The sequence below is a fragment of the Lynx rufus genome, unplaced genomic scaffold (assembly GCF_022079265.1).
Source record: "Lynx rufus isolate CCGP_SWC_20201006 ecotype Redwood Valley unplaced genomic scaffold, mLynRuf1.p SCAF_18, whole genome shotgun sequence".
In the NCBI taxonomy this organism is placed as follows: domain Eukaryota; kingdom Metazoa; phylum Chordata; class Mammalia; order Carnivora; family Felidae; genus Lynx; species Lynx rufus.
In genome coordinates, this window is record NW_025814832.1 from 27,280,934 (window position 1) to 27,351,604 (window position 70,671).

General features: G+C 51.3%; 4 protein-coding genes and 1 pseudogene across 5 annotated transcripts in view; 4 read left to right on the forward strand and 1 right to left on the reverse strand.

The window, feature by feature from the left end:
• The window catches only part of LOC124513067 (keratin-associated protein 4-2-like), a 6,462-nt gene extending 5,465 nt beyond the window's left edge, over window positions 1-997 (reverse strand). Inside the window, exon 1 of one of the 2 annotated variants that reach the window (XM_047080801.1) lies at window positions 807-997. In XM_047080801.1, the coding sequence (XP_046936757.1) occupies window positions 807-997 (191 nt within the window). Of the gene's footprint in view, window positions 1-798 lie in introns of both variants that reach the window. The other variant, XM_047080802.1, reaches the window with a different exon arrangement.
• A 15,436-nt stretch (window positions 998-16,433) lies between these two features.
• On the forward strand, window positions 16,434-17,095 carry LOC124512816 (keratin-associated protein 4-4-like). Its single transcript, XM_047080420.1, has 2 exons — window positions 16,434-16,962; window positions 17,055-17,095. The coding sequence occupies exons 1-2, from the start codon at window positions 16,434-16,436 to the stop codon at window positions 17,093-17,095; spliced, it is 570 nt and encodes a 189-aa protein (XP_046936376.1).
• Window positions 17,096-24,612: 7,517 nt separating this feature from the next.
• Window positions 24,613-25,200, forward strand: LOC124513295 (keratin-associated protein 9-9-like; annotated as a pseudogene).
• Window positions 25,201-36,973: 11,773 nt separating this feature from the next.
• Window positions 36,974-37,420, forward strand: LOC124512786 (keratin-associated protein 9-1-like; the record flags this gene model as incomplete). The annotated part of the gene is made up of 1 exon (XM_047080395.1): window positions 36,974-37,420. A coding segment is annotated over exon 1 (447 nt), but the record flags the coding sequence as incomplete, so codon positions are not given.
• Window positions 37,421-41,115: 3,695 nt separating this feature from the next.
• LOC124512787 (keratin-associated protein 9-1-like) lies at window positions 41,116-45,670 on the forward strand (the record flags this gene model as incomplete). Its single annotated transcript, XM_047080396.1, has 3 exons — window positions 41,116-41,291; window positions 45,271-45,422; window positions 45,495-45,670. Coding segments are annotated over 3 exons (504 nt in total), but the record flags the coding sequence as incomplete, so codon positions are not given.
• Between the last annotated feature and the right edge of the window lie 25,001 nt (window positions 45,671-70,671).

A 70,671-nucleotide genomic window follows, 5' to 3' on the forward strand; every position in this document is an offset into this window, starting at 1 on the left:
AGAGTTTAAGTAACATGTCCAAGGCCACAGTTAGTATGTGATACAGTCAAAATTCAGACCTAAGTCTAATTCCCAAGTCCGCGGGCTATCTACACTGAGCTGCCTCTGTTTAAATTGGTTTAAATCAATTCATGGATTATAGTTTTCTAAGGACTCTTTTTTGTTGGCAGTTGTAATCCATAGCTCTCATGTTATATGTATTAGGTTCAAAGATGCCTCCCTTTAAACCTTTTCTTGTTTCTGCTAATACTTAATTGTGACCTGGATAAAAATCTCATTGGTGAGTACCAGTTTAATTTTTCTGTTGTAGGGTCCCCTGAGAATATGTGCTCCTATGTCACATGAAAAAGAGCAATATGCATTGAACATTTCATTAATAAGAAATAATGAGAGATGAGCAATATCAGTGCCTTCCAATACTAAAAAAGTTTTATTTGGGAGGCTCAAGAAATTCCACATGAACATAGATTCCATTGAGAAACATTGGAAAGAAAAAAAACCTAGAAGAGGAACATTTAAAGACTTTTATATTTAGAATCAGAATTAGAAATTCTGAAAAATCAGCTGCATAATCTGACCATAAATTCTGATTCATTTGGCAATAAGGTATTTCTACATAAGAGAATAAGTGACATAGAGACCAGAGGTTTCCAGATCAGTCCATGGGTCTGTTTGTAAGTTCATGACATCAGGAAGTGCCATGTGTTTTGTTAAATTAGATGCTTTCTTCCTGGACTGAAGGATGGGGGCAAGGAGGTTCCAGTCCAGAGCAGGATGTTCAGCAGCAAGAACTGCCATAGCAGCTGGGGCGGCAGCAGGTGCAGGTGGTCTGGCAGCAAGAGGGGTGGCAACAGCTGGACACACAGCAGCTGGGGCAACAGTAGTTGGTCCTGCAGTGTGTGGTCTGACAGCAGCTGGGGCAGCAACAAGTCTCCTGGCAGAGGCCGTGGCCACAGCTCTGGTCAGAGCAGATGGAGCCACAGCAGGAGTTGACCATGGTGTCAGAGGGCAGAGGCTCTGGTTGGGTTTCCAGAAGAGTGTATTCCTTGAATCTAGAAGACTTCTTGCTCCAGGCCCCCTTTTACACCCTGCTGAGGGACCTCTTTCCATGTTACTGTTTACCCTAACAAGTAAGCAATCGTTTAATTAGGTAATTACATTTTCCAAGTTGGATGGAAAACATTGTTTCCTTTGCCTGATTAGGATTTATCCCATTATCTCCTCCCCTGTCACATCTTGGCTGTCTTCCTTTGTATGAATCATCTTGGCTCAGATTCTAAGCTGAATATGTTGACTCTCTCTCCATCTGCTCTTTCCTCCTGAATCATCCCTGGTAATTCTGTCCTTGTAGGCACCATCTATGTTTACAGATAGAGAAGCTTCTTCCAGAGAGCAGTTGTCATGGTGAACCTTGACATGGAGTAGTCCAGGTTTCACTCTTCCTCATCTGTGGGTCTTATCATGCCTGCAAGTTTTGCAGCATTTCTTATGGAAAAAAGATTTAGTCATAGGTTAAATCCAGATATAAGAAAATCTCAGAAGAATGGAATCTTAACCTGAGAAGTCAAAGTAAAATCCATCAGTGTGGTCAGTTGTTAGCAAAAACAGTTGTGGGCACATGCAGAATTCTCAAGATACTCAGATTGTGTTCTAATCCCATTTCCTGGACTTGCTGTTTTTAAAGAACAAATATGTATCTGGAATGGACATATAGCCCTTCAGGAATCACCACCACTAGAATTGATAACAGAACCTAATATATGCAAAAAAATTTATATTTATATACAAAATAGAATATACAGTATAGCCCCAGTTATGTAAAAACATAGAGAAATATTGAAATTATTACAAATATTAATTTTATTAACATTTAATTACAGAAATTAAAAATGATATTAACAGTATTTCTGGTTGGTGGACTTATGGAAACTGTTAATTGTCTCCTTAACACTTTTATCTTCTACTTTGATGACTTTTCTTTTGTAAAGAAAAGAAAAGAAAAGAAAAAAGAAAAGAAGGAAGGAAGAAAAGAAGAAAGAAAGAAAAAAGAAAGAGAAAGAAAGAAAGAAAGAAAGAAAGAAAGAAAGAGAAAAAGAAAACCTTGTCGTGCAATTACACCACTAGTTAGCGATCTCTAATGTGACCCTCTAGGACTGGGGGTTGGAAGATACCAGATCAGGATGATGCTGTCAGGGAGGAAGAATTTCCTTTTCCCCTCAAGGTCCTTCTAGCTGGACTAAGAAACAAGTTGACAGAGGCACCTGGGTGGCTCATTCGGTTAAGCTTCTCACTCTTGGTTTCAGCTCACGTCATGATCTTACACTTTCATGTGTTCGAGCCCCATGTTGGGCTCTGCACTGGCAGTGCAGAGCCTACTTGAGATTCAGTATCCCTCTCTCTCTGCCCCTCCCCCACTTGTGTTGTCTCTGTCTCTCTCAAAATAAAAATTAAAAAAAAAATTTTGTTTGAAAAGAAACAAGTTGACATGAAACAGATTAACAGGAGAAAATCAACTTTAATAGCATACATCTGGGGACACTGAAATTCCAAAGATCATGAGGCAGCATGATGCTTCTATGAGCTAAGGAGAAGGGTGGGAGTCTGAGGATACAAATGGGGAAAAGACCATTATCCGGAAGGTGAGAGATGTTTACAAAGCAAAGTTGCCCTATTATGTTGATAAGCTTCTTAGCTATCTTCATTAATAATTCTCTTCCTGATAAAAGCAGGCAGTTGAGGGGAGGTAAAGAGTGTTTCCTGAATCTGCTGGGTTTTGATTGGTTTTAACTCAAGGTTCTTGCCAAAGTGGCCCCTTTGGGGGCAGTCTGTCCTCAGCACCTATACTTCTCAATATCATCCAGGTCTCAGCTCAAATCATCCCCTTCACAAGAGAAACCACCTCTGACCTCACAATCGCAAGGATTTCTCAGTCCCTCTCATCATATTGTACTCTTTGTGTTTCACTTGTCTTCCTAGAACTTACCTTTATTTGAAAGCACAATCATGTGCTTATTGTCATGTGTTGCCCTCTAGAATATCAACTCTTGGTATTACATTCTCAGTAGCTTGAATATTGCTCTGATATATAGTAAGCATTCAGTAAGTATTTGCTGAATGAATGAATAAATATAGCACATGATTCCATTGGGCAGGGTCATGGCGTGTGTGTATACATATTTAAACATAGAAATATTTTTTTTTTAATTTTTTTTTTCAACGTTTATTTATTTTTGGGACAGAGAGAGACAGAGCATGAACGGGGGAGGGGCAGAGAGAGAGAGGGAGACACAGAATCGGAAACAGGCTCCAGGCTCTGAGCCATCAGCCCAGAGCCTGACGCGGGGCTCGAACTCCCGGACCGCGAGATCGTGACCTGGCTGAAGTCGGACGCTTAACCGACTGCGCCACCCAGGCGCCCCTAAACATAGAAATATTTATATAAACACGGGAAAAGGTCAGGAGTGATATCTATCAGTCTAGGGATGGGAAGAAAGTCATTAGGGAGACTTTTACTTTATACTTTATGAATTTTCTTCATGTTGGGTTATTAGAAATACTTTTGCCTTCTTTTCAGTGTTTTCAAATAAAATCAAGTTTTTTAAAACAAACAGGAGATTTGGCTTAGCCAAGAAACACATCTCATGAACTATGGATTCTTGTTATAACCTCTTCCAGATTTTGTGTGACCCTACCAGGCATGGGGCAAGGCCTCATGATAACAGGCTATTGACTCTCTGGTGCCCTTAGGATGTATTCCAAACTTCTCAACACCCTTCACACACCTACTTTCCAACCCCATCTACAGTCACTCTCTCATCTTCCTCATTGCCCTAAGCTCTAGTCCACACTTTTCAGATTCAACCCTTTGCAATTCTGTCCAAGGCCCTAGAAAACCTATTCCTTATTTTCTACCTCACAAGAACATAGCTCAAATGCCACTCTCTGATAGCTTCTCTTACTCCTTCAAACAGTTATTTGGTGTTATTTCTTTGATATTCCCATAGAGTTCAATTCATCTTGGCTACAGAGCTGCAACCATGTTGTTCTTGTTTGAATCCTCCACATCTAGCAAAGTCCTTGGCTCATAGTATATTCTCAATAAAAGGTTTTGGAGCTTGAGAAAACATTAAAATAACTTTAAAGATCTTTTAAGTTGTATTATGATACTAAGTTATAAAATGTCTGCATAGAAACAATATAATGAAATTTCACTAATTGAAAAATAAGAGAGCAGACTGGCCTAATTTAGCTGGCTAAAACTTTTTAAAATATTGCCTTTAGGGGCACTTTTAGGTGGCATCTTTAAGGATTTAGTTGGTTAAGTGTCTGATTCTTGATTTCAGCTCAGGTCATGATCTCATGGTTCGTAAGATCGAGCCCTGCACTGGGCTCTGCACCGACAGTGTGGAGCCTGCTTGGGATTCTCTGTCTCTCTCTATCTGTCCCTCCTCCACTCACACTCTATCTCTCTCTCAAAATAAATAAATAAATAAATAAATAAATAAATAAATAAACAAACTTAAAAAAATACTACCTTTTAGCTTCTTTCCAATACATTTAAAGTGTAATTAAGAATCATAGCAAAAGAATGCTTCTAAGTGATAGGATCAAGGCATAGGTACAGAATGATATGATTCACTTGCAGTTAGCATTAAGTAAGTCCACACTGTGTTAAATATATCTTCTGTAATTAAATTCACTGTCTCAGTTTGCCTTACAAACAATCATTTTACGGAAGATGCCAAGTTTCAGGTGGGCGCAGGCCAGGAAAAATCAGCCTGCACATGTCACTGATGGAATGTGTCCAAATTAGTGATATTTTATTGTGTGAATGTCATAGCAAGAGATTTAAAGGGTGTAGGAGACATTTAGGACATTGTTCTAATCCTTTTCTCATGGTTCTGGTAATGTGTCAGCCACATAATGGATAATTGCCCCAATACATGACACTCCCAGGAATGTATAATGTCCTTAGAATAGAATTACTTTCCTGAGAGTGAAAGCGAATTACTGGTCCCATAGTCTTTAATGTTTAGGATGTGCACAGGATCATGTAGGGATTGTGTTGGGGCCTACAAAGCCCCAAGTGACTCACAGTTCAAATCACAAGAGCAGGCCCATGTTTGCAGACAAGCTACATGTTGGTTAGAAATGTTCTCCTTGGGGTGCCTGGGTGGCTCAGCTGGTTAAGCACCCAACTCTTGGTTTTGGCTCAGGTCACAATCTCACAGTTTGTGGGTTCAAGCCCTGCATTGGGCTGTACTCTGCCGGTGACGAGTCTGCTTGGAATTCTCTCTCTCTCTCTCTCTCTCTCTCTCTCTCTCTCTGCCCCTCCCTTGCTTGCTCTGTCTCTCTCTCTCTCTCTCTCTCAAAACAAATAAATAAATAAAACTAAAAAAATGTTCTTCTGGAAAGGTCTTTGTTGGGTTTGGTAGAATCATAAAACTAGAGTCTTGTAGAGCTGTAGATTGTCACTCACTGATGTATGTAGCAAACAGTAGTTGAAAGCTTCCTTATTCTGTTCCAGGCACTATACATGAATGTCCGTACTACTTGTTCTTTAAGACTCAAGTGTCATTACCTCATCCAACAAACTCTGCTTGATACTCTCCACTCAAACTGCCTTTCCCTCTTCTAATATCCTGGAAGTATCTTTAAAAAAATTTTTTTTTTAATTTACACTTACTTATTTTTGAGAGACAGAATGAGACAGAGCATGGGGGGGGGTGCAGAGAGAAGAGACACAGAATCTGAAGCAGCCTCCAGGTTCTGAGCAAGCATTCAGCACAGAGCCTGATGTGGGGCTCAAACCCGAGAACTGTGAGATCATGACCTGAGCCGAAGTCAGACACTTAACTGACTGTGCCAGGCACCCCTGGAGGTATCTTTTAGCCCCCATGCCTAGCTTGCAGCATGGCCAAGAGCTAGTTCCATATACACGTTTGTTAAATAAATCATATAGTCTCCACCTTTGAGAAACTCAGTGTGGACAGAGAAAGAGATGAATAAAGAGACAGTTCTAGTCCAAAGAAAAATTCTTTATGGAGAACCAAGTGCTCCTGTAGACTGTCTCAGGATAGGAGAAATAACTGTCTAAAAGTGATGCAGAAAAGGAACATTAGATTTAGACCTCAAAGAGCAAAAGGGGACAGATGGAGAATGAATTTGAGACAGAAATGCTGACATGTACAAAGGCGCAGAGACATGGGAGAGCATGGTGTGTTCATGGAGTGGGAAGTGATTTTGGAGAGCTAGAGTTACAGAGGTACTCTAGCATTCCTGTACTTTAAAATAGCCTTAGGATGTGGGGAGCTGACTTTGGCTCAGGTCATGATCTTGTGGTCCGTGGGTTCAAGCCCCATGTCGGGCTTTGTGCTGACAGCTCGGGGCCTGGAACCTGCTTCAGATTCTGTGTCTCCCTTTCTCTCTGCCCCTTCCCCACTCTCTCTCTCTCTCTCAAAAATAAATAAACATTTTTCAAAAATTTAAAAAAACATTAAAATAACCTTAGGACGTGATGTATACTTTGGGGGATATTGGAATGTCACAGAGCAACACTGATGGGGCAGGAGACATAGATTTTTCTCTTTAGCTTGAATCATGTAAGGGTAAGAAACTGAAGCATGAATGAAATCTGCATATGGTGTATGAATGGCGAATAACTCTTGCCAAAAATTTTCTTCACCCAGTGGCCATTCTCTTGAAGCTAGGGTGAGTAGAAAAAAATGAAGCATTGCTGGTTCATTAAAGACTCAAAGAGATGAGTTTTCTTTGTGTTATCTGATGCTTTTTTGTTGTTAAAATAAGTTTAGAAATTCTGTTATGTAGGGGCGCCTGGGTGGCGCAGTCGGTTAAGCGTCCGACTTCAGCCAGGTCACGATCTCGCGGTCCGTGAGTTCGAGCCCCGCGTCAGGCTCTGGGCTGATGGCTCGGAGCCTGGAGCCTGTTTCCGATTCTGTGTCTCCCTCTCTCTCTGCCCCTCCCCCGTTCATGCTCTGTCTCTCTCTGTCCCAAAAATAAAAAAAATAAAAAAAAAAAAAACGTTGAAAAAAAAAAAAGAAATTCTGTTATGTAGTGATCCAGGTCTAAATTCTTATCTGTATCTGTATACAAAATCAGTTATTCAGGAGCTAGTTATAAACACAGGAGAAGTAAGTCCGTTTTATTTCTGTGATGAGAAAAGTGAATATAGAATTAAAAAATGGGATAATCAATAGAAGAGAAAAATCTAAGAAAATGTCATCAATAAAAACTGAGAATTAAGATGATCTGCTCAGAGTCATATAACCTTGGCCAATAACGTCTTTCTTACTGAGTGATGGGAGATGGTGTTGAATGCTTGGTAGTCACTTACAGAGTGCCTCATGCAGAGTGATGGTCTTAGGGAAAATGTGGGAGAGAAATCAGAAACTAGGCACACAGCCATCGCAACTAATTTGAGTAACATCACCCAGGACTCTGTGTCCTGGTGCCTTGCATAAAAGAAGCTTTTGATTCTGTAATGATGTTGATGGGGTGCAAGTGTGGGATAGGGCATTCAGCAACAAGAGGATCCATAGCAGCGAGGGCAGCAGCAGGTGGTATGGAAACAAGTGATCTGGTGGCGTCTGGGTATCCAGCAGCTAGGGTGGTAGCGACTGGACATATCACATTTAGGGTGGCCGTAGCTGGGGCACCAAGAGGTCCCCTGGCAGAGGCTGTGCCACAGCCCCGGTCAGAGCAGATGGAACCACAATAGGAGCTGACCGTGGTGTCAGATGGTGGAGGTTCTGGGTAGGTTTCCAGATGAGTGAGTTCCTGAGTTTGGTTATCTCCTTCCACAGTGTCCTCTTTGTACTCAGCTGAGATGCTGCTCCTCAAAAATAAAACTCAACCAGAATCTCCAACCTAACTTTCCTTACTCTCTTTCCCATAAATACATTTCACCCACCATACTAACTTATTTCCTATGGCATTTGTTGTTTCACCCAGGAATCTCTGGCTCTTGTCTTCTCATTGTCCCAATCCATGAATTAATATCGATATACTTCTACTCCTTAACTGGTTATACTGTTTTCCTGATACTTTTAAAGTAAAGATTGCCTTCATAAGAATACAAACACTCTGCTTTTACCCAGTTCTCTCCTTCACTTTGTCTTGTCTTACGTGTTTGTGAGCTGTATGCCTTCTCCTGAGTTTTCAAACTTGACACATTTTATTTCTAGGAATCAATCCTTATTTATTATTCTTCTCCAGTATTACCAACACACTCTACTGGCACGTATCTTCCTATTAAATTCAAGATTCCACTGTGAGTTCCATGAGGGGTGAGAACTGGGTCTCATCCCACATGTGTACTTCCCAGAACCCAATAGCACAAGGACCTTGCCAGGTGGCCTAAAATTCAATTATAGTAAAAAGGACATTCTTGTTTTCTCTTGATAAACTTGATGGGAGAGAGGTGGACAGTCCGGTTTGGGGAAAATTTAATTATTTGCATTTTCTCTAATGTAGGCTTTGATTGATATGTGCAAAATCAGTTTTCTTTGTAGGGCAGAAACCCAAACTTATCTTCAGTTCATAATCAACATTAAAAAATAATTAAGGACCACAAATGTTTCTGACACAGAGTAAGCATTTATTGAGACGTAATTATTCTATCTCACATAATTCGTTGCAAAGGCCAAGCATGCACAACAATCATAAGATTAGGAACCTGTCCCCATGAAGTAAGGTAGATATTTGACTGAATGTCAAGGTAATAGGCATAGAACTTGGAGGGTTTGCATGGTATTTAGTTGCTTGGTGGCATGACCAATAAGATAAATAAATACAGTGACAGATCAGAACATGGCCAGATGCTGTGGACAAAAGAAATGAGAATAAGATGAGTACATTGGCATGATAGTGCTCAACTCAGGGCTGGTGATGAGGAGCAAAGTCAACAATAAGAGGATCCACAGCAAACAGGGCAATAGCAGGTCATATGGCCCCAGGGGGCCCCAGGGAGTCTGACAGTCTGCTGAGTGGAAGCAGCTGCAGTCATAGCAGGAAAGGTGGCAGCAGCTAGACACATAGCAGCTGGGTCAGCAGCAGGTCTCCTGGTAGAGGCCATGGCCAAAGCCCTTGTCAGAGCAGACAGAGCTACAACAGGAGCTGACCCTGGTATGAAACGGTGGATGTTCTGTGTGGGTCTCCAGGACAATGAGATTCTCAAGTGGAAATCTTCTTCTCCCAAACTCTACTGAAGAGCTGTCATCATCACATCCAGGGTTATTTTCTTGCTATTGTTTATCATGTTTATTTTTAATGTTTATTTATTTATTTTTGAGAGAGAGAGAGAGAGAGAGAGAGAGAGAGAGCGCACAAGCATGGGAGGAGCAGAGAGAGAAAGAGAGAGAGGGAGGGAGAGAGAGAGAGAGGGAGGGAGAGAGAGAGAGGGAGGGAGAGAGAGAGGGGGAGGGAGGGAGGGAGGGAGAGAGAGAGAAGAGAGAGAAGAGAGAGAGAGAGAGAGAGAGAATCTGAAACAGGTTTAAGGCTTTCAGCTGTGGTCAGCTGAGAGCCTGATGCTGGGCTCGAACCCATGCACCATGAGATCATGACCTGAGCTGGAGTCAGATGCTTACCTGACTGAGCCACCCAGGTACCCCTTGTTTACCATGTTTAAAAAGAACTTATCAGACATTGTGATTGTGGCATGACTCTCATGCAGAGGTCACTTTGCATTTAAAATGGATGCTTATGGGTAGCTTAGGTGGCTCAGTCAGTTGAACGACTGACTCTTGATTTCAGCTCAGGTCATGATCCCAGGGTTGTGGGATCAAGCCCTGCATTGGGCTCCACACTGAGAGTGGAGCCTGCTTAAGATTCTCTCTCTTCCTCTGTCCCTCTTCCCTGCCCACTCTCTTAAAAACAATAATAATAAATTTTAAAAAGTAGAATGGATGCTTACACAGTTTTCATGTAATTTATCCCTAAAAGCATCACTTGCCTTTCTTTTCTGTTTCAGCATCATCTCATCTGTTTGTCTTATCCTTTTAATATGTATCATTGGATATTCTGAGCATACTTGGAGTCACTCTTTGGCCTTCCAATCATTTAACCTCTTATATCCAAAAGAGACACAGAACCACATTTCCTCCTATCAGGACAACACTTAAAACAGACACAAACATGGATATGCTATTGCACAAAAAAAAAAAAAAAAAAAAAAAAAAGGAAAAGGAAAAAGAAAAAGAAAAAGAAAAAGAAAAAGAAAAAGAAAAAGAAAATGAGACCCCACTCCACTGTAGCACCATGGCTGGTGGTAAAACCAGCCCAGCACACCTGTAACTTAGTGAAGAAGCTAAGAAATACAACTGGGTTTAAGGCATGTGGCTTCAAGTTTATCTCATTCAAAACTGAATTGGTCATTCTCTCAACTTTTTCTAAACCAACCCCCAATTATCCAGTCCTATTACAAATTACTTATTTTTGGTCCAAGTTTTCAAGCTAATAAAGTTACTAGAGTTATCCTTTCTTCAAATGATCGTGTATTGATTCTCTCTATGCTGGAGCCATTCTCAGGACATAGACACAGAAGCAAATAATATCCACCCCATCCTTTTGCCACTGGGACTCCATTCTGACTTGCTGAACAACAGCAGACTATTTGACAGGGTGGATTGGTAAGGCCATTACCCATATGCTGGGTCTGCAAACAGGAGGTTTATACACCTTCATCCACATTTATCCACCTTTATCCACTTCAGCAACATATGCCAGCAACAGAGGCACCTGCAGATGCATCCAAAATACTAGCCTTGGTTAAGTCAGAGCAAATGAAGCTGCATCAAGAGCCACATTGTTGCCACTGAAAGAAAAGGCTCTTTTCTTTAAAAGGTTACAAGTGTAGAAATTGCAAAGTGTCCAAAATATTGTGCGCTTACTCTGCTTTGCTCCATTTATACACAGGATGGAGTAATTGTCCCTTTTGTTCCTGCATGAATACATTTTATGTTTATTTTAATTTTTTATTGAAGTATGATTAACATACATTGTTATATTAGTCTCAAGTGTACAATATGATGTTTCAACAATTCTATACATTATTCAGTGCTAATCACGGTAAATGTACTCTTTTTAATTTTTAAAAAATTTTTATTATTTTTTGTTTTTAGAGAGAGTGCAAGCTGGAGAGAGGGGCAATGGGAGAGAGAGAATCTTAAGCAGACTCCACCCTCAGTGCAGAGCCCAACATGACTCTGGGATCATGACCTGAGCTGAAGTTGAGTTGGATGCTCAACCCAACTGAGCCACCCAGGCACCCCACGGTAAATTTACTCTTAATCCACTTTATCTATTTCACCCACATTCCCATCCACTTCGCCTCTGGAAAGTGCCACTTTGTTCTCTGTATTTAAGGGTCTGTTTTTTCATTTGTCTCTTTTTTCCTTTGTTCACTTGTTTGTACTTTTATTCCATATGTCAGTGAAATCATATGGTTTTTGTCTTTCTCTATCTGATTTACTTCATTTACCATTATATCCTCTAAATCCATCCATGTCGTTGAAGATGGCAAGATCTTGTTCTTTTTTCTGGCTGAGTAATATTCCATGTTTTAAACATACCACATCTTCCTTATTCATTCATCTATTGATGGACACTTGGGATGCCTCCATATTTTGGCTGTTGTAAATAATGGTGCGATAAGTATAAGGGTGCATATATCTTTTCAAGTTAGTGTTTTCATATTCTCTGGGTAAATACTCAGTAGTGGAATTACTAGATCATACGGTAATTCTATTTTTAATTTTTTTGATGAGCCTCCATACTGTTTTCCACGGGGGTTGCACCAATTTGCATTCCCACCAGTAGTGCATGAGGGTTCTTTTTCTCCACATCCTCACCATCACTTGTTATGTATTTTCTTTTTGGTTCTAGCCATTCTGATAGGTGTAAGGTGATATCTGATTGTGGTTTTGATTTCCATTTCTCTGATGATGAGTGATGTTGAGCATCTTTTCTTGTGTCCATTGGCCATTTGTATGTCTTCTTGGAAAAATATTTATTGGCATTTGTTCTTTTAAACTGCACTTCAAAGCAAATATTATAGTTGTCAGACTTCTTTGAAACCTTTCTCTTTACCATTAAATGTAAATATGCTATCTGCAGAGAAAGCTTTTTTATCAGCTCTGTCAACAGATTTGTAGCTCAGCATGTAAAAGACTGTCAGTTATACTCAAATCAGTCCCCTGATGCAGGAAACAAGATACCTAATGAAGTTGCTTGCTACTAATACATTTATCAATTACTGAATTTTGTGACACAGATGTACATCTTGTGAAAATACGGCTTTAGTTAAAAATGTGTTAAAGTGTGGTTTGAAATCATCACCTTTGTTTCATCTATTATCAGAAGTATGTCCCTAAATAGTTAGTGCCAAAGGAAAAAAAGTAGGTGGTGACAGTGGTTCTGACTTCTCCACATTAGCTTGAATTGTCAGGTGACCAGAGGATGTATTCTGTCTTAAAAAATAGTGATTCATAATTAAATGATGCTGTTATTGCCTACTGCCTCTTCCACTTCTGAAAATAAGTTCCTAAGGGTTACCAATTAACTAGGGGAACAGTCCTACCATTTACATTCAGAAGTTCATAATCTTTAAGGGACTCTTTCTCCTTGGGTATTTCTCCGTGTATCTAGAAAAATATATTATAAATGATACCAGGAAAATTCTGATCATTGGTTCCAAATTTGGAACCAGTGTCTGAAAGGCCTAGTGGAGAAGATAATTTCAGTAGCTTAAAAATTTATCTCTGCTCAGAAACCCAACTCTGCACATCTGAGACCATGATCTACTCTGGCTGCAGCTCCTGCTCCCAGCCTTTGTGCTACAGGACCACCTTCTGTTGGACCAGTGGCTGCAGACAAACTGTTGCGGGGCCAGCTGCAGTGGACAAACCCACAGTGGGGCCAGCTGCCATGGAGCCAGCTGCTGCCAGCCTTGTTGCCACCCAACCTGCTGCAACACCACCTTCTATAGGACCTCCTGCTGTCACATATACTGTATGTCCAAACCTACTGCCAGCCTTCCTGCTGCTAATTGCTTTGCCAAGAGGCACCATCTGCATAAAACACCAATTTGTCATTTGGGAAACAAAGTCACTGCCAATATTGCTGAAAGCCTGCGCACAGTCAACAACATTACAGGCTTGTGAATCACCTTGAGGAAGTGTGGACCATTTCTAGCTGAGTCTCCTCTTCCTTCATCTTTGGATCATGTGCCAGCTTCATGCATACTGATATGGAGTCATGGCCTCTGCCTTGACTCCACAGTCAAGATTGTCACCCTCTCCCTTTCAATAACATAGAGAAAGAAATTCTAGTGACTCACACATAGGTGTCTACAACTACTCAAAGTCTTCAAATCATGTTTCCTTTTTCAGTGTACTCATGGTTCTTATATCCTTCTTTCTTCTTCTCGTGATCCATGTAAATGTCTCCTGAGACACAGGGAGTCTCACCTTTATTTCTCAATAAAGCCTGTACCATTCGCGTCCCATATGATGTTCATTTCTTTGTACAGTGTTCCCAATGTAGGTATTTGTACACAGGATACATACCAAATGCAGTACCCATTTGGAGCCTCATACAGTGTCTCACAAATTATTATCTCCATTTTCATACGAATAAACTTCCAGTGGCCTGTCTTAAGCTGATATGCACAGACTCAGAACCCAGACTGTGTCTCCTGCCCTTGATGAAGCGCACATATGTTCATTCTCTCCAGATGAGTTAGAAAGCACCCTGAGTCTTAAGAGTAGCAAGATGTTCATTTGAGTGTCTTCTTTGGCCAAGGAAGTAATATTCTCTTGTGTATGCAAGTGACATCTGGGAATAACTTGTGGATATCAATGTCCAACAATTCAGCTGACAGTAGCCACATGTGGGAGCAGCAGGACCTGCCCTTTGAAGCTCTTGTGAATGTAGGAGTTTTGTTGCTTTAGACTCCTAGCTCCTCAGCACTCCTCTGCATCAGACACAGGCGAGCATGCAGTGTTCCCACAAGAAACACATGGAGCTGACCACATTGTATTTGGTTCTTGGGAATCACATTCTTGCTTGGCTTCCTGGTCCTCAGGGCATATTAGCAGAGTAAAAAAGAATCAGGTAGTTTTGCCAAACCTATTTATCTCCCCAACTGTAAGGTGGTTTGTCATCATGATCAAAGTGTTACCAAGGCAATTAAAGAAGAATGATGTCAGGGACTGAGAGATCGTGCAATGGTCATGTATGACTTTGAGTAATTCATAACTTCTGAACCATCAAAGGCAAAGGAACTCCCTCCGGATTTTGTGAAGGAACTGTGAATAACAGAGAGGGAAAAAATGATGCCTGCTCTGTGGGGGTGAGGAGAATGTGAGGAAGAAAAAAGAGACAACAATGTGGACATTCCTAGGAGTCAGGAACGAAGTCTGCTGCTTCTGGTCCTGAACTACTGGTGCCAACTCAGCATTCAGGGCAATGAGGCCGATTCAGGCTCTGAGAGGAATAGGAGACAGGGCCCCGGGTCACTTCCTGGGAGCAGCAGAGGGACCTCTGATGAGCTTCGAAGGCCCCTATCCAGGACACATGCTACCATTGGAGACTAGGTACCCAGGATGATCTGGAGAGACTGCCAAGGCCAAACGTGCCTACCGCTGCTGGTTCTCAAGAGCGCCATGTTGGCAAAATGAGATGAAAACCTGACATGACCCATGTTTCCGAATATTTGCTGGATGTCGACTAAATGCTTCATGAGCATTCACTTTAATTCTTGGAGGAACTTACAAAGTAGGTATTAAGGTTCCCATTGTGGAAGTGAGGAAATTGAGACTGAGTGGGGTAAAGGAAGGTCAGAGTTTTGTTTCTTCCAGAAGCTACTTGGAAGAAAAATGTCCAGGAATGTGGTTTTGCAGGGAGGTCATATTGCACTGGTCTGAGTGTAGGTAAGTGTCAAGAAAAAGGCACTTTGAAGCCAGAATCACAGGTTGCAACTAAAGCTTTAACCTGAAAGATATATCAGAAATGATGTCTCACACATATACAGACACAGACACAGATACTGAGATTCTCCTATATCAGCAATGAGAGAGCTGGAATCTTTATAAACCAGGTCTCCAGAAGCACAGATGGAGTGTTCTTTCTCTGAGTGGCATACTCAGGCAGCATGACATTCTGCTGTGCACGAAGAGCCCGTAGGCAAGGATTAGAGTCAGGGCGTACCTAGGGCTGGCGAATTCAAGACATCATTGACAATCCATGGTTTTTAACGTTCAACCCAATATATAATAAACTGGCTTGGTGGATAGACAAAGTAATTGGAAGAAACAGAAGAAGATGGTGGAAAAGAATGGGGGGATGAGAGGAAGTAGGAATAAAAGGAGAAGGGAGGGAGGAAGAAAGAAAGCATAGAGGGAAGGGGGGAGGGAGGAAGAGAGGGAGAAAGGGGAAGAGAAGAAAGAAAGAAAATAAAGAATGAAGGGAAGGAAGGAAGGAAGGAAGGAAGGAAGGAAGGAAAGAAGGGACGGTAGGAGGAAGGAATAGACAGGCATGCAGGGAGGAAGGGAGAAAGGCAGAAAAAGAAAGACAGCCTGACAGAAAAAAGAAACAGCAACCATAAATAAAGCTGTAATAAGCTACTTGAGGACACAGATAAGGCTAGCTAACAAGGCTAGGATTAGACTCCCCAACTCACCTGGTTTTGCCCATACTGCCCCCGCCTTTATGCCCCTGAAAGCCCCACATCCTGTGAAAGCATTCGATCCTAGGTAAATCTGGGTACTGGTCAATCCCCACCTGCTTTGCTTCTGCCTGGCCATGTGGCAGAGAAAACCCCAGGCATCGGCTATGCAAGGGTCTTTGATTGAACTGAGATACACATGTGGGGTTGGGTGTTACAGGCGACCGATATGGCTATGGGAGTCTTGAATCCGAGTTCTGTCGGGAAACATACCTGGGCCTTGGGATCTACCATATTTGCCCCAGTGAACATATCAGCATCATGCCCCTCACCTCAGAGATACTCGCAATCCTCATACAATCTAAGGGCAAAGACTGGGGAAGGAAAACTGCTGTGACCCTAGCCACCCGAGCAGAACGTGATCACACGATGGATGCCATGATCACTGAAACAAGAACGATGCTGCTGATGTGTCCACCTTCCTCTCGTTGGAAAATGTTTCTGTGAGTTATTCTCAAATAGGAAACCATTAAACACATATTTGTAACGATTCCTAACATTTAGGAAACAACTTCCTCATTTATGATTCCCCAGTGACTACGGAAAACGATGTAAACACCAACAAGGAAAGTCCTGCCCATTGGTCTAAAATTCGGGGTCCAGCGCATAAAAGCCCCAGAACCGGAGGAGGCACCAGAATCTGACAACCTCACCTCCGGACAGGACCTGCCCACCTTCCACCCCTAACACCATGACCCACTCGTGCTGCTCCACTTGCTGCCAGCCTACGTGCTGCAGGACCACCTGCTGCCGGACCACTTGCTGCCAGCCCAGCGGCTGTGGGTCCAGCGACTGTGGGTCCGGCTGCTGCCAGCCTTGCTGCCGCCCAATTTGCTGTCGGACCGCCTGTTGCCTGCCCTGCTGCTGTGGGTCCAGCGGCTGTGGACACAACTGCGGTGGGTCTAGCGGCTGTGGGTCGAGCTGCTGCCAGCCTTGCTGCCGCCCAACTTGCTGTCACACCACCTGCTGCAGGACCACTTGCTGTAGGACCACCTGCTGCCAGCCCAGCTGCTGTGGGTCCAGCACCTGTGGACACAACTGCGGTGGGTCTAGCGGCTGTGGGTCGAGCTGCTGCCAGCCTTGTTGCCGCCCAACTTGCTGTCACACCACCTGCTGCCGGACAACCTGCTGCCAGCCCAGCTGTTGTGGGTCCAGCTGCTGTGGGTCCAGCGGCTGTGGACAAAACTGCTGTGGGTCCCACTACTGCCAGGCAGTTTGCTGTACCCCCGTGTACTGCACGAGAACCTGCTACCACCCCACCTGCTGCTGCCTGCCTGGGTGCCTAGCCCAGGGCTCTGGATCCTGCTGCCAGCCTTCCTGCTGCTGATTGCCTCACCAGGAACCACCGTCTGACTTGCCACTTGGGAACTGGTCACCGCCAAGCATTGAAAAAAGCCAGGCCGCAATCCCCAACATCTCGGTTAGTCGCCTGCCTGTCTGCCAACTTGTGAATCGGCCTGATGAAGTTGTGGACCGCTTCTCCCTGATTCGCTTCTTCTTTCCTTCCTCTGAGTCATGTGCCAGCTTCACCCATCCTGATACAGAGTGAGGATCTCTGTTTGGTCTCCATAGTCAAGAACTTTATCCTGTCCCTCTAAATACGTCAGCGAAACAACTCCTCAGGAATGACCTATAACTCGTGGAAACTGCTGAAAGCCCACACGGGTATGTTTCCTTTCTCGGTGTACTCGTGAAGCTTGTACGCCTCTTGCTGCCTGTCATGTTCCCTTTCAATGTCTCCCTAGACGCGGGGAGTCTCACCTGTCTCTCTTAATAAATCCCAATCATTTGGACTCCCGTATTGTCTATGTGTTTTTGTACCCTGTTTCCAATGCGAGGTTTTGTACGCACATTTTACATCACATGCAGTGTCCGTGTGGAGCCATACACAGTCCTCCCCAAGTCATTATGCGCATTTTCAGCTGAGGAGATTTCACGGTGGAATGTCCCACAGCTGACATGGACACACTCGGATCCAAGACTGTGGTTGGGGCGCTTGCTGAAGCGCACTTACGTTCAGATCTCCAGACGTGGTAGCACACACCCTTAGTCTCAGCACCAGCAACATGTCCATCCGAGGCCTTCTTTGACCGCACAAGTGTTATTCTCCTGTACAGGTGGGCCATCACTGGCACTACGTTGTAGACATCAGTGTCCTACAACTCAGCCACAGCAGCCATAGGTGAGGACAGCGGGACCTGCCCTTTAGAGCCCTGGGGAACACAGGATGCTCCTGTTGCCTTGGGTGGCATCCAGCGCCTCAGCACTCTTCTGCCTCACATACAGGTGAGCCTGCGGGGTCCTCGTGAGCAACAGAGGCAGCTGAACACGCTTGTGTTTGGGTCGTGCATATCACATTCTTGTTTGGCCTCCTCGTCCCCAGGACCTAATGGTATAGTAAAATGGCATCGTGTGATTTTCTGCCAAACCTATGTATCTCCCCTCCCGTGAGGCAGTTTGTCACGGTGATCAAAATGTTGCCCAGAGAGTTGATGAAGCATGGTGTCAGGGCCAGAGAGATCGTGCAATGGGCATGTAGGACTTTGAGGAATCCATGAGCTCTGAACCATCTAAGGAACAGAAGAAGCTCTGGTATATTGTGGAGGAAGTGTGAGCAACCGAGGGGGGCGGAGAAACGATGCCTGCTCCGTGGGGGTGAGGAGAATGTGAGGAAGAAAAAAGAGACAACAACGTGTGCATTCCTAGGAGTCAAGGACGAAGGCTGGTGCTCCTGGTCCAGAGCCACTGGTGCCGCGTCAGCACTCAGGGCTGTGAGGCCGATTCAGGCTCCGAGACGAATAGGAGACAGGGCCCCGGGTCACTTCCTGGGAGCAGCGGAGGGACCTCTGATGAGCTTCGAAGGCCCCTATGCAGGACACATGCCAGCATTGGAGACTAGGTACCCAGGATGCTCTGGAGAGACTGCCAAGGCCAAACGTGCCTACCGCTGCTGGTTCCCAAGAGCGCCATGTTGGCAAAATGAGATGAAAACCTGACACGACCCATGTTTCCGAATATTGGCTGGATGTTGACTAAATCCTTCATGAGCATTCCCTTTAATTCTTGGAGGGATTTGCAAAGTAGGTATTAAGGTTCCCATTGTAGAGGTGAGGAAATTGAGACTGAGTGGGGTCAAGGAATGTCAGAGTTTGGTTTTCCAGAAGCTCCTCTTAAGTAAAGAGCCCAGGAATGTGGACTCTTTGGGGAGGTCATGTGACACTGGTCCGAGTGTGGGGAAGTGTCACAGGGAAGAAACACTTTGAGGCCAGCATCACAGTTTGCAACCAAAGCTTTAACCTGAAAGGTATCTCAGAAACGGTACAACTCCAAACACGCACACGCGCGCGCGCGCACGAGCGCGCACACACACGCACAAACACACGCGCGCGCGCACACACAGGGTGAGATTCTCTTATTTCAGCCATGAGGGAGCTGGAGTCTTTATAAACCCACTCTCCAGAAGCAAGGGTTGAGTGTGTTTTCTCCGTGTGGCATGCTCAGGCAGCCTGACATTCTGCTGCGCGTGCAAAGGGCACTTAGGCATTGAGGTGCAGAGCTGGTAGGCAGAAGTTGTCCCAAACACACCAGTACCCAAGAGATAGGTTTGGTGGCTTCAGACGTCTTTGGCCGACTATGGTTGTCACCATTCATTCCACTATGTTCTTAATTAGCCGGGCAGATGGAGAAAATCATTGGAAGAAAGAGAAGAAGATGGTGGAATACGAATGGGGGGATGAGGAGAGGAGTAGGGAGAAAAGGAGAAGGGAGGGAGGAAGAAAGGAAGCATAGAAGGAAGGGGGTAGAGGGAGGAAGAGAGGGAGAAAGGGAAGAGAAGAAAGAGAGAACCTAAAGAATGAAGGGAAGGAAGGAAGGAAGGAAAGAAGGCACGGTGCGAGGAAGGGATGGACAGGCATGCAGGGAGGAAGGGAGAAAGGCAGAAAAAGAAAGACAGCCTGACAGAAAAAAGAAAGAGCAACCATAAATAAAGATGTAATGAGCTACGTGAGGACACCGATGAGGCTAGCTAACAAGGTTAGGACTAGAGTCCCCAACTCACCTGGTTTTGCCCATACTGCCCCCGCCTTTATGCCCCTGAAAGCCCCCCCTCCGGTGAAAGCGTTCGACCCGAGGAAAATCAGGGGTCCTGTTCAACAAGGACGTATATTGACTGATGCTTGCTTCGTCCCAGACTACTGCTGCTGCTTCTCCCCACCTGCTTTGCTTCTGCCTTGCCATGTGGCAGAGAAAACCCCAGGCATCGGCTACGCAAGGGTCTTTGATTGAACTGAGATACGCAGGTGGGGTTGGGTGCTACAGGAGACAGATACGCCTGTGGGAGTCTTGAATCCGGCTTCTGTGGGGAAACGGAACTGGGCTCAGGGATCTACCACGTTTGTCCCAGTGAACACATCAGCATCATGCTCCTCACCTCAGAGATACTCGCAATCCACTTACAGTCTAAGGGCAAAGACTGGGGAGGGAACACTGCTGTGAGCCTAGCCACCCCAGCAGAACGTGATCACACGATGGATGCCATGATCACTGAAACAAGAACGATGCGGCTGATGTGCCCACCTTCCTCTCGTTGGAAAATGTTTCTGTGAGTTATTCTCAAATAGGAAACCATTAGACACTTATTTTGTAACGATTGCTAACATTTAGGAAACAGCTTCCTCGTTTATGATTCCCCCAGTGACTACGGAAAACGATGTAAACACCAACAAGGAACGTCCTGCCCATTGGCCTAACCTTCGGGGGTCCAGCGCATAAAAGCCCCAGAACCGGAGGAGGCACCAGAATCGGACAACCTCACCTCCGGACAGGACCTGCCCACCCTCCACCCCTGACACCATGACCCACTCGTGCTGGTCCTCTTGCTGCCAGCCTACGTGCTGCAGGACCACCTGCTGCCGGACCACCTGCTGCCAGCCCAGCGGCTGTGGGTCCAGCGGCTATGGGTCCAGCTGCTGCCAGCCTTGCTGCCGCCCAACTTGCTGTCACACCACCTGCTGCCGGACCACCTGCTGCCAGCCCAGCTGCTGTGGGTGTAGCGGCTGTGGACACAACTGCGGTGGGTCTAGCGGCTGTGGTTCCAGCTGCTGCCAGCCTTGCTGCTGCCCAGCTTGCTGTCACACCACCTGCTGCCGGACCACCTGCTGCCAGCCCAGCGGCTGTGGGTCCAGCGGCTGTGGACAAAACTGATGTGGGTCCCGCTGCTGCCAGCCAGGTTGCTGAACCCCCGTGTACTGCACGAGAACCTGCTACCACCCCACCTGCTGCTGCCTGCCTGGGTGCCTAGCCCAGGGCTCTGGATCCTGCGGCCAGCCTTCCTGCTGCTGATTGCCTCGCCAGGAACCACCGTCTGACTTGCCACTTGGGAACTGGTCACCGCCAAGCGTTGCGGAAAGCCAGCCCGCAATCCCCAACATCTCGGTTAGTCGCCTGCCTGTCTACCATCTTGTGAGTCGGCCTGGTGAAGTTGTGGGCCGCTTCTCCCTGATTCGCTTCTTCTTTCCTTCCTCTGGGTCATGTGCCAGCTTCACCCATCCTGATACAGAGTGAGGATCTCTGTTTGGTCTCCATAGTCAAGAACTTTATCCTGTCCCTCTAAATACGTCAGCGAAACAACTCCTCAGGAATGACCTATAACTCGTGGAAACTGCTGAAAGCCCACACAGGTATGTTTCCTTTCTCGGTGTACTCGTGAAGCTTGTACGCCTCTTGCTGCCTGTCATGTTCCCTTTCAATGTCTCCCTAGACGCGGGGAGTCTCACCTGTCTCTCTTAATAAATCCCAATCATTTGGACTCCCTCCCGTATTGTCTATGTGTTTTTGTACCCTGTTTCCAATGCGAGGTTTTGTACGCACATTTTACATCACATGCAGTGTCCGTGTGGAGCCATACACAGTCCTCCCCAAGTCATTATGCGCATTTTCAGCTGAGGAGATTTCACGGTGGAATGTCCCACAGCTGACATGGACACACTCGGATCCAAGACTGTGGTTGGGGCGCTTGCTGAAGCGCACTTACGTTCAGATCTCCAGACGTGGTAGCACACACCCTTAGTCTCAGCACCAGCAACATGTCCATCCGAGGCCTTCTTTGACCGCACAAGTGTTATTCTCCTGTACGGGCGGGCCATCACTGGCACTACGTTGTAGACATCAGTGTCCTACAACTCAGCCACAGCAGCCATAGGTGAGGACAGCGGGACCTGCCCTTTAGAGCCCTGGGGAACACAGGATGCTCCTGTTGCCTTGGGTGGCATCCAGCCCCTCAGCACTCTTCTGCCTCACATACAGGTGAGCCTGCGGGGTCCTCGTGAGCAACAGAGGCAGCTGAACACGCTTGTGTTTGGGTCGTGCATATCACATTCTTGTTTGGCCTCCTCGTCCCCAGGACCTAATGGTATAGTAAAATGGCATCGTGTGATTTTCTGCCAAACCTATGTATCTCCCCTCCCGTGAGGCAGTTTGTCACGGTGATCAAAATGTTGCCCAGAGAGTTGATGAAGCATGGTGTCAGGGCCAGAGAGATCGTGCAATGGGCATGTAGGACTTTGAGGAATCCATGAGCTCTGAACCATCTAAGGAACAGAAGAAGCTCTGGTATATTGTGGAGGAAGTGTGAGCAACCGAGGGGGGCGGAGAAACGATGCCTGCTCCGTGGGGGTGAGGAGAATGTGAGGAAGAAAAAAGAGACAACAACGTGTGCATTCCTAGGAGTCAAGGACGAAGGCTGGTGCTCCTGGTCCAGAGCCACTGGTGCCGCGTCAGCACTCAGGGCTGTGAGGCCGATTCAGGCTCCGAGACGAATAGGAGACAGGGCCCCGGGTCACTTCCTGGGAGCAGCGGAGGGACCTCTGATGAGCTTCGAAGGCCCCTATGCAGGACACATGCCAGCATTGGAGACTAGGTACCCAGGATGCTCTGGAGAGACTGCCAAGGCCAAACGTGCCTACCGCTGCTGGTTCCCAAGAGCGCCATGTTGGCAAAATGAGATGAAAACCTGACACGACCCATGTTTCCGAATATTGGCTGGATGTTGACTAAATCCTTCATGAGCATTCCCTTTAATTCCTGGAGGGATTTGCAAAGTAGGTATTAAGGTTCCCATTGTAGAGGTGAGGAAATTGAGACTGAGTGGGGTCAAGGAATGTCAGAGTTTGGTTTTCCAGAAGCTCCTCTTAAGTAAAGAGCCCAGGAATGTGGACTCTTTGGGGAGGTCATGTGACACTGGTCCGAGTGTGGGGAAGTGTCACAGGGAAGAAACACTTTGAGGCCAGCATCACAGTTTGCAACCAAAGCTTTAACCTGAAAGGTATCTCAGAAACGGTACAACTCCAAACACGCACACGCGCGCGCGCGCATGAGCGCGCACACACACGCACACACGCGCGCGCACACACAGGGTGATATTCTCTTATTTCAGCCATGAGGGAGCTGGAGTCTTTATAAATCCACTCTCCAGAAGCAAGGGTTGAGTGTGTTTTCTCCGTGTGGCATGCTCAGGCAGCCTGACATTCTGCTGCGCGTGCAAAGGGCACTTAGGCATTGAGGTGCAGAGCTGGTAGGCAGAAGTTGTCCCAAACACACCAGTACCCAAGAGATAGGTTTGGTGGCTTCAGACGTCTTTGGCCGACTATGGTTGTCACCATTCATTCCACTATGTTCTTAATTAGCCGGGCGGATGGAGAAAATCATTGGAAGAAAGAGAAGAAGATGGTGGAATACGAATGGGGGGATGAGGAGAGGAGTAGGGAGAAAAGGAGAAGGGAGGGAGGAAGAAAGGAAGCATAGAAGGAAGGGGGTAGAGGGAGGAAGAGAGGGAGAACGGGAAGAGAAGAAAGAGAGAAACTAAAGAATGAAGGGAAGGAAGGAAGGAAGGAAGGAAGGAAAGAAGGCACGGTGCGAGGAAGGGATGGACAGGCATGCAGGGAGGAAGGGAGAAAGGCAGAAAAAGAAAGACAGCCTGACAGAAAAAAGAAAGAGCAACCATAAATAAAGATGTAATGAGCTACGTGAGGACACCGACGAGGCTAGCTAACAAGGTTAGGACTAGAGTCCCCAACTCACCTGGTTTTGCCCATACTGCCCCCGCCTTTATGCCCCTGAAAGCCCCCCCTCCGGTGAAAGCGTTCGACCCGAGGAAAATCAGGGGTCCTGTTCAACAAGGACGTATATTGACTGATGCTTGCTTCGTCCCAGACTACTGCTGCTGCTTCTCCCCACCTGCTTTGCTTCTGCCTTGCCATGTGGCAGAGAAAACCCCAGGCATCGGCTACGCAAGGGTCTTTGATTGAACTGAGATACGCAGGTGGGGTTGGGTGCTACAGGAGACAGATACGCCTGTGGGAGTCTTGAATCCGGCTTCTGTGGGGAAACGGAACTGGGCTCAGGGATCTACCACGTTTGTCCCAGTGAACACATCAGCATCATGCCCCTCACCTCAGAGATACTCGCAATCCACTTACAGTCTAAGGGCAAAGACTGGGGAGGGAACACTGCTGTGAGCCTAGCCACCCCAGCAGAACGTGATCACACGATGGATGCCATGATCACTGAAACAAGAACGATGCGGCTGATGTGCCCACCTTCCTCTCGTTGGAAAATGTTTCTGTGAGTTATTCTCAAATAGGAAACCATTAGACACTTATTTTGTAACGATTGCTAACATTTAGGAAACAGCTTCCTCGTTTATGATTCCCCCAGTGACTACGGAAAACGATGTAAACACCAACAAGGAACGTCCTGCCCATTGGCCTAACCTTCGGGGGTCCAGCGCATAAAAGCCCCAGAACCGGAGGAGGCACCAGAATCGGACAACCTCACCTCCGGACAGGACCTGCCCACCCTCCACCCCTGACACCATGACCCACTCGTGCTGGTCCTCTTGCTGCCAGCCTACGTGCTGCAGGACCACCTGCTGCCGGACCACCTGCTGCCAGCCCAGCGGCTGTGGGTCCAGCGGCTATGGGTCCAGCTGCTGCCAGCCTTGCTGCCGCCCAACTTGCTGTCACACCACCTGCTGCCGGACCACCTGCTGCCAGCCCAGCTGCTGTGGGTGTAGCGGCTGTGGACACAACTGCGGTGGGTCTAGCGGCTGTGGTTCCAGCTGCTGCCAGCCTTGCTGCTGCCCAGCTTGCTGTCACACCACCTGCTGCCGGACCACCTGCTGCCAGCCCAGCGGCTGTGGGTGTAGCGGCTGTGGACACAACTGCGGTGGGTCTAGCGGCTGTGGGTCGAGCTGCTGCCAGCCTTGCTGCTGCCCAACTTGCTGTCATACCACCTGCTGCCGGACCACCTGCTGCCAGCCCAGCTGTTGTGGGTCCAGCGGCTGTGGGTCCAGCGGCTGTGGGCAAAACTGATGTGGGTCCCGCTGCTGCCAGCCAGGTTGCTGAACCCCCGTGTACTGCACGAGAACCTGCTACCACCCCACCTGCTGCTGCCTGCCTGGGTGCCTAGCCCAGGGCTCTGGATCCTGCGGCCAGCCTTCCTGCTGCTGATTGCCTCGCCAGGAACCACCGTCTGACTTGCCACTTGGGAACTGGTCACCGCCAAGCGTTGCGGAAAGCCAGCCCGCAATCCCCAACATCTCGGTTAGTCGCCTGCCTGTCTACCATCTTGTGAGTCGGCCTGGTGAAGTTGTGGGCCGCTTCTCCCTGATTCGCTTCTTCTTTCCTTCCTCTGGGTCATGTGCCAGCTTCACCCATCCTGATACAGAGTGAGGATCTCTGTTTGGTCTCCATAGTCAAGAACTTTATCCTGTCCCTCTAAATACGTCAGCGAAACAACTCCTCAGGAATGACCTATAACTCGTGGAAACTGCTGAAAGCCCACACGGGTATGTTTCCTTTCTCGGTGTACTCGTGAAGCTTGTACGCCTCTTGCTGCCTGTCATGTTCCCTTTCAATGTCTCCCTAGACGCGGGGAGTCTCACCTGTCTCTCTTAATAAATCCCAATCATTTGGACTCCCTCCCGTATTGTCTATGTGTTTTTGTACCCTGTTTCCAATGCGAGGTTTTGTACGCACATTTTACATCACATGCAGTGTCCGTGTGGAGCCATACACAGTCCTCCCCAAGTCATTATGCGCATTTTCAGCTGAGGAGATTTCACGGTGGAATGTCCCACAGCTGACATGGACACACTCGGATCCAAGACTGTGGTTGGGGCGCTTGCTGAAGCGCACTTACGTTCAGATCTCCAGACGTGGTAGCACACACCCTTAGTCTCAGCACCAGCAACATGTCCATCCGAGGCCTTCTTTGACCGCACAAGTGTTATTCTCCTGTACGGGCGGGCCATCACTGGCACTACGTTGTGGACATCAGTGTCCTACAACTCAGCCACAGCAGCCATAGGTGAGGACAGCGGGACCTGCCCTTTAGAGCCCTGGGGAACACAGGATGCTCCTGTTGCCTTGGGTGGCATCCAGCGCCTCAGCACTCTTCTGCCTCACATACAGGTGAGCCTGCGGGGTCCTCGTGAGCAATAGAGGCAGCTGAACACGCTTGTGTTTGGGTCGTGCATATCACATTCTTGTTTGGCCTCCTCGTCCCCAGGACCTAATGGTATAGTAAAATGGCATCGTGTGATTTTCTGCCAAACGTATGTATCTCCCCTCCCGTGAGGCAGTTTGTCACGTGATCAAAATGTTGCCCAGAGAGTTGATGAAGCATGGTGTCAGGGCCAGAGAGATCGTGCAATGGGCATGTAGGACTTTGAGGAATCCATGAGCTCTGAACCATCTAAAGAACAGAAGAAGCTCTGGTATATTGTGGAGGAAGTGTGAGCAACCGAGGGGGGCGGAGAAACGATGCCTGCTCCGTGGGGGTGAGGAGAATGTGAGGAAGAAAAAAGAGACAACAACGTGTGCATTCCTAGGAGTCAAGGACGAAGGCTGGTGCTCCTGGTCCAGAGCCACTGGTGCCGCGTCAGCACTCAGGGCTGTGAGGCCGATTCAGGCTCCGAGACGAATAGGAGACAGGGCCCCGGGTCACTTCCTGGGAGCAGCGGAGGGACCTCTGATGAGCTTCGAAGGCCCCTATGCAGGACACATGCCAGCATTGGAGACTAGGTACCCAGGATGCTCTGGAGAGATTGCCAAGGCCAAACGTGCCTACCGCTGCTGGTTCCCAAGAGCGCCATGTTGGCAAAATGAGATGAAAACCTGACACGACCCATGTTTCCGAATATTGGCTGGATGTTGACTAAATCCTTCATGAGCATTCCCTTTAATTCCTGGAGGGATTTGCAAAGTAGGTATTAAGGTTCCCATTGTAGAGGTGAGGAAATTGAGACTGAGTGGGGTCAAGGAATGTCAGAGTTTGGTTTTCCAGAAGCTCCTCTTAAGTAAAGAGCCCAGGAATGTGGACTCTTTGGGGAGGTCATGTGACACTGGTCCGAGTGTGGGGAAGTGTCACAGGGAAGAAACACTTTGAGGCCAGCATCACAGTTTGCAACCAAAGCTTTAACCTGAAAGGTATCTCAGAAACGGTACAACTCCAAACACGCGCGCGCACGCACAGGGTGAGATTCTCTTATTTCAGCCATGAGGGAGCTGGAGTCTTTATAAACCCACTCTCCAGAAGCAAGGGTTGAGTGTGTTTTCTCCGTGTGGCATGCTCAGGCAGCCTGACATTCTGCTGCGCGTGCAAAGGGCACTTAGGCATTGAGGTGCAGAGCTGGTAGGCAGAAGTTGTCCCAAACACACCAGTACCCAAGAGATAGGTTTGGTGGCTTCAGACGTCTTTGGCCGACTATGGTTGTCACCATTCATTCCACTATGTTCTTAATTAGCCGGGCGGATGGAGAAAATCATTGGAAGAAAGAGAAGAAGATGGTGGAATACGAATGGGGGGATGAGGAGAGGAGTAGGGAGAAAAGGAGAAGGGAGGGAGGAAGAAAGGAAGCATAGAAGGAAGGGGGTAGAGGGAGGAAGAGAGGGAGAACGGGAAGAGAAGAAAGAGAGAAACTAAAGAATGAAGGGAAGGAAGGAAGGAAGGAAGGAAGGAAAGAAGGCACGGTGCGAGGAAGGGATGGACAGGCATGCAGGGAGGAAGGGAGAAAGGCAGAAAAAGAAAGACAGCCTGACAGAAAAAAGAAAGAGCAACCATAAATAAAGATGTAATGAGCTACGTGAGGACACCGACGAGGCTAGCTAACAAGGTTAGGACTAGAGTCCCCAACTCACCTGGTTTTGCCCATACTGCCCCCGCCTTTATGCCCCTGAAAGCCCCCCCTCCGGTGAAAGCGTTCGACCCGAGGAAAATCAGGGGTCCTGTTCAACAAGGACGTATATTGACTGATGCTTGCTTCGTCCCAGACTACTGCTGCTGCTTCTCCCCACCTGCTTTGCTTCTGCCTTGCCATGTGGCAGAGAAAACCCCAGGCATCGGCTACGCAAGGGTCTTTGATTGAACTGAGATACGCAGGTGGGGTTGGGTGCTACAGGAGACAGATACGCCTGTGGGAGTCTTGAATCCGGCTTCTGTGGGGAAACGGAACTGGGCTCAGGGATCTACCACGTTTGTCCCAGTGAACACATCAGCATCATGCCCCTCACCTCAGAGATACTCGCAATCCACTTACAGTCTAAGGGCAAAGACTGGGGAGGGAACACTGCTGTGAGCCTAGCCACCCCAGCAGAACGTGATCACACGATGGATGCCATGATCACTGAAACAAGAACGATGCGGCTGATGTGCCCACCTTCCTCTCGTTGGAAAATGTTTCTGTGAGTTATTCTCAAATAGGAAACCATTAGACACTTATTTTGTAACGATTGCTAACATTTAGGAAACAGCTTCCTCGTTTATGATTCCCCCAGTGACTACGGAAAACGATGTAAACACCAACAAGGAACGTCCTGCCCATTGGCCTAACCTTCGGGGGTCCAGCGCATAAAAGCCCCAGAACCGGAGGAGGCACCAGAATCGGACAACCTCACCTCCGGACAGGACCTGCCCACCCTCCACCCCTGACACCATGACCCACTCGTGCTGGTCCTCTTGCTGCCAGCCTACGTGCTGCAGGACCACCTGCTGCCGGACCACCTGCTGCCAGCCCAGCGGCTGTGGGTCCAGCGGCTATGGGTCCAGCTGCTGCCAGCCTTGCTGCCGCCCAACTTGCTGTCACACCACCTGCTGCCGGACCACCTGCTGCCAGCCCAGCTGCTGTGGGTGTAGCGGCTGTGGACACAACTGCGGTGGGTCTAGCGGCTGTGGTTCCAGCTGCTGCCAGCCTTGCTGCTGCCCAGCTTGCTGTCACACCACCTGCTGCCGGACCACCTGCTGCCAGCCCAGCGGCTGTGGGTCCAGCGGCTGTGGACACAACTGCGGTGGGTCTAGCGGCTGTGGGTCGAGCTGCTGCCAGCCTTGCTGCTGCCCAACTTGCTGTCATACCACCTGCTGCCGGACCACCTGCTGCCAGCCCAGCTGTTGTGGGTCCAGCGGCTGTGGGTCCAGCGGCTGTGGGCAAAACTGATGTGGGTCCCGCTGCTGCCAGCCAGGTTGCTGAACCCCCGTGTACTGCACGAGAACCTGCTACCACCCCACCTGCTGCTGCCTGCCTGGGTGCCTAGCCCAGGGCTCTGGATCCTGCGGCCAGCCTTCCTGCTGCTGATTGCCTCGCCAGGAACCACCGTCTGACTTGCCACTTGGGAACTGGTCACCGCCAAGCGTTGCGGAAAGCCAGCCCGCAATCCCCAACATCTCGGTTAGTCGCCTGCCTGTCTACCATCTTGTGAGTCGGCCTGGTGAAGTTGTGGGCCGCTTCTCCCTGATTCGCTTCTTCTTTCCATCCTCTGGGTCATGTGCCAGCTTCACCCATCCTGATACAGAGTGAGGATCTCTGTTTGGTCTCCATAGTCAAGAACTTTATCCTGTCCCTCTAAATACGTCAGCGAAACAACTCCTCAGGAATGACCTATAACTCGTGGAAACTGCTGAAAGCCCACACGGGTATGTTTCCTTTCTCGGTGTACTCGTGAAGCTTGTACGCCTCTTGTTGCCTGTCATGTTCCCTTTCAATGTCTCCCTAGACGCGGGGAGTCTCACCTGTCTCTCTTAATAAATCCCAATCATTTGGACTCCCGTATTGTCTATGTGTTTTTGTACCCTGTTTCCAATGCGAGGTTTTGTACGCACATTTTACATCACATGCAGTGTCCGTGTGGAGCCATACACAGTCCTCCCCAAGTCATTATGCGCATTTTCAGCTGAGGAGATTTCACGGTGGAATGTCCCACAGCTGACATGGACACACTCGGATCCAAGACTGTGGTTGGGGCGCTTGCTGAAGCGCACTTACGTTCAGATCTCCAGACGTGGTAGCACACACCCTTAGTCTCAGCACCAGCAACATGTCCATCCGAGGCCTTCTTTGACCGCACAAGTGTTATTCTCCTGTACAGGTGGGCCATCACTGGCACTACGTTGTAGACATCAGTGTCCTACAACTCAGCCACAGCAGCCATAGGTGAGGACAGCGGGACCTGCCCTTTAGAGCCCTGGGGAACACAGGATGCTCCTGTTGCCTTGGGTGGCATCCAGCGCCTCAGCACTCTTCTGCCTCACATACAGGTGAGCCTGCGGGGTCCTCGTGAGCAACAGAGGCAGCTGAACACGCTTGTGTTTGGGTCGTGCATATCACATTCTTGTTTGGCCTCCTCGTCCCCAGGACCTAATGGTATAGTAAAATGGCATCGTGTGATTTTCTGCCAAACCTATGTATCTCCCCTCCCGTGAGGCAGTTTGTCACGGTGATCAAAATGTTGCCCAGAGAGTTGATGAAGCATGGTGTCAGGGCCAGAGAGATCGTGCAATGGGCATGTAGGACTTTGAGGAATCCATGAGCTCTGAACCATCTAAGGAACAGAAGAAGCTCTGGTATATTGTGGAGGAAGTGTGAGCAACCGAGGGGGGCGGAGAAACGATGCCTGCTCCGTGGGGGTGAGGAGAATGTGAGGAAGAAAAAAGAGACAACAACGTGTGCATTCCTAGGAGTCAAGGACGAAGGCTGGTGCTCCTGGTCCAGAGCCACTGGTGCCGCGTCAGCACTCAGGGCTGTGAGGCCGATTCAGGCTCCGAGACGAATAGGAGACAGGGCCCCGGGTCACTTCCTGGGAGCAGCGGAGGGACCTCTGATGAGCTTCGAAGGCCCCTATGCAGGACACATGCCAGCATTGGAGACTAGGTACCCAGGATGCTCTGGAGAGACTGCCAAGGCCAAACGTGCCTACCGCTGCTGGTTCCCAAGAGCGCCATGTTGGCAAAATGAGATGAAAACCTGACACGACCCATGTTTCCGAATATTGGCTGGATGTTGACTAAATCCTTCATGAGCATTCCCTTTAATTCTTGGAGGGATTTGCAAAGTAGGTATTAAGGTTCCCATTGTAGAGGTGAGGAAATTGAGACTGAGTGGGGTCAAGGAATGTCAGAGTTTGGTTTTCCAGAAGCTCCTCTTAAGTAAAGAGCCCAGGAATGTGGACTCTTTGGGGAGGTCATGTGACACTGGTCCGAGTGTGGGGAAGTGTCACAGGGAAGAAACACTTTGAGGCCAGCATCACAGTTTGCAACCAAAGCTTTAACCTGAAAGGTATCTCAGAAATGGTACAACTCCAAACACGCGCGCGCACACACAGGGTGAGATTCTCTTATTTCAGCCATGAGGGAGCTGGAGTCTTTATAAACCCACTCTCCAGAAGCAAGGGTTGAGTGTGTTTTCTCCGTGTGGCATGCTCAGGCAGCCTGACATTCTGCTGCGCGTGCAAAGGGCACTTAGGCATTGAGGTGCAGAGCTGGTAGGCAGAAGTTGTCCCAAACACACCAGTACCCAAGAGATAGGTTTGGTGGCTTCAGACGTCTTTGGCCGACTATGGTTGTCACCATTCATTCCACTATGTTCTTAATTAGCCGGGCGGATGGAGAAAATCATTGGAAGAAAGAGAAGAAGATGGTGGAATACGAATGGGGGGATGAGGAGAGGAGTAGGGAGAAAAGGAGAAGGGAGGGAGGAAGAAAGGAAGCATAGAAGGAAGGGGGTAGAGGGAGGAAGAGAGGGAGAACGGGAAGAGAAGAAAGAGAGAAACTAAAGAATGAAGGGAAGGAAGGAAGGAAGGAAGGAAGGAAAGAAGGCACGGTGCGAGGAAGGGATGGACAGGCATGCAGGGAGGAAGGGAGAAAGGCAGAAAAAGAAAGACAGCCTGACAGAAAAAAGAAAGAGCAACCATAAATAAAGATGTAATGAGCTACGTGAGGACACCGACGAGGCTAGCTAACAAGGTTAGGACTAGAGTCCCCAACTCACCTGGTTTTGCCCATACTGCCCCCGCCTTTATGCCCCTGAAAGCCCCCCCTCCGGTGAAAGCGTTCGACCCGAGGAAAATCAGGGGTCCTGTTCAACAAGGACGTATATTGACTGATGCTTGCTTCGTCCCAGACTACTGCTGCTGCTTCTCCCCACCTGCTTTGCTTCTGCCTTGCCATGTGGCAGAGAAAACCCCAGGCATCGGCTACGCAAGGGTCTTTGATTGAACTGAGATACGCAGGTGGGGTTGGGTGCTACAGGAGACAGATACGCCTGTGGGAGTCTTGAATCCGGCTTCTGTGGGGAAACGGAACTGGGCTCAGGGATCTACCACGTTTGTCCCAGTGAACACATCAGCATCATGCCCCTCACCTCAGAGATACTCGCAATCCACTTACAGTCTAAGGGCAAAGACTGGGGAGGGAACACTGCTGTGAGCCTAGCCACCCCAGCAGAACGTGATCACACGATGGATGCCATGATCACTGAAACAAGAACGATGCGGCTGATGTGCCCACCTTCCTCTCGTTGGAAAATGTTTCTGTGAGTTATTCTCAAATAGGAAACCATTAGACACTTATTTTGTAACGATTGCTAACATTTAGGAAACAGCTTCCTCGTTTATGATTCCCCCAGTGACTACGGAAAACGATGTAAACACCAACAAGGAACGTCCTGCCCATTGGCCTAACCTTCGGGGGTCCAGCGCATAAAAGCCCCAGAACCGGAGGAGGCACCAGAATCGGACAACCTCACCTCCGGACAGGACCTGCCCACCCTCCACCCCTGACACCATGACCCACTCGTGCTGGTCCTCTTGCTGCCAGCCTACGTGCTGCAGGACCACCTGCTGCCGGACCACCTGCTGCCAGCCCAGCGGCTGTGGGTCCAGCGGCTATGGGTCCAGCTGCTGCCAGCCTTGCTGCCGCCCAACTTGCTGTCACACCACCTGCTGCCGGACCACCTGCTGCCAGCCCAGCTGCTGTGGGTGTAGCGGCTGTGGACACAACTGCGGTGGGTCTAGCGGCTGTGGTTCCAGCTGCTGCCAGCCTTGCTGCTGCCCAGCTTGCTGTCACACCACCTGCTGCCGGACCACCTGCTGCCAGCCCAGCGGCTGTGGGTCCAGCGGCTGTGGACACAACTGCGGTGGGTCTAGCGGCTGTGGGTCGAGCTGCTGCCAGCCTTGCTGCTGCCCAACTTGCTGTCATACCACCTGCTGCCGGACCACCTGCTGCCAGCCCAGCTGTTGTGGGTCCAGCGGCTGTGGGTCCAGCGGCTGTGGGCAAAACTGATGTGGGTCCCGCTGCTGCCAGCCAGGTTGCTGAACCCCCGTGTACTGCACGAGAACCTGCTACCACCCCACCTGCTGCTGCCTGCCTGGGTGCCTAGCCCAGGGCTCTGGATCCTGCGGCCAGCCTTCCTGCTGCTGATTGCCTCGCCAGGAACCACCGTCTGACTTGCCACTTGGGAACTGGTCACCGCCAAGCGTTGCGGAAAGCCAGCCCGCAATCCCCAACATCTCGGTTAGTCGCCTGCCTGTCTACCATCTTGTGAGTCGGCCTGGTGAAGTTGTGGGCCGCTTCTCCCTGATTCGCTTCTTCTTTCCATCCTCTGGGTCATGTGCCAGCTTCACCCATCCTGATACAGAGTGAGGATCTCTGTTTGGTCTCCATAGTCAAGAACTTTATCCTGTCCCTCTAAATACGTCAGCGAAACAACTCCTCAGGAATGACCTATAACTCGTGGAAACTGCTGAAAGCCCACACGGGTATGTTTCCTTTCTCGGTGTACTCGTGAAGCTTGTACGCCTCTTGTTGCCTGTCATGTTCCCTTTCAATGTCTCCCTAGACGCGGGGAGTCTCACCTGTCTCTCTTAATAAATCCCAATCATTTGGACTCCCGTATTGTCTATGTGTTTTTGTACCCTGTTTCCAATGCGAGGTTTTGTACGCACATTTTACATCACATGCAGTGTCCGTGTGGAGCCATACACAGTCCTCCCCAAGTCATTATGCGCATTTTCAGCTGAGGAGATTTCACGGTGGAATGTCCCACAGCTGACATGGACACACTCGGATCCAAGACTGTGGTTGGGGCGCTTGCTGAAGCGCACTTACGTTCAGATCTCCAGACGTGGTAGCACACACCCTTAGTCTCAGCACCAGCAACATGTCCATCCGAGGCCTTCTTTGACCGCACAAGTGTTATTCTCCTGTACAGGTGGGCCATCACTGGCACTACGTTGTAGACATCAGTGTCCTACAACTCAGCCACAGCAGCCATAGGTGAGGACAGCGGGACCTGCCCTTTAGAGCCCTGGGGAACACAGGATGCTCCTGTTGCCTTGGGTGGCATCCAGCGCCTCAGCACTCTTCTGCCTCACATACAGGTGAGCCTGCGGGGTCCTCGTGAGCAACAGAGGCAGCTGAACACGCTTGTGTTTGGGTCGTGCATATCACATTCTTGTTTGGCCTCCTCGTCCCCAGGACCTAATGGTATAGTAAAATGGCATCGTGTGATTTTCTGCCAAACCTATGTATCTCCCCTCCCGTGAGGCAGTTTGTCACGGTGATCAAAATGTTGCCCAGAGAGTTGATGAAGCATGGTGTCAGGGCCAGAGAGATCGTGCAATGGGCATGTAGGACTTTGAGGAATCCATGAGCTCTGAACCATCTAAGGAACAGAAGAAGCTCTGGTATATTGTGGAGGAAGTGTGAGCAACCGAGGGGGGCGGAGAAACGATGCCTGCTCCGTGGGGGTGAGGAGAATGTGAGGAAGAAAAAAGAGACAACAACGTGTGCATTCCTAGGAGTCAAGGACGAAGGCTGGTGCTCCTGGTCCAGAGCCACTGGTGCCGCGTCAGCACTCAGGGCTGTGAGGCCGATTCAGGCTCCGAGACGAATAGGAGACAGGGCCCCGGGTCACTTCCTGGGAGCAGCGGAGGGACCTCTGATGAGCTTCGAAGGCCCCTATGCAGGACACATGCCAGCATTGGAGACTAGGTACCCAGGATGCTCTGGAGAGACTGCCAAGGCCAAACGTGCCTACCGCTGCTGGTTCCCAAGAGCGCCATGTTGGCAAAATGAGATGAAAACCTGACACGACCCATGTTTCCGAATATTGGCTGGATGTTGACTAAATCCTTCATGAGCATTCCCTTTAATTCCTGGAGGGATTTGCAAAGTAGGTATTAAGGTTCCCATTGTAGAGGTGAGGAAATTGAGACTGAGTGGGGTCAAGGAATGTCAGAGTTTGGTTTTCCAGAAGCTCCTCTTAAGTAAAGAGCCCAGGAATGTGGACTCTTTGGGGAGGTCATGTGACACTGGTCCGAGTGTGGGGAAGTGTCACAGGGAAGAAACACTTTGAGGCCAGCATCACAGTTTGCAACCAAAGCTTTAACCTGAAAGGTATCTCAGAAATGGTACAACTCCAAACACGCGCGCGCACACACAGGGTGAGATTCTCTTATTTCAGCCATGAGGGAGCTGGAGTCTTTATAAACCCACTCTCCAGAAGCAAGGGTTGAGTGTGTTTTCTCCGTGTGGCATGCTCAGGCAGCCTGACATTCTGCTGCGCGTGCAAAGGGCACTTAGGCATTGAGGTGCAGAGCTGGTAGGCAGAAGTTGTCCCAAACACACCAGTACCCAAGAGATAGGTTTGGTGGCTTCAGACGTCTTTGGCCGACTATGGTTGTCACCATTCATTCCACTATGTTCTTAATTAGCCGGGCGGATGGAGAAAATCATTGGAAGAAAGAGAAGAAGATGGTGGAATACGAATGGGGGGATGAGGAGAGGAGTAGGGAGAAAAGGAGAAGGGAGGGAGGAAGAAAGGAAGCATAGAAGGAAGGGGGTAGAGGGAGGAAGAGAGGGAGAACGGGAAGAGAAGAAAGAGAGAAACTAAAGAATGAAGAGAAGGAAGGAAGGAAGGAAGGAAGGAAGGAAAGAAGGCACGGTGCGAGGAAGGGATGGACAGGCATGCAGGGAGGAAGGGAGAAAGGCAGAAAAAGAAAGACAGCCTGACAGAAAAAAGAAAGAGCAACCATAAATAAAGATGTAATGAGCTACGTGAGGACACTGACGAGGCTAGCTAACAAGGTTAGGACTAGAGTCCCCAACTCACCTGGTTTTGCCCATACTGCCCCCGCCTTTATGCCCCTGAAAGCCCCCCCTCCGGTGAAAGCGTTCGACCCGAGGAAAATCAGGGGTCCTGTTCAACAAGGACGTATATTGACTGATGCTTGCTTCGTCCCAGACTACTGCTGCTGCTTCTCCCCACCTGCTTTGCTTCTGCCTTGCCATGTGGCAGAGAAAACCCCAGGCATCGGCTACGCAAGGGTCTTTGATTGAACTGAGATACGCAGGTGGGGTTGGGTGCTACAGGAGACAGATACGCCTGTGGGAGTCTTGAATCCGGCTTCTGTGGGGAAACGGAACTGGGCTCAGGGATCTACCACGTTTGTCCCAGTGAACACATCAGCATCATGCCCCTCACCTCAGAGATACTCGCAATCCACTTACAGTCTAAGGGCAAAGACTGGGGAGGGAACACTGCTGTGAGCCTAGCCACCCCAGCAGAACGTGATCACACGATGGATGCCATGATCACTGAAACAAGAACGATGCGGCTGATGTGCCCACCTTCCTCTCGTTGGAAAATGTTTCTGTGAGTTATTCTCAAATAGGAAACCATTAGACACTTATTTTGTAACGATTGCTAACATTTAGGAAACAGCTTCCTCGTTTATGATTCCCCCAGTGACTACGGAAAACGATGTAAACACCAACAAGGAACGTCCTGCCCATTGGCCTAACCTTCGGGGGTCCAGCGCATAAAAGCCCCAGAACCGGAGGAGGCACCAGAATCGGACAACCTCACCTCCGGACAGGACCTGCCCACCCTCCACCCCTGACACCATGACCCACTCGTGCTGGTCCTCTTGCTGCCAGCCTACGTGCTGCAGGACCACCTGCTGCCGGACCACCTGCTGCCAGCCCAGCGGCTGTGGGTCCAGCGGCTATGGGTCCAGCTGCTGCCAGCCTTGCTGCCGCCCAACTTGCTGTCACACCACCTGCTGCCGGACCACCTGCTGCCAGCCCAGCTGCTGTGGGTGTAGCGGCTGTGGACACAACTGCGGTGGGTCTAGCGGCTGTGGTTCCAGCTGCTGCCAGCCTTGCTGCTGCCCAGCTTGCTGTCACACCACCTGCTGCCGGACCACCTGCTGCCAGCCCAGCGGCTGTGGGTGTAGCGGCTGTGGACACAACTGCGGTGGGTCTAGCGGCTGTGGGTCGAGCTGCTGCCAGCCTTGCTGCTGCCCAACTTGCTGTCATACCACCTGCTGCCGGACCACCTGCTGCCAGCCCAGCTGTTGTGGGTCCAGCGGCTGTGGGTCCAGCGGCTGTGGGCAAAACTGATGTGGGTCCCGCTGCTGCCAGCCAGGTTGCTGAACCCCCGTGTACTGCACGAGAACCTGCTACCACCCCACCTGCTGCTGCCTGCCTGGGTGCCTAGCCCAGGGCTCTGGATCCTGCGGCCAGCCTTCCTGCTGCTGATTGCCTCGCCAGGAACCACCGTCTGACTTGCCACTTGGGAACTGGTCACCGCCAAGCGTTGCGGAAAGCCAGCCCGCAATCCCCAACATCTCGGTTAGTCGCCTGCCTGTCTACCATCTTGTGAGTCGGCCTGGTGAAGTTGTGGGCCGCTTCTCCCTGATTCGCTTCTTCTTTCCTTCCTCTGGGTCATGTGCCAGCTTCACCCATCCTGATACAGAGTGAGGATCTCTGTTTGGTCTCCATAGTCAAGAACTTTATCCTGTCCCTCTAAATACGTCAGCGAAACAACTCCTCAGGAATGACCTATAACTCGTGGAAACTGCTGAAAGCCCACACGGGTATGTTTCCTTTCTCGGTGTACTCGTGAAGCTTGTACGCCTCTTGCTGCCTGTCATGTTCCCTTTCAATGTCTCCCTAGACGCGGGGAGTCTCACCTGTCTCTCTTAATAAATCCCAATCATTTGGACTCCCTCCCGTATTGTCTATGTGTTTTTGTACCCTGTTTCCAATGCGAGGTTTTGTACGCACATTTTACATCACATGCAGTGTCCGTGTGGAGCCATACACAGTCCTCCCCAAGTCATTATGCGCATTTTCAGCTGAGGAGATTTCACGGTGGAATGTCCCACAGCTGACATGGACACACTCGGATCCAAGACTGTGGTTGGGGCGCTTGCTGAAGCGCACTTACGTTCAGATCTCCAGACGTGGTAGCACACACCCTTAGTCTCAGCACCAGCAACATGTCCATCCGAGGCCTTCTTTGACCGCACAAGTGTTATTCTCCTGTACGGGCGGGCCATCACTGGCACTACGTTGTGGACATCAGTGTCCTACAACTCAGCCACAGCAGCCATAGGTGAGGACAGCGGGACCTGCCCTTTAGAGCCCTGGGGAACACAGGATGCTCCTGTTGCCTTGGGTGGCATCCAGCCCCTCAGCACTCTTCTGCCTCACATACAGGTGAGCCTGCGGGGTCCTCGTGAGCAACAGAGGCAGCTGAACACGCTTGTGTTTGGGTCGTGCATATCACATTCTTGTTTGGCCTCCTCGTCCCCAGGACCTAATGGTATAGTAAAATGGCATCGTGTGATTTTCTGCCAAACCTATGTATCTCCCCTCCCGTGAGGCAGTTTGTCACGGTGATCAAAATGTTGCCCAGAGAGTTGATGAAGCATGGTGTCAGGGCCAGAGAGATCGTGCAATGGGCATGTAGGACTTTGAGGAATCCATGAGCTCTGAACCATCTAAGGAACAGAAGAAGCTCTGGTATATTGTGGAGGAAGTGTGAGCAACCGAGGGGGGCGGAGAAACGATGCCTGCTCCGTGGGGGTGAGGAGAAAGTGAGGAAGAAAAAAGAGACAACAACGTGTGCATTCCTAGGAGTCAAGGACGAAGGCTGGTGCTCCTGGTCCAGAGCCACTGGTGCCGCGTCAGCACTCAGGGCTGTGAGGCCGATTCAGGCTCCGAGACGAATAGGAGACAGGGCCCCGGGTCACTTCCTGGGAGCAGCGGAGGGACCTCTGATGAGCTTCGAAGGCCCCTATGCAGGACACATGCCAGCATTGGAGACTAGGTACCCAGGATGCTCTGGAGAGACTGCCAAGGCCAAACGTGCCTACCGCTGCTGGTTCCCAAGCGCCATGTTGGCAAAATGAGATGAAAACCTGACACGACCCATGTTTCCGAATATTGGCTGGATGTTGACTAAATCCTTCATGAGCATTCCCTTTAATTCTTGGAGGGATTTGCAAAGTAGGTATTAAGGTTCCCATTGTAGAGGTGAGGAAATTGAGACTGAGTGGGGTCAAGGAATGTCAGAGTTTGGTTTTCCAGAAGCTCCTCTTAAGTAAAGAGCCCAGGAATGTGGACTCTTTGGGGAGGTCATGTGACACTGGTCCGAGTGTGGGGAAGTGTCACAGGGAAGAAACACTTTGAGGCCAGCATCACAGTTTGCAACCAAAGCTTTAACCTGAAAGGTATCTCAGAAACGGTACAACTCCAAACACGCGCGTGCACACACAGGGTGAGATTCTCTTATTTCAGCCATGAGGGAGCTGGAGTCTTTATAAACCCACTCTCCAGAAGCAAGGGTTGAGTGTGTTTTCTCCGTGTGGCATGCTCAGGCAGCCTGACATTCTGCTGCGCGTGCAAAGGGCACTTAGGCATTGAGGTGCAGAGCTGGTAGGCAGAAGTTGTCCCAAACACACCAGTACCCAAGAGATAGGTTTGGTGGCTTCAGACGTCTTTGGCCGACTATGGTTGTCACCATTCATTCCACTATGTTCTTAATTAGCCGGGCGGATGGAGAAAATCATTGGAAGAAAGAGAAGAAGATGGTGGAATACGAATGGGGGGATGAGGAGAGGAGTAGGGAGAAAAGGAGAAGGGAGGGAGGAAGAAAGGAAGCATAGAAGGAAGGGGGTAGAGGGAGGAAGAGAGGGAGAACGGGAAGAGAAGAAAGAGAGAAACTAAAGAATGAAGAGAAGGAAGGAAGGAAGGAAGGAAGGAAGGAAAGAAGGCACGGTGCGAGGAAGGGATGGACAGGCATGCAGGGAGGAAGGGAGAAAGGCAGAAAAAGAAAGACAGCCTGACAGAAAAAAGAAAGAGCAACCATAAATAAAGATGTAATGAGCTACGTGAGGACACTGACGAGGCTAGCTAACAAGGTTAGGACTAGAGTCCCCAACTCACCTGGTTTTGCCCATACTGCCCCCGCCTTTATGCCCCTGAAAGCCCCCCCTCCGGTGAAAGCGTTCGACCCGAGGAAAATCAGGGGTCCTGTTCAACAAGGACGTATATTGACTGATGCTTGCTTCGTCCCAGACTACTGCTGCTGCTTCTCCCCACCTGCTTTGCTTCTGCCTTGCCATGTGGCAGAGAAAACCCCAGGCATCGGCTACGCAAGGGTCTTTGATTGAACTGAGATACGCAGGTGGGGTTGGGTGCTACAGGAGACAGATACGCCTGTGGGAGTCTTGAATCCGGCTTCTGTGGGGAAACGGAACTGGGCTCAGGGATCTACCACGTTTGTCCCAGTGAACACATCAGCATCATGCCCCTCACCTCAGAGATACTCGCAATCCACTTACAGTCTAAGGGCAAAGACTGGGGAGGGAACACTGCTGTGAGCCTAGCCACCCCAGCAGAACGTGATCACACGATGGATGCCATGATCACTGAAACAAGAACGATGCGGCTGATGTGCCCACCTTCCTCTCGTTGGAAAATGTTTCTGTGAGTTATTCTCAAATAGGAAACCATTAGACACTTATTTTGTAACGATTGCTAACATTTAGGAAACAGCTTCCTCGTTTATGATTCCCCCAGTGACTACGGAAAACGATGTAAACACCAACAAGGAACGTCCTGCCCATTGGCCTAACCTTCGGGGGTCCAGCGCATAAAAGCCCCAGAACCGGAGGAGGCACCAGAATCGGACAACCTCACCTCCGGACAGGACCTGCCCACCCTCCACCCCTGACACCATGACCCACTCGTGCTGGTCCTCTTGCTGCCAGCCTACGTGCTGCAGGACCACCTGCTGCCGGACCACCTGCTGCCAGCCCAGCGGCTGTGGGTCCAGCGGCTATGGGTCCAGCTGCTGCCAGCCTTGCTGCCGCCCAACTTGCTGTCACACCACCTGCTGCCGGACCACCTGCTGCCAGCCCAGCTGCTGTGGGTGTAGCGGCTGTGGACACAACTGCGGTGGGTCTAGCGGCTGTGGTTCCAGCTGCTGCCAGCCTTGCTGCTGCCCAGCTTGCTGTCACACCACCTGCTGCCGGACCACCTGCTGCCAGCCCAGCGGCTGTGGGTCCAGCGGCTGTGGACACAACTGCGGTGGGTCTAGCGGCTGTGGGTCGAGCTGCTGCCAGCCTTGCTGCTGCCCAACTTGCTGTCATACCACCTGCTGCCGGACCACCTGCTGCCAGCCCAGCTGTTGTGGGTCCAGCGGCTGTGGGTCCAGCGGCTGTGGGCAAAACTGATGTGGGTCCCGCTGCTGCCAGCCAGGTTGCTGAACCCCCGTGTACTGCACGAGAACCTGCTACCACCCCACCTGCTGCTGCCTGCCTGGGTGCCTAGCCCAGGGCTCTGGATCCTGCGGCCAGCCTTCCTGCTGCTGATTGCCTCGCCAGGAACCACCGTCTGACTTGCCACTTGGGAACTGGTCACCGCCAAGCGTTGCGGAAAGCCAGCCCGCAATCCCCAACATCTCGGTTAGTCGCCTGCCTGTCTACCATCTTGTGAGTCGGCCTGGTGAAGTTGTGGGCCGCTTCTCCCTGATTCGCTTCTTCTTTCCTTCCTCTGGGTCATGTGCCAGCTTCACCCATCCTGATACAGAGTGAGGATCTCTGTTTGGTCTCCATAGTCAAGAACTTTATCCTGTCCCTCTAAATACGTCAGCGAAACAACTCCTCAGGAATGACCTATAACTCGTGGAAACTGCTGAAAGCCCACACGGGTATGTTTCCTTTCTCGGTGTACTCGTGAAGCTTGTACGCCTCTTGCTGCCTGTCATGTTCCCTTTCAATGTCTCCCTAGACGCGGGGAGTCTCACCTGTCTCTCTTAATAAATCCCAATCATTTGGACTCCCTCCCGTATTGTCTATGTGTTTTTGTACCCTGTTTCCAATGCGAGGTTTTGTACGCACATTTTACATCACATGCAGTGTCCGTGTGGAGCCATACACAGTCCTCCCCAAGTCATTATGCGCATTTTCAGCTGAGGAGATTTCACGGTGGAATGTCCCACAGCTGACATGGACACACTCGGATCCAAGACTGTGGTTGGGGCGCTTGCTGAAGCGCACTTACGTTCAGATCTCCAGACGTGGTAGCACACACCCTTAGTCTCAGCACCAGCAACATGTCCATCCGAGGCCTTCTTTGACCGCACAAGTGTTATTCTCCTGTACGGGCGGGCCATCACTGGCACTACGTTGTGGACATCAGTGTCCTACAACTCAGCCACAGCAGCCATAGGTGAGGACAGCGGGACCTGCCCTTTAGAGCCCTGGGGAACACAGGATGCTCCTGTTGCCTTGGGTGGCATCCAGCCCCTCAGCACTCTTCTGCCTCACATACAGGTGAGCCTGCGGGGTCCTCGTGAGCAACAGAGGCAGCTGAACACGCTTGTGTTTGGGTCGTGCATATCACATTCTTGTTTGGCCTCCTCGTCCCCAGGACCTAATGGTATAGTAAAATGGCATCGTGTGATTTTCTGCCAAACCTATGTATCTCCCCTCCCGTGAGGCAGTTTGTCACGGTGATCAAAATGTTGCCCAGAGAGTTGATGAAGCATGGTGTCAGGGCCAGAGAGATCGTGCAATGGGCATGTAGGACTTTGAGGAATCCATGAGCTCTGAACCATCTAAGGAACAGAAGAAGCTCTGGTATATTGTGGAGGAAGTGTGAGCAACCGAGGGGGGCGGAGAAACGATGCCTGCTCCGTGGGGGTGAGGAGAATGTGAGGAAGAAAAAAGAGACAACAACGTGTGCATTCCTAGGAGTCAAGGACGAAGGCTGGTGCTCCTGGTCCAGAGCCACTGGTGCCGCGTCAGCACTCAGGGCTGTGAGGCCGATTCAGGCTCCGAGACGAATAGGAGACAGGGCCCCGGGTCACTTCCTGGGAGCAGCGGAGGGACCTCTGATGAGCTTCGAAGGCCCCTATGCAGGACACATGCCAGCATTGGAGACTAGGTACCCAGGATGCTCTGGAGAGACTGCCAAGGCCAAACGTGCCTACCGCTGCTGGTTCCCAAGAGCGCCATGTTGGCAAAATGAGATGAAAACCTGACACGACCCATGTTTCCGAATATTGGCTGGATGTTGACTAAATCCTTCATGAGCATTCCCTTTAATTCTTGGAGGGATTTGCAAAGTAGGTATTAAGGTTCCCATTGTAGAGGTGAGGAAATTGAGACTGAGTGGGGTCAAGGAATGTCAGAGTTTGGTTTTCCAGAAGCTCCTCTTAAGTAAAGAGCCCAGGAATGTGGACTCTTTGGGGAGGTCATGTGACACTGGTCCGAGTGTGGGGAAGTGTCACAGGGAAGAAACACTTTGAGGCCAGCATCACAGTTTGCAACCAAAGCTTTAACCTGAAAGGTATCTCAGAAACGGTACAACTCCAAACACGCGCGTGCACACACAGGGTGAGATTCTCTTATTTCAGCCATGAGGGAGCTGGAGTCTTTATAAACCCACTCTCCAGAAGCAAGGGTTGAGTGTGTTTTCTCCGTGTGGCATGCTCAGGCAGCCTGACATTCTGCTGCGCGTGCAAAGGGCACTTAGGCATTGAGGTGCAGAGCTGGTAGGCAGAAGTTGTCCCAAACACACCAGTACCCAAGAGATAGGTTTGGTGGCTTCAGACGTCTTTGGCCGACTATGGTTGTCACCATTCATTCCACTATGTTCTTAATTAGCCGGGCGGATGGAGAAAATCATTGGAAGAAAGAGAAGAAGATGGTGGAATACGAATGGGGGGATGAGGAGAGGAGTAGGGAGAAAAGGAGAAGGGAGGGAGGAAGAAAGGAAGCATAGAAGGAAGGGGGTAGAGGGAGGAAGAGAGGGAGAACGGGAAGAGAAGAAAGAGAGAAACTAAAGAATGAAGAGAAGGAAGGAAGGAAGGAAGGAAGGAAGGAAAGAAGGCACGGTGCGAGGAAGGGATGGACAGGCATGCAGGGAGGAAGGGAGAAAGGCAGAAAAAGAAAGACAGCCTGACAGAAAAAAGAAAGAGCAACCATAAATAAAGATGTAATGAGCTACGTGAGGACACTGACGAGGCTAGCTAACAAGGTTAGGACTAGAGTCCCCAACTCACCTGGTTTTGCCCATACTGCCCCCGCCTTTATGCCCCTGAAAGCCCCCCCTCCGGTGAAAGCGTTCGACCCGAGGAAAATCAGGGGTCCTGTTCAACAAGGACGTATATTGACTGATGCTTGCTTCGTCCCAGACTACTGCTGCTGCTTCTCCCCACCTGCTTTGCTTCTGCCTTGCCATGTGGCAGAGAAAACCCCAGGCATCGGCTACGCAAGGGTCTTTGATTGAACTGAGATACGCAGGTGGGGTTGGGTGCTACAGGAGACAGATACGCCTGTGGGAGTCTTGAATCCGGCTTCTGTGGGGAAACGGAACTGGGCTCAGGGATCTACCACGTTTGTCCCAGTGAACACATCAGCATCATGCCCCTCACCTCAGAGATACTCGCAATCCACTTACAGTCTAAGGGCAAAGACTGGGGAGGGAACACTGCTGTGAGCCTAGCCACCCCAGCAGAACGTGATCACACGATGGATGCCATGATCACTGAAACAAGAACGATGCGGCTGATGTGCCCACCTTCCTCTCGTTGGAAAATGTTTCTGTGAGTTATTCTCAAATAGGAAACCATTAGACACTTATTTTGTAACGATTGCTAACATTTAGGAAACAGCTTCCTCGTTTATGATTCCCCCAGTGACTACGGAAAACGATGTAAACACCAACAAGGAACGTCCTGCCCATTGGCCTAACCTTCGGGGGTCCAGCGCATAAAAGCCCCAGAACCGGAGGAGGCACCAGAATCGGACAACCTCACCTCCGGACAGGACCTGCCCACCCTCCACCCCTGACACCATGACCCACTCGTGCTGGTCCTCTTGCTGCCAGCCTACGTGCTGCAGGACCACCTGCTGCCGGACCACCTGCTGCCAGCCCAGCGGCTGTGGGTCCAGCGGCTATGGGTCCAGCTGCTGCCAGCCTTGCTGCCGCCCAACTTGCTGTCACACCACCTGCTGCCGGACCACCTGCTGCCAGCCCAGCTGCTGTGGGTGTAGCGGCTGTGGACACAACTGCGGTGGGTCTAGCGGCTGTGGTTCCAGCTGCTGCCAGCCTTGCTGCTGCCCAGCTTGCTGTCACACCACCTGCTGCCGGACCACCTGCTGCCAGCCCAGCGGCTGTGGGTCCAGCGGCTGTGGACACAACTGCGGTGGGTCTAGCGGCTGTGGGTCGAGCTGCTGCCAGCCTTGCTGCTGCCCAACTTGCTGTCATACCACCTGCTGCCGGACCACCTGCTGCCAGCCCAGCTGTTGTGGGTCCAGCGGCTGTGGGTCCAGCGGCTGTGGGCAAAACTGATGTGGGTCCCGCTGCTGCCAGCCAGGTTGCTGAACCCCCGTGTACTGCACGAGAACCTGCTACCACCCCACCTGCTGCTGCCTGCCTGGGTGCCTAGCCCAGGGCTCTGGATCCTGCGGCCAGCCTTCCTGCTGCTGATTGCCTCGCCAGGAACCACCGTCTGACTTGCCACTTGGGAACTGGTCACCGCCAAGCGTTGCGGAAAGCCAGCCCGCAATCCCCAACATCTCGGTTAGTCGCCTGCCTGTCTACCATCTTGTGAGTCGGCCTGGTGAAGTTGTGGGCCGCTTCTCCCTGATTCGCTTCTTCTTTCCTTCCTCTGGGTCATGTGCCAGCTTCACCCATCCTGATACAGAGTGAGGATCTCTGTTTGGTCTCCATAGTCAAGAACTTTATCCTGTCCCTCTAAATACGTCAGCGAAACAACTCCTCAGGAATGACCTATAACTCGTGGAAACTGCTGAAAGCCCACACGGGTATGTTTCCTTTCTCGGTGTACTCGTGAAGCTTGTACGCCTCTTGCTGCCTGTCATGTTCCCTTTCAATGTCTCCCTAGACGCGGGGAGTCTCACCTGTCTCTCTTAATAAATCCCAATCATTTGGACTCCCTCCCGTATTGTCTATGTGTTTTTGTACCCTGTTTCCAATGCGAGGTTTTGTACGCACATTTTACATCACATGCAGTGTCCGTGTGGAGCCATACACAGTCCTCCCCAAGTCATTATGCGCATTTTCAGCTGAGGAGATTTCACGGTGGAATGTCCCACAGCTGACATGGACACACTCGGATCCAAGACTGTGGTTGGGGCGCTTGCTGAAGCGCACTTACGTTCAGATCTCCAGACGTGGTAGCACACACCCTTAGTCTCAGCACCAGCAACATGTCCATCCGAGGCCTTCTTTGACCGCACAAGTGTTATTCTCCTGTACGGGCGGGCCATCACTGGCACTACGTTGTGGACATCAGTGTCCTACAACTCAGCCACAGCAGCCATAGGTGAGGACAGCGGGACCTGCCCTTTAGAGCCCTGGGGAACACAGGATGCTCCTGTTGCCTTGGGTGGCATCCAGCCCCTCAGCACTCTTCTGCCTCACATACAGGTGAGCCTGCGGGGTCCTCGTGAGCAACAGAGGCAGCTGAACACGCTTGTGTTTGGGTCGTGCATATCACATTCTTGTTTGGCCTCCTCGTCCCCAGGACCTAATGGTATAGTAAAATGGCATCGTGTGATTTTCTGCCAAACCTATGTATCTCCCCTCCCGTGAGGCAGTTTGTCACGGTGATCAAAATGTTGCCCAGAGAGTTGATGAAGCATGGTGTCAGGGCCAGAGAGATCGTGCAATGGGCATGTAGGACTTTGAGGAATCCATGAGCTCTGAACCATCTAAGGAACAGAAGAAGCTCTGGTATATTGTGGAGGAAGTGTGAGCAACCGAGGGGGGCGGAGAAACGATGCCTGCTCCGTGGGGGTGAGGAGAAAGTGAGGAAGAAAAAAGAGACAACAACGTGTGCATTCCTAGGAGTCAAGGACGAAGGCTGGTGCTCCTGGTCCAGAGCCACTGGTGCCGCGTCAGCACTCAGGGCTGTGAGGCCGATTCAGGCTCCGAGACGAATAGGAGACAGGGCCCCGGGTCACTTCCTGGGAGCAGCGGAGGGACCTCTGATGAGCTTCGAAGGCCCCTATGCAGGACACATGCCAGCATTGGAGACTAGGTACCCAGGATGCTCTGGAGAGACTGCCAAGGCCAAACGTGCCTACCGCTGCTGGTTCCCAAGCGCCATGTTGGCAAAATGAGATGAAAACCTGACACGACCCATGTTTCCGAATATTGGCTGGATGTTGACTAAATCCTTCATGAGCATTCCCTTTAATTCTTGGAGGGATTTGCAAAGTAGGTATTAAGGTTCCCATTGTAGAGGTGAGGAAATTGAGACTGAGTGGGGTCAAGGAATGTCAGAGTTTGGTTTTCCAGAAGCTCCTCTTAAGTAAAGAGCCCAGGAATGTGGACTCTTTGGGGAGGTCATGTGACACTGGTCCGAGTGTGGGGAAGTGTCACAGGGAAGAAACACTTTGAGGCCAGCATCACAGTTTGCAACCAAAGCTTTAACCTGAAAGGTATCTCAGAAACGGTACAACTCCAAACACGCGCGTGCACACACAGGGTGAGATTCTCTTATTTCAGCCATGAGGGAGCTGGAGTCTTTATAAACCCACTCTCCAGAAGCAAGGGTTGAGTGTGTTTTCTCCGTGTGGCATGCTCAGGCAGCCTGACATTCTGCTGCGCGTGCAAAGGGCACTTAGGCATTGAGGTGCAGAGCTGGTAGGCAGAAGTTGTCCCAAACACACCAGTACCCAAGAGATAGGTTTGGTGGCTTCAGACGTCTTTGGCCGACTATGGTTGTCACCATTCATTCCACTATGTTCTTAATTAGCCGGGCGGATGGAGAAAATCATTGGAAGAAAGAGAAGAAGATGGTGGAATACGAATGGGGGGATGAGGAGAGGAGTAGGGAGAAAAGGAGAAGGGAGGGAGGAAGAAAGGAAGCATAGAAGGAAGGGGGTAGAGGGAGGAAGAGAGGGAGAACGGGAAGAGAAGAAAGAGAGAAACTAAAGAATGAAGAGAAGGAAGGAAGGAAGGAAGGAAGGAAGGAAAGAAGGCACGGTGCGAGGAAGGGATGGACAGGCATGCAGGGAGGAAGGGAGAAAGGCAGAAAAAGAAAGACAGCCTGACAGAAAAAAGAAAGAGCAACCATAAATAAAGATGTAATGAGCTACGTGAGGACACTGACGAGGCTAGCTAACAAGGTTAGGACTAGAGTCCCCAACTCACCTGGTTTTGCCCATACTGCCCCCGCCTTTATGCCCCTGAAAGCCCCCCCTCCGGTGAAAGCGTTCGACCCGAGGAAAATCAGGGGTCCTGTTCAACAAGGACGTATATTGACTGATGCTTGCTTCGTCCCAGACTACTGCTGCTGCTTCTCCCCACCTGCTTTGCTTCTGCCTTGCCATGTGGCAGAGAAAACCCCAGGCATCGGCTACGCAAGGGTCTTTGATTGAACTGAGATACGCAGGTGGGGTTGGGTGCTACAGGAGACAGATACGCCTGTGGGAGTCTTGAATCCGGCTTCTGTGGGGAAACGGAACTGGGCTCAGGGATCTACCACGTTTGTCCCAGTGAACACATCAGCATCATGCCCCTCACCTCAGAGATACTCGCAATCCACTTACAGTCTAAGGGCAAAGACTGGGGAGGGAACACTGCTGTGAGCCTAGCCACCCCAGCAGAACGTGATCACACGATGGATGCCATGATCACTGAAACAAGAACGATGCGGCTGATGTGCCCACCTTCCTCTCGTTGGAAAATGTTTCTGTGAGTTATTCTCAAATAGGAAACCATTAGACACTTATTTTGTAACGATTGCTAACATTTAGGAAACAGCTTCCTCGTTTATGATTCCCCCAGTGACTACGGAAAACGATGTAAACACCAACAAGGAACGTCCTGCCCATTGGCCTAACCTTCGGGGGTCCAGCGCATAAAAGCCCCAGAACCGGAGGAGGCACCAGAATCGGACAACCTCACCTCCGGACAGGACCTGCCCACCCTCCACCCCTGACACCATGACCCACTCGTGCTGGTCCTCTTGCTGCCAGCCTACGTGCTGCAGGACCACCTGCTGCCGGACCACCTGCTGCCAGCCCAGCGGCTGTGGGTCCAGCGGCTATGGGTCCAGCTGCTGCCAGCCTTGCTGCCGCCCAACTTGCTGTCACACCACCTGCTGCCGGACCACCTGCTGCCAGCCCAGCTGCTGTGGGTGTAGCGGCTGTGGACACAACTGCGGTGGGTCTAGCGGCTGTGGTTCCAGCTGCTGCCAGCCTTGCTGCTGCCCAGCTTGCTGTCACACCACCTGCTGCCGGACCACCTGCTGCCAGCCCAGCGGCTGTGGGTCCAGCGGCTGTGGACACAACTGCGGTGGGTCTAGCGGCTGTGGGTCGAGCTGCTGCCAGCCTTGCTGCTGCCCAACTTGCTGTCATACCACCTGCTGCCGGACCACCTGCTGCCAGCCCAGCTGTTGTGGGTCCAGCGGCTGTGGGTCCAGCGGCTGTGGGCAAAACTGATGTGGGTCCCGCTGCTGCCAGCCAGGTTGCTGAACCCCCGTGTACTGCACGAGAACCTGCTACCACCCCACCTGCTGCTGCCTGCCTGGGTGCCTAGCCCAGGGCTCTGGATCCTGCGGCCAGCCTTCCTGCTGCTGATTGCCTCGCCAGGAACCACCGTCTGACTTGCCACTTGGGAACTGGTCACCGCCAAGCGTTGCGGAAAGCCAGCCCGCAATCCCCAACATCTCGGTTAGTCGCCTGCCTGTCTACCATCTTGTGAGTCGGCCTGGTGAAGTTGTGGGCCGCTTCTCCCTGATTCGCTTCTTCTTTCCTTCCTCTGGGTCATGTGCCAGCTTCACCCATCCTGATACAGAGTGAGGATCTCTGTTTGGTCTCCATAGTCAAGAACTTTATCCTGTCCCTCTAAATACGTCAGCGAAACAACTCCTCAGGAATGACCTATAACTCGTGGAAACTGCTGAAAGCCCACACGGGTATGTTTCCTTTCTCGGTGTACTCGTGAAGCTTGTACGCCTCTTGCTGCCTGTCATGTTCCCTTTCAATGTCTCCCTAGACGCGGGGAGTCTCACCTGTCTCTCTTAATAAATCCCAATCATTTGGACTCCCTCCCGTATTGTCTATGTGTTTTTGTACCCTGTTTCCAATGCGAGGTTTTGTACGCACATTTTACATCACATGCAGTGTCCGTGTGGAGCCATACACAGTCCTCCACAAGTCATTATGCGCATTTTCAGCTGAGGAGATTTCACGGTGGAATGTCCCACAGCTGACATGGACACACTCGGATCCAAGACTGTGGTTGGGGCGCTTGCTGAAGCGCACTTACGTTCAGATCTCCAGACGTGGTAGCACACACCCTTAGTCTCAGCACCAGCAACATGTCCATCCGAGGCCTTCTTTGACCGCACAAGTGTTATTCTCCTGTACGGGCGGGCCATCACTGGCACTACGTTGTGGACATCAGTGTCCTACAACTCAGCCACAGCAGCCATAGGTGAGGACAGCGGGACCTGCCCTTTAGAGCCCTGGGGAACACAGGATGCTCCTGTTGCCTTGGGTGGCATCCAGCCCCTCAGCACTCTTCTGCCTCACATACAGGTGAGCCTGCGGGGTCCTCGTGAGCAACAGAGGCAGCTGAACACGCTTGTGTTTGGGTCGTGCATATCACATTCTTGTTTGGCCTCCTCGTCCCCAGGACCTAATGGTATAGTAAAATGGCATCGTGTGATTTTCTGCCAAACCTATGTATCTCCCCTCCCGTGAGGCAGTTTGTCACGGTGATCAAAATGTTGCCCAGAGAGTTGATGAAGCATGGTGTCAGGGCCAGAGAGATCGTGCAATGGGCATGTAGGACTTTGAGGAATCCATGAGCTCTGAACCATCTAAGGAACAGAAGAAGCTCTGGTATATTGTGGAGGAAGTGTGAGCAACCGAGGGGGGCGGAGAAACGATGCCTGCTCCGTGGGGGTGAGGAGAATGTGAGGAAGAAAAAAGAGACAACAACGTGTGCATTCCTAGGAGTCAAGGACGAAGGCTGGTGCTCCTGGTCCAGAGCCACTGGTGCCGCGTCAGCACTCAGGGCTGTGAGGCCGATTCAGGCTCCGAGACGAATAGGAGACAGGGCCCCGGGTCACTTCCTGGGAGCAGCGGAGGGACCTCTGATGAGCTTCGAAGGCCCCTATGCAGGACACATGCCAGCATTGGAGACTAGGTACCCAGGATGCTCTGGAGAGACTGCCAAGGCCAAACGTGCCTACCGCTGCTGGTTCCCAAGAGCGCCATGTTGGCAAAATGAGATGAAAACCTGACACGACCCATGTTTCCGAATATTGGCTGGATGTTGACTAAATCCTTCATGAGCATTCCCTTTAATTCTTGGAGGGATTTGCAAAGTAGGTATTAAGGTTCCCATTGTAGAGGTGAGGAAATTGAGACTGAGTGGGGTCAAGGAATGTCAGAGTTTGGTTTTCCAGAAGCTCCTCTTAAGTAAAGAGCCCAGGAATGTGGACTCTTTGGGGAGGTCATGTGACACTGGTCCGAGTGTGGGGAAGTGTCACAGGGAAGAAACACTTTGAGGCCAGCATCACAGTTTGCAACCAAAGCTTTAACCTGAAAGGTATCTCAGAAACGGTACAACTCCAAACACGCGCGCGCACACACAGGGTGAGATTCTCTTATTTCAGCCATGAGGGAGCTGGAGTCTTTATAAACCCACTCTCCAGAAGCAAGGGTTGAGTGTGTTTTCTCCGTGTGGCATGCTCAGGCAGCCTGACATTCTGCTGCGCGTGCAAAGGGCACTTAGGCATTGAGGTGCAGAGCTGGTAGGCAGAAGTTGTCCCAAACACACCAGTACCCAAGAGATAGGTTTGGTGGCTTCAGACGTCTTTGGCCGACTATGGTTGTCACCATTCATTCCACTATGTTCTTAATTAGCCGGGCGGATGGAGAAAATCATTGGAAGAAAGAGAAGAAGATGGTGGAATACGAATGGGGGGATGAGGAGAGGAGTAGGGAGAAAAGGAGAAGGGAGGGAGGAAGAAAGGAAGCATAGAAGGAAGGGGGTAGAGGGAGGAAGAGAGGGAGAACGGGAAGAGAAGAAAGAGAGAAACTAAAGAATGAAGAGAAGGAAGGAAGGAAGGAAGGAAGGAAAGAAGGCACGGTGCGAGGAAGGGATGGACAGGCATGCAGGGAGGAAGGGAGAAAGGCAGAAAAAGAAAGACAGCCTGACAGAAAAAAGAAAGAGCAACCATAAATAAAGATGTAATGAGCTACGTGAGGACACCGACGAGGCTAGCTAACAAGGTTAGGACTAGAGTCCCCAACTCACCTGGTTTTGCCCATACTGCCCCCGCCTTTATGCCCCTGAAAGCCCCCCCTCCGGTGAAAGCGTTCGACCCGAGGAAAATCAGGGGTCCTGTTCAACAAGGACGTATATTGACTGATGCTTGCTTCGTCCCAGACTACTGCTGCTGCTTCTCCCCACCTGCTTTGCTTCTGCCTTGCCATGTGGCCGAGAAAACCCCAGGCATCGGCTACGCAAGGGTCTTTGATTGAACTGAGATACGCAGGTGGGGTTGGGTGCTACAGGAGACAGATACGCCTGTGGGAGTCTTGAATCCGGCTTCTGTGGGGAAACGGAACTGGGCTCAGGGATCTACCACGTTTGTCCCAGTGAACACATCAGCATCATGCCCCTCACCTCAGAGATACTCGCAATCCACTTACAGTCTAAGGGCAAAGACTGGGGAGGGAACACTGCTGTGAGCCTAGCCACCCCAGCAGAACGTGATCACACGATGGATGCCATGATCACTGAAACAAGAACGATGCGGCTGATGTGCCCACCTTCCTCTCGTTGGAAAATGTTTCTGTGAGTTATTCTCAAATAGGAAACCATTAGACACTTATTTTGTAACGATTGCTAACATTTAGGAAACAGCTTCCTCGTTTATGATTCCCCCAGTGACTACGGAAAACGATGTAAACACCAACAAGGAACGTCCTGCCCATTGGCCTAACCTTCGGGGGTCCAGCGCATAAAAGCCCCAGAACCGGAGGAGGCACCAGAATCGGACAACCTCACCTCCGGACAGGACCTGCCCACCCTCCACCCCTGACACCATGACCCACTCGTGCTGGTCCTCTTGCTGCCAGCCTACGTGCTGCAGGACCACCTGCTGCCGGACCACCTGCTGCCAGCCCAGCGGCTGTGGGTCCAGCGGCTATGGGTCCAGCTGCTGCCAGCCTTGCTGCCGCCCAACTTGCTGTCACACCACCTGCTGCCGGACCACCTGCTGCCAGCCCAGCTGCTGTGGGTGTAGCGGCTGTGGACACAACTGCGGTGGGTCTAGCGGCTGTGGTTCCAGCTGCTGCCAGCCTTGCTGCTGCCCAGCTTGCTGTCACACCACCTGCTGCCGGACCACCTGCTGCCAGCCCAGCGGCTGTGGGTCCAGCGGCTGTGGACACAACTGCGGTGGGTCTAGCGGCTGTGGGTCGAGCTGCTGCCAGCCTTGCTGCTGCCCAACTTGCTGTCATACCACCTGCTGCCGGACCACCTGCTGCCAGCCCAGCTGTTGTGGGTCCAGCGGCTGTGGGTCCAGCGGCTGTGGGCAAAACTGATGTGGGTCCCGCTGCTGCCAGCCAGGTTGCTGAACCCCCGTGTACTGCACGAGAACCTGCTACCACCCCACCTGCTGCTGCCTGCCTGGGTGCCTAGCCCAGGGCTCTGGATCCTGCGGCCAGCCTTCCTGCTGCTGATTGCCTCGCCAGGAACCACCGTCTGACTTGCCACTTGGGAACTGGTCACCGCCAAGCGTTGCGGAAAGCCAGCCCGCAATCCCCAACATCTCGGTTAGTCGCCTGCCTGTCTACCATCTTGTGAGTCGGCCTGGTGAAGTTGTGGGCCGCTTCTCCCTGATTCGCTTCTTCTTTCCTTCCTCTGGGTCATGTGCCAGCTTCACCCATCCTGATACAGAGTGAGGATCTCTGTTTGGTCTCCATAGTCAAGAACTTTATCCTGTCCCTCTAAATACGTCAGCGAAACAACTCCTCAGGAATGACCTATAACTCGTGGAAACTGCTGAAAGCCCACACGGGTATGTTTCCTTTCTCGGTGTACTCGTGAAGCTTGTACGCCTCTTGCTGCCTGTCATGTTCCCTTTCAATGTCTCCCTAGACGCGGGGAGTCTCACCTGTCTCTCTTAATAAATCCCAATCATTTGGACTCCCTCCCGTATTGTCTATGTGTTTTTGTACCCTGTTTCCAATGCGAGGTTTTGTACGCACATTTTACATCACATGCAGTGTCCGTGTGGAGCCATACACAGTCCTCCACAAGTCATTATGCGCATTTTCAGCTGAGGAGATTTCACGGTGGAATGTCCCACAGCTGACATGGACACACTCGGATCCAAGACTGTGGTTGGGGCGCTTGCTGAAGCGCACTTACGTTCAGATCTCCAGACGTGGTAGCACACACCCTTAGTCTCAGCACCAGCAACATGTCCATCCGAGGCCTTCTTTGACCGCACAAGTGTTATTCTCCTGTACGGGCGGGCCATCACTGGCACTACGTTGTGGACATCAGTGTCCTACAACTCAGCCACAGCAGCCATAGGTGAGGACAGCGGGACCTGCCCTTTAGAGCCCTGGGGAACACAGGATGCTCCTGTTGCCTTGGGTGGCATCCAGCCCCTCAGCACTCTTCTGCCTCACATACAGGTGAGCCTGCGGGGTCCTCGTGAGCAACAGAGGCAGCTGAACACGCTTGTGTTTGGGTCGTGCATATCACATTCTTGTTTGGCCTCCTCGTCCCCAGGACCTAATGGTATAGTAAAATGGCATCGTGTGATTTTCTGCCAAACCTATGTATCTCCCCTCCCGTGAGGCAGTTTGTCACGGTGATCAAAATGTTGCCCAGAGAGTTGATGAAGCATGGTGTCAGGGCCAGAGAGATCGTGCAATGGGCATGTAGGACTTTGAGGAATCCATGAGCTCTGAACCATCTAAGGAACAGAAGAAGCTCTGGTATATTGTGGAGGAAGTGTGAGCAACCGAGGGGGGCGGAGAAACGATGCCTGCTCCGTGGGGGTGAGGAGAATGTGAGGAAGAAAAAAGAGACAACAACGTGTGCATTCCTAGGAGTCAAGGACGAAGGCTGGTGCTCCTGGTCCAGAGCCACTGGTGCCGCGTCAGCACTCAGGGCTGTGAGGCCGATTCAGGCTCCGAGACGAATAGGAGACAGGGCCCCGGGTCACTTCCTGGGAGCAGCGGAGGGACCTCTGATGAGCTTCGAAGGCCCCTATGCAGGACACATGCCAGCATTGGAGACTAGGTACCCAGGATGCTCTGGAGAGACTGCCAAGGCCAAACGTGCCTACCGCTGCTGGTTCCCAAGAGCGCCATGTTGGCAAAATGAGATGAAAACCTGACACGACCCATGTTTCCGAATATTGGCTGGATGTTGACTAAATCCTTCATGAGCATTCCCTTTAATTCTTGGAGGGATTTGCAAAGTAGGTATTAAGGTTCCCATTGTAGAGGTGAGGAAATTGAGACTGAGTGGGGTCAAGGAATGTCAGAGTTTGGTTTTCCAGAAGCTCCTCTTAAGTAAAGAGCCCAGGAATGTGGACTCTTTGGGGAGGTCATGTGACACTGGTCCGAGTGTGGGGAAGTGTCACAGGGAAGAAACACTTTGAGGCCAGCATCACAGTTTGCAACCAAAGCTTTAACCTGAAAGGTATCTCAGAAACGGTACAACTCCAAACACGCGCGCGCACACACAGGGTGAGATTCTCTTATTTCAGCCATGAGGGAGCTGGAGTCTTTATAAACCCACTCTCCAGAAGCAAGGGTTGAGTGTGTTTTCTCCGTGTGGCATGCTCAGGCAGCCTGACATTCTGCTGCGCGTGCAAAGGGCACTTAGGCATTGAGGTGCAGAGCTGGTAGGCAGAAGTTGTCCCAAACACACCAGTACCCAAGAGATAGGTTTGGTGGCTTCAGACGTCTTTGGCCGACTATGGTTGTCACCATTCATTCCACTATGTTCTTAATTAGCCGGGCGGATGGAGAAAATCATTGGAAGAAAGAGAAGAAGATGGTGGAATACGAATGGGGGGATGAGGAGAGGAGTAGGGAGAAAAGGAGAAGGGAGGGAGGAAGAAAGGAAGCATAGAAGGAAGGGGGTAGAGGGAGGAAGAGAGGGAGAACGGGAAGAGAAGAAAGAGAGAAACTAAAGAATGAAGAGAAGGAAGGAAGGAAGGAAGGAAGGAAAGAAGGCACGGTGCGAGGAAGGGATGGACAGGCATGCAGGGAGGAAGGGAGAAAGGCAGAAAAAGAAAGACAGCCTGACAGAAAAAAGAAAGAGCAACCATAAATAAAGATGTAATGAGCTACGTGAGGACACCGACGAGGCTAGCTAACAAGGTTAGGACTAGAGTCCCCAACTCACCTGGTTTTGCCCATACTGCCCCCGCCTTTATGCCCCTGAAAGCCCCCCCTCCGGTGAAAGCGTTCGACCCGAGGAAAATCAGGGGTCCTGTTCAACAAGGACGTATATTGACTGATGCTTGCTTCGTCCCAGACTACTGCTGCTGCTTCTCCCCACCTGCTTTGCTTCTGCCTTGCCATGTGGCCGAGAAAACCCCAGGCATCGGCTACGCAAGGGTCTTTGATTGAACTGAGATACGCAGGTGGGGTTGGGTGCTACAGGAGACAGATACGCCTGTGGGAGTCTTGAATCCGGCTTCTGTGGGGAAACGGAACTGGGCTCAGGGATCTACCACGTTTGTCCCAGTGAACACATCAGCATCATGCCCCTCACCTCAGAGATACTCGCAATCCACTTACAGTCTAAGGGCAAAGACTGGGGAGGGAACACTGCTGTGAGCCTAGCCACCCCAGCAGAACGTGATCACACGATGGATGCCATGATCACTGAAACAAGAACGATGCGGCTGATGTGCCCACCTTCCTCTCGTTGGAAAATGTTTCTGTGAGTTATTCTCAAATAGGAAACCATTAGACACTTATTTTGTAACGATTGCTAACATTTAGGAAACAGCTTCCTCGTTTATGATTCCCCCAGTGACTACGGAAAACGATGTAAACACCAACAAGGAACGTCCTGCCCATTGGCCTAACCTTCGGGGGTCCAGCGCATAAAAGCCCCAGAACCGGAGGAGGCACCAGAATCGGACAACCTCACCTCCGGACAGGACCTGCCCACCCTCCACCCCTGACACCATGACCCACTCGTGCTGGTCCTCTTGCTGCCAGCCTACGTGCTGCAGGACCACCTGCTGCCGGACCACCTGCTGCCAGCCCAGCGGCTGTGGGTCCAGCGGCTATGGGTCCAGCTGCTGCCAGCCTTGCTGCCGCCCAACTTGCTGTCACACCACCTGCTGCCGGACCACCTGCTGCCAGCCCAGCTGCTGTGGGTGTAGCGGCTGTGGACACAACTGCGGTGGGTCTAGCGGCTGTGGTTCCAGCTGCTGCCAGCCTTGCTGCTGCCCAGCTTGCTGTCACACCACCTGCTGCCGGACCACCTGCTGCCAGCCCAGCGGCTGTGGGTGTAGCGGCTGTGGACACAACTGCGGTGGGTCTAGCGGCTGTGGGTCGAGCTGCTGCCAGCCTTGCTGCTGCCCAACTTGCTGTCATACCACCTGCTGCCGGACCACCTGCTGCCAGCCCAGCTGTTGTGGGTCCAGCGGCTGTGGGTCCAGCGGCTGTGGGCAAAACTGATGTGGGTCCCGCTGCTGCCAGCCAGGTTGCTGAACCCCCGTGTACTGCACGAGAACCTGCTACCACCCCACCTGCTGCTGCCTGCCTGGGTGCCTAGCCCAGGGCTCTGGATCCTGCGGCCAGCCTTCCTGCTGCTGATTGCCTCGCCAGGAACCACCGTCTGACTTGCCACTTGGGAACTGGTCACCGCCAAGCGTTGCGGAAAGCCAGCCCGCAATCCCCAACATCTCGGTTAGTCGCCTGCCTGTCTACCATCTTGTGAGTCGGCCTGGTGAAGTTGTGGGCCGCTTCTCCCTGATTCGCTTCTTCTTTCCTTCCTCTGGGTCATGTGCCAGCTTCACCCATCCTGATACAGAGTGAGGATCTCTGTTTGGTCTCCATAGTCAAGAACTTTATCCTGTCCCTCTAAATACGTCAGCGAAACAACTCCTCAGGAATGACCTATAACTCGTGGAAACTGCTGAAAGCCCACACGGGTATGTTTCCTTTCTCGGTGTACTCGTGAAGCTTGTACGCCTCTTGCTGCCTGTCATGTTCCCTTTCAATGTCTCCCTAGACGCGGGGAGTCTCACCTGTCTCTCTTAATAAATCCCAATCATTTGGACTCCCTCCCGTATTGTCTATGTGTTTTTGTACCCTGTTTCCAATGCGAGGTTTTGTACGCACATTTTACATCACATGCAGTGTCCGTGTGGAGCCATACACAGTCCTCCACAAGTCATTATGCGCATTTTCAGCTGAGGAGATTTCACGGTGGAATGTCCCACAGCTGACATGGACACACTCGGATCCAAGACTGTGGTTGGGGCGCTTGCTGAAGCGCACTTACGTTCAGATCTCCAGACGTGGTAGCACACACCCTTAGTCTCAGCACCAGCAACATGTCCATCCGAGGCCTTCTTTGACCGCACAAGTGTTATTCTCCTGTACGGGCGGGCCATCACTGGCACTACGTTGTGGACATCAGTGTCCTACAACTCAGCCACAGCAGCCATAGGTGAGGACAGCGGGACCTGCCCTTTAGAGCCCTGGGGAACACAGGATGCTCCTGTTGCCTTGGGTGGCATCCAGCCCCTCAGCACTCTTCTGCCTCACATACAGGTGAGCCTGCGGGGTCCTCGTGAGCAACAGAGGCAGCTGAACACGCTTGTGTTTGGGTCGTGCATATCACATTCTTGTTTGGCCTCCTCGTCCCCAGGACCTAATGGTATAGTAAAATGGCATCGTGTGATTTTCTGCCAAACCTATGTATCTCCCCTCCCGTGAGGCAGTTTGTCACGGTGATCAAAATGTTGCCCAGAGAGTTGATGAAGCATGGTGTCAGGGCCAGAGAGATCGTGCAATGGGCATGTAGGACTTTGAGGAATCCATGAGCTCTGAACCATCTAAGGAACAGAAGAAGCTCTGGTATATTGTGGAGGAAGTGTGAGCAACCGAGGGGGGCGGAGAAACGATGCCTGCTCCGTGGGGGTGAGGAGAATGTGAGGAAGAAAAAAGAGACAACAACGTGTGCATTCCTAGGAGTCAAGGACGAAGGCTGGTGCTCCTGGTCCAGAGCCACTGGTGCCGCGTCAGCACTCAGGGCTGTGAGGCCGATTCAGGCTCCGAGACGAATAGGAGACAGGGCCCCGGGTCACTTCCTGGGAGCAGCGGAGGGACCTCTGATGAGCTTCGAAGGCCCCTATGCAGGACACATGCCAGCATTGGAGACTAGGTACCCAGGATGCTCTGGAGAGACTGCCAAGGCCAAACGTGCCTACCGCTGCTGGTTCCCAAGAGCGCCATGTTGGCAAAATGAGATGAAAACCTGACACGACCCATGTTTCCGAATATTGGCTGGATGTTGACTAAATCCTTCATGAGCATTCCCTTTAATTCTTGGAGGGATTTGCAAAGTAGGTATTAAGGTTCCCATTGTAGAGGTGAGGAAATTGAGACTGAGTGGGGTCAAGGAATGTCAGAGTTTGGTTTTCCAGAAGCTCCTCTTAAGTAAAGAGCCCAGGAATGTGGACTCTTTGGGGAGGTCATGTGACACTGGTCCGAGTGTGGGGAAGTGTCACAGGGAAGAAACACTTTGAGGCCAGCATCACAGTTTGCAACCAAAGCTTTAACCTGAAAGGTATCTCAGAAACGGTACAACTCCAAACACGCGCGCGCACACACAGGGTGAGATTCTCTTATTTCAGCCATGAGGGAGCTGGAGTCTTTATAAACCCACTCTCCAGAAGCAAGGGTTGAGTGTGTTTTCTCCGTGTGGCATGCTCAGGCAGCCTGACATTCTGCTGCGCGTGCAAAGGGCACTTAGGCATTGAGGTGCAGAGCTGGTAGGCAGAAGTTGTCCCAAACACACCAGTACCCAAGAGATAGGTTTGGTGGCTTCAGACGTCTTTGGCCGACTATGGTTGTCACCATTCATTCCACTATGTTCTTAATTAGCCGGGCGGATGGAGAAAATCATTGGAAGAAAGAGAAGAAGATGGTGGAATACGAATGGGGGGATGAGGAGAGGAGTAGGGAGAAAAGGAGAAGGGAGGGAGGAAGAAAGGAAGCATAGAAGGAAGGGGGTAGAGGGAGGAAGAGAGGGAGAACGGGAAGAGAAGAAAGAGAGAAACTAAAGAATGAAGAGAAGGAAGGAAGGAAGGAAGGAAGGAAGGAAAGAAGGCACGGTGCGAGGAAGGGATGGACAGGCATGCAGGGAGGAAGGGAGAAAGGCAGAAAAAGAAAGACAGCCTGACAGAAAAAAGAAAGAGCAACCATAAATAAAGATGTAATGAGCTACGTGAGGACACTGACGAGGCTAGCTAACAAGGTTAGGACTAGAGTCCCCAACTCACCTGGTTTTGCCCATACTGCCCCCGCCTTTATGCCCCTGAAAGCCCCCCCTCCGGTGAAAGCGTTCGACCCGAGGAAAATCAGGGGTCCTGTTCAACAAGGACGTATATTGACTGATGCTTGCTTCGTCCCAGACTACTGCTGCTGCTTCTCCCCACCTGCTTTGCTTCTGCCTTGCCATGTGGCAGAGAAAACCCCAGGCATCGGCTACGCAAGGGTCTTTGATTGAACTGAGATACGCAGGTGGGGTTGGGTGCTACAGGAGACAGATACGCCTGTGGGAGTCTTGAATCCGGCTTCTGTGGGGAAACGGAACTGGGCTCAGGGATCTACCACGTTTGTCCCAGTGAACACATCAGCATCATGCCCCTCACCTCAGAGATACTCGCAATCCACTTACAGTCTAAGGGCAAAGACTGGGGAGGGAACACTGCTGTGAGCCTAGCCACCCCAGCAGAACGTGATCACACGATGGATGCCATGATCACTGAAACAAGAACGATGCGGCTGATGTGCCCACCTTCCTCTCGTTGGAAAATGTTTCTGTGAGTTATTCTCAAATAGGAAACCATTAGACACTTATTTTGTAACGATTGCTAACATTTAGGAAACAGCTTCCTCGTTTATGATTCCCCCAGTGACTACGGAAAACGATGTAAACACCAACAAGGAACGTCCTGCCCATTGGCCTAACCTTCGGGGGTCCAGCGCATAAAAGCCCCAGAACCGGAGGAGGCACCAGAATCGGACAACCTCACCTCCGGACAGGACCTGCCCACCCTCCACCCCTGACACCATGACCCACTCGTGCTGGTCCTCTTGCTGCCAGCCTACGTGCTGCAGGACCACCTGCTGCCGGACCACCTGCTGCCAGCCCAGCGGCTGTGGGTCCAGCGGCTATGGGTCCAGCTGCTGCCAGCCTTGCTGCCGCCCAACTTGCTGTCACACCACCTGCTGCCGGACCACCTGCTGCCAGCCCAGCTGCTGTGGGTGTAGCGGCTGTGGACACAACTGCGGTGGGTCTAGCGGCTGTGGTTCCAGCTGCTGCCAGCCTTGCTGCTGCCCAGCTTGCTGTCACACCACCTGCTGCCGGACCACCTGCTGCCAGCCCAGCGGCTGTGGGTGTAGCGGCTGTGGACACAACTGCGGTGGGTCTAGCGGCTGTGGGTCGAGCTGCTGCCAGCCTTGCTGCTGCCCAACTTGCTGTCATACCACCTGCTGCCGGACCACCTGCTGCCAGCCCAGCTGTTGTGGGTCCAGCGGCTGTGGGTCCAGCGGCTGTGGGCAAAACTGATGTGGGTCCCGCTGCTGCCAGCCAGGTTGCTGAACCCCCGTGTACTGCACGAGAACCTGCTACCACCCCACCTGCTGCTGCCTGCCTGGGTGCCTAGCCCAGGGCTCTGGATCCTGCGGCCAGCCTTCCTGCTGCTGATTGCCTCGCCAGGAACCACCGTCTGACTTGCCACTTGGGAACTGGTCACCGCCAAGCGTTGCGGAAAGCCAGCCCGCAATCCCCAACATCTCGGTTAGTCGCCTGCCTGTCTACCATCTTGTGAGTCGGCCTGGTGAAGTTGTGGGCCGCTTCTCCCTGATTCGCTTCTTCTTTCCTTCCTCTGGGTCATGTGCCAGCTTCACCCATCCTGATACAGAGTGAGGATCTCTGTTTGGTCTCCATAGTCAAGAACTTTATCCTGTCCCTCTAAATACGTCAGCGAAACAACTCCTCAGGAATGACCTATAACTCGTGGAAACTGCTGAAAGCCCACACGGGTATGTTTCCTTTCTCGGTGTACTCGTGAAGCTTGTACGCCTCTTGCTGCCTGTCATGTTCCCTTTCAATGTCTCCCTAGACGCGGGGAGTCTCACCTGTCTCTCTTAATAAATCCCAATCATTTGGACTCCCTCCCGTATTGTCTATGTGTTTTTGTACCCTGTTTCCAATGCGAGGTTTTGTACGCACATTTTACATCACATGCAGTGTCCGTGTGGAGCCATACACAGTCCTCCACAAGTCATTATGCGCATTTTCAGCTGAGGAGATTTCACGGTGGAATGTCCCACAGCTGACATGGACACACTCGGATCCAAGACTGTGGTTGGGGCGCTTGCTGAAGCGCACTTACGTTCAGATCTCCAGACGTGGTAGCACACACCCTTAGTCTCAGCACCAGCAACATGTCCATCCGAGGCCTTCTTTGACCGCACAAGTGTTATTCTCCTGTACGGGCGGGCCATCACTGGCACTACGTTGTGGACATCAGTGTCCTACAACTCAGCCACAGCAGCCATAGGTGAGGACAGCGGGACCTGCCCTTTAGAGCCCTGGGGAACACAGGATGCTCCTGTTGCCTTGGGTGGCATCCAGCCCCTCAGCACTCTTCTGCCTCACATACAGGTGAGCCTGCGGGGTCCTCGTGAGCAACAGAGGCAGCTGAACACGCTTGTGTTTGGGTCGTGCATATCACATTCTTGTTTGGCCTCCTCGTCCCCAGGACCTAATGGTATAGTAAAATGGCATCGTGTGATTTTCTGCCAAACCTATGTATCTCCCCTCCCGTGAGGCAGTTTGTCACGGTGATCAAAATGTTGCCCAGAGAGTTGATGAAGCATGGTGTCAGGGCCAGAGAGATCGTGCAATGGGCATGTAGGACTTTGAGGAATCCATGAGCTCTGAACCATCTAAGGAACAGAAGAAGCTCTGGTATATTGTGGAGGAAGTGTGAGCAACCGAGGGGGGCGGAGAAACGATGCCTGCTCCGTGGGGGTGAGGAGAATGTGAGGAAGAAAAAAGAGACAACAACGTGTGCATTCCTAGGAGTCAAGGACGAAGGCTGGTGCTCCTGGTCCAGAGCCACTGGTGCCGCGTCAGCACTCAGGGCTGTGAGGCCGATTCAGGCTCCGAGACGAATAGGAGACAGGGCCCCGGGTCACTTCCTGGGAGCAGCGGAGGGACCTCTGATGAGCTTCGAAGGCCCCTATGCAGGACACATGCCAGCATTGGAGACTAGGTACCCAGGATGCTCTGGAGAGACTGCCAAGGCCAAACGTGCCTACCGCTGCTGGTTCCCAAGAGCGCCATGTTGGCAAAATGAGATGAAAACCTGACACGACCCATGTTTCCGAATATTGGCTGGATGTTGACTAAATCCTTCATGAGCATTCCCTTTAATTCTTGGAGGGATTTGCAAAGTAGGTATTAAGGTTCCCATTGTAGAGGTGAGGAAATTGAGACTGAGTGGGGTCAAGGAATGTCAGAGTTTGGTTTTCCAGAAGCTCCTCTTAAGTAAAGAGCCCAGGAATGTGGACTCTTTGGGGAGGTCATGTGACACTGGTCCGAGTGTGGGGAAGTGTCACAGGGAAGAAACACTTTGAGGCCAGCATCACAGTTTGCAACCAAAGCTTTAACCTGAAAGGTATCTCAGAAACGGTACAACTCCAAACACGCGCGCGCACACACAGGGTGAGATTCTCTTATTTCAGCCATGAGGGAGCTGGAGTCTTTATAAACCCACTCTCCAGAAGCAAGGGTTGAGTGTGTTTTCTCCGTGTGGCATGCTCAGGCAGCCTGACATTCTGCTGCGCGTGCAAAGGGCACTTAGGCATTGAGGTGCAGAGCTGGTAGGCAGAAGTTGTCCCAAACACACCAGTACCCAAGAGATAGGTTTGGTGGCTTCAGACGTCTTTGGCCGACTATGGTTGTCACCATTCATTCCACTATGTTCTTAATTAGCCGGGCGGATGGAGAAAATCATTGGAAGAAAGAGAAGAAGATGGTGGAATACGAATGGGGGGATGAGGAGAGGAGTAGGGAGAAAAGGAGAAGGGAGGGAGGAAGAAAGGAAGCATAGAAGGAAGGGGGTAGAGGGAGGAAGAGAGGGAGAACGGGAAGAGAAGAAAGAGAGAAACTAAAGAATGAAGAGAAGGAAGGAAGGAAGGAAGGAAGGAAGGAAAGAAGGCACGGTGCGAGGAAGGGATGGACAGGCATGCAGGGAGGAAGGGAGAAAGGCAGAAAAAGAAAGACAGCCTGACAGAAAAAAGAAAGAGCAACCATAAATAAAGATGTAATGAGCTACGTGAGGACACTGACGAGGCTAGCTAACAAGGTTAGGACTAGAGTCCCCAACTCACCTGGTTTTGCCCATACTGCCCCCGCCTTTATGCCCCTGAAAGCCCCCCCTCCGGTGAAAGCGTTCGACCCGAGGAAAATCAGGGGTCCTGTTCAACAAGGACGTATATTGACTGATGCTTGCTTCGTCCCAGACTACTGCTGCTGCTTCTCCCCACCTGCTTTGCTTCTGCCTTGCCATGTGGCAGAGAAAACCCCAGGCATCGGCTACGCAAGGGTCTTTGATTGAACTGAGATACGCAGGTGGGGTTGGGTGCTACAGGAGACAGATACGCCTGTGGGAGTCTTGAATCCGGCTTCTGTGGGGAAACGGAACTGGGCTCAGGGATCTACCACGTTTGTCCCAGTGAACACATCAGCATCATGCCCCTCACCTCAGAGATACTCGCAATCCACTTACAGTCTAAGGGCAAAGACTGGGGAGGGAACACTGCTGTGAGCCTAGCCACCCCAGCAGAACGTGATCACACGATGGATGCCATGATCACTGAAACAAGAACGATGCGGCTGATGTGCCCACCTTCCTCTCGTTGGAAAATGTTTCTGTGAGTTATTCTCAAATAGGAAACCATTAGACACTTATTTTGTAACGATTGCTAACATTTAGGAAACAGCTTCCTCGTTTATGATTCCCCCAGTGACTACGGAAAACGATGTAAACACCAACAAGGAACGTCCTGCCCATTGGCCTAACCTTCGGGGGTCCAGCGCATAAAAGCCCCAGAACCGGAGGAGGCACCAGAATCGGACAACCTCACCTCCGGACAGGACCTGCCCACCCTCCACCCCTGACACCATGACCCACTCGTGCTGGTCCTCTTGCTGCCAGCCTACGTGCTGCAGGACCACCTGCTGCCGGACCACCTGCTGCCAGCCCAGCGGCTGTGGGTCCAGCGGCTATGGGTCCAGCTGCTGCCAGCCTTGCTGCCGCCCAACTTGCTGTCACACCACCTGCTGCCGGACCACCTGCTGCCAGCCCAGCTGCTGTGGGTGTAGCGGCTGTGGACACAACTGCGGTGGGTCTAGCGGCTGTGGTTCCAGCTGCTGCCAGCCTTGCTGCTGCCCAGCTTGCTGTCACACCACCTGCTGCCGGACCACCTGCTGCCAGCCCAGCGGCTGTGGGTGTAGCGGCTGTGGACACAACTGCGGTGGGTCTAGCGGCTGTGGGTCGAGCTGCTGCCAGCCTTGCTGCTGCCCAACTTGCTGTCATACCACCTGCTGCCGGACCACCTGCTGCCAGCCCAGCTGTTGTGGGTCCAGCGGCTGTGGGTCCAGCGGCTGTGGGCAAAACTGATGTGGGTCCCGCTGCTGCCAGCCAGGTTGCTGAACCCCCGTGTACTGCACGAGAACCTGCTACCACCCCACCTGCTGCTGCCTGCCTGGGTGCCTAGCCCAGGGCTCTGGATCCTGCGGCCAGCCTTCCTGCTGCTGATTGCCTCGCCAGGAACCACCGTCTGACTTGCCACTTGGGAACTGGTCACCGCCAAGCGTTGCGGAAAGCCAGCCCGCAATCCCCAACATCTCGGTTAGTCGCCTGCCTGTCTACCATCTTGTGAGTCGGCCTGGTGAAGTTGTGGGCCGCTTCTCCCTGATTCGCTTCTTCTTTCCTTCCTCTGGGTCATGTGCCAGCTTCACCCATCCTGATACAGAGTGAGGATCTCTGTTTGGTCTCCATAGTCAAGAACTTTATCCTGTCCCTCTAAATACGTCAGCGAAACAACTCCTCAGGAATGACCTATAACTCGTGGAAACTGCTGAAAGCCCACACGGGTATGTTTCCTTTCTCGGTGTACTCGTGAAGCTTGTACGCCTCTTGCTGCCTGTCATGTTCCCTTTCAATGTCTCCCTAGACGCGGGGAGTCTCACCTGTCTCTCTTAATAAATCCCAATCATTTGGACTCCCTCCCGTATTGTCTATGTGTTTTTGTACCCTGTTTCCAATGCGAGGTTTTGTACGCACATTTTACATCACATGCAGTGTCCGTGTGGAGCCATACACAGTCCTCCACAAGTCATTATGCGCATTTTCAGCTGAGGAGATTTCACGGTGGAATGTCCCACAGCTGACATGGACACACTCGGATCCAAGACTGTGGTTGGGGCGCTTGCTGAAGCGCACTTACGTTCAGATCTCCAGACGTGGTAGCACACACCCTTAGTCTCAGCACCAGCAACATGTCCATCCGAGGCCTTCTTTGACCGCACAAGTGTTATTCTCCTGTACGGGCGGGCCATCACTGGCACTACGTTGTGGACATCAGTGTCCTACAACTCAGCCACAGCAGCCATAGGTGAGGACAGCGGGACCTGCCCTTTAGAGCCCTGGGGAACACAGGATGCTCCTGTTGCCTTGGGTGGCATCCAGCCCCTCAGCACTCTTCTGCCTCACATACAGGTGAGCCTGCGGGGTCCTCGTGAGCAACAGAGGCAGCTGAACACGCTTGTGTTTGGGTCGTGCATATCACATTCTTGTTTGGCCTCCTCGTCCCCAGGACCTAATGGTATAGTAAAATGGCATCGTGTGATTTTCTGCCAAACCTATGTATCTCCCCTCCCGTGAGGCAGTTTGTCACGGTGATCAAAATGTTGCCCAGAGAGTTGATGAAGCATGGTGTCAGGGCCAGAGAGATCGTGCAATGGGCATGTAGGACTTTGAGGAATCCATGAGCTCTGAACCATCTAAGGAACAGAAGAAGCTCTGGTATATTGTGGAGGAAGTGTGAGCAACCGAGGGGGGCGGAGAAACGATGCCTGCTCCGTGGGGGTGAGGAGAATGTGAGGAAGAAAAAAGAGACAACAACGTGTGCATTCCTAGGAGTCAAGGACGAAGGCTGGTGCTCCTGGTCCAGAGCCACTGGTGCCGCGTCAGCACTCAGGGCTGTGAGGCCGATTCAGGCTCCGAGACGAATAGGAGACAGGGCCCCGGGTCACTTCCTGGGAGCAGCGGAGGGACCTCTGATGAGCTTCGAAGGCCCCTATGCAGGACACATGCCAGCATTGGAGACTAGGTACCCAGGATGCTCTGGAGAGACTGCCAAGGCCAAACGTGCCTACCGCTGCTGGTTCCCAAGAGCGCCATGTTGGCAAAATGAGATGAAAACCTGACACGACCCATGTTTCCGAATATTGGCTGGATGTTGACTAAATCCTTCATGAGCATTCCCTTTAATTCTTGGAGGGATTTGCAAAGTAGGTATTAAGGTTCCCATTGTAGAGGTGAGGAAATTGAGACTGAGTGGGGTCAAGGAATGTCAGAGTTTGGTTTTCCAGAAGCTCCTCTTAAGTAAAGAGCCCAGGAATGTGGACTCTTTGGGGAGGTCATGTGACACTGGTCCGAGTGTGGGGAAGTGTCACAGGGAAGAAACACTTTGAGGCCAGCATCACAGTTTGCAACCAAAGCTTTAACCTGAAAGGTATCTCAGAAACGGTACAACTCCAAACACGCGCGCGCACACACAGGGTGAGATTCTCTTATTTCAGCCATGAGGGAGCTGGAGTCTTTATAAACCCACTCTCCAGAAGCAAGGGTTGAGTGTGTTTTCTCCGTGTGGCATGCTCAGGCAGCCTGACATTCTGCTGCGCGTGCAAAGGGCACTTAGGCATTGAGGTGCAGAGCTGGTAGGCAGAAGTTGTCCCAAACACACCAGTACCCAAGAGATAGGTTTGGTGGCTTCAGACGTCTTTGGCCGACTATGGTTGTCACCATTCATTCCACTATGTTCTTAATTAGCCGGGCGGATGGAGAAAATCATTGGAAGAAAGAGAAGAAGATGGTGGAATACGAATGGGGGGATGAGGAGAGGAGTAGGGAGAAAAGGAGAAGGGAGGGAGGAAGAAAGGAAGCATAGAAGGAAGGGGGTAGAGGGAGGAAGAGAGGGAGAACGGGAAGAGAAGAAAGAGAGAAACTAAAGAATGAAGAGAAGGAAGGAAGGAAGGAAGGAAGGAAAGAAGGCACGGTGCGAGGAAGGGATGGACAGGCATGCAGGGAGGAAGGGAGAAAGGCAGAAAAAGAAAGACAGCCTGACAGAAAAAAGAAAGAGCAACCATAAATAAAGATGTAATGAGCTACGTGAGGACACCGACGAGGCTAGCTAACAAGGTTAGGACTAGAGTCCCCAACTCACCTGGTTTTGCCCATACTGCCCCCGCCTTTATGCCCCTGAAAGCCCCCCCTCCGGTGAAAGCGTTCGACCCGAGGAAAATCAGGGGTCCTGTTCAACAAGGACGTATATTGACTGATGCTTGCTTCGTCCCAGACTACTGCTGCTGCTTCTCCCCACCTGCTTTGCTTCTGCCTTGCCATGTGGCAGAGAAAACCCCAGGCATCGGCTACGCAAGGGTCTTTGATTGAACTGAGATACGCAGGTGGGGTTGGGTGCTACAGGAGACAGATACGCCTGTGGGAGTCTTGAATCCGGCTTCTGTGGGGAAACGGAACTGGGCTCAGGGATCTACCACGTTTGTCCCAGTGAACACATCAGCATCATGCCCCTCACCTCAGAGATACTCGCAATCCACTTACAGTCTAAGGGCAAAGACTGGGGAGGGAACACTGCGGTGAGCCTAGCCACCCCAGCAGAACGTGATCACACGATGGATGCCATGATCACTGAAACAAGAACGATGCGGCTGATGTGCCCACCTTCCTCTCGTTGGAAAATGTTTCTGTGAGTTATTCTCAAATAGGAAACCATTAGACACTTATTTTGTAACGATTGCTAACATTTAGGAAACAGCTTCCTCGTTTATGATTCCCCCAGTGACTACGGAAAACGATGTAAACACCAACAAGGAACGTCCTGCCCATTGGCCTAACCTTCGGGGGTCCAGCGCATAAAAGCCCCAGAACCGGAGGAGGCACCAGAATCGGACAACCTCACCTCCGGACAGGACCTGCCCACCCTCCACCCCTGACACCATGACCCACTCGTGCTGGTCCTCTTGCTGCCAGCCTACGTGCTGCAGGACCACCTGCTGCCGGACCACCTGCTGCCAGCCCAGCGGCTGTGGGTCCAGCGGCTATGGGTCCAGCTGCTGCCAGCCTTGCTGCCGCCCAACTTGCTGTCACACCACCTGCTGCCGGACCACCTGCTGCCAGCCCAGCTGCTGTGGGTGTAGCGGCTGTGGACACAACTGCGGTGGGTCTAGCGGCTGTGGTTCCAGCTGCTGCCAGCCTTGCTGCTGCCCAGCTTGCTGTCACACCACCTGCTGCCGGACCACCTGCTGCCAGCCCAGCGGCTGTGGGTGTAGCGGCTGTGGACACAACTGCGGTGGGTCTAGCGGCTGTGGGTCGAGCTGCTGCCAGCCTTGCTGCTGCCCAACTTGCTGTCATACCACCTGCTGCCGGACCACCTGCTGCCAGCCCAGCTGTTGTGGGTCCAGCGGCTGTGGGTCCAGCGGCTGTGGGCAAAACTGATGTGGGTCCCGCTGCTGCCAGCCAGGTTGCTGAACCCCCGTGTACTGCACGAGAACCTGCTACCACCCCACCTGCTGCTGCCTGCCTGGGTGCCTAGCCCAGGGCTCTGGATCCTGCGGCCAGCCTTCCTGCTGCTGATTGCCTCGCCAGGAACCACCGTCTGACTTGCCACTTGGGAACTGGTCACCGCCAAGCGTTGCGGAAAGCC

Excerpts from the sequence above, each read along its gene's own strand:
- LOC124512816 (XM_047080420.1), top strand. The coding sequence starts at position 16,434 with ATGACCCACTCGTGCTGCTCCACTTGCTGCCAGCCTACGTGCTGCAGG. Across the intron at positions 16,963-17,054 it reads CTACTGCCAGGCAGTTTGCT|CCTTCCTGCTGCTGATTGCC; the intron begins GTACCCCCGTGT and ends TCCTGCTGCCAG.